Raw genomic sequence first — 72,089 nt, 5'->3', positions numbered from 1 at the left:
GGACCTTGCGTAAAGAATATTGCATGGCGACACCACGCGCTCCTCGGGTTGCATCCAACCATAAGGTAGCCCTTTGTTACGTGGACCCCCATCCCATGGGCCTTTTCACTTGAGTCGCTTGTTGTTTGTGATGGCATAAGTGGACACACATACGTCCACGAGGATGATGATGTGCTCTTGTGGACTATGAAGTATTTTGTCTTCTCTATTTATTGACGGACGCTTGATTTGTTTCTGATGGGTGAGCGTAAGTGTCTACTTTGAAGATACGATCAGATGGATGGATATGGACAAGTCCGATCGCTTGCTTTGGTGGTCTGGCCGTGGATGAATTTGCGGCTACTTTATTAAACACCGTATTTATCTTTTAGGTAGAGTCTTCCATACGAATCCAGAGTCACTTTGGCATTGACTCATGGAATCTCTTATTCGGTTGTTTCATCTTGTCCTTCGTATGGACCCTGTAGATACCGGCTAGTGCCTATTGGCTAGCTCACGACATTGTCATCATAGGGTGGCCATGTTAGGAGGGGCTTCTTCTATTATCTTCCATCTCTAGTCCTTCCTATATAAACTTCCATGGGTACTAATTTGTAAGGGGGGATTAAGATAGGACTCCATGCTTTGAGTAGCGGTAGCGGAGGTTTGAGCCCACTCCGCTCTGGTGCTAGATCCGCCCTTAGGGTGGCCCATCTAAAAATGTTAAGCACCATTCGATAGTGCTCCAAAGGCAGCTCCAAGAGTCATTTCGAGTCGGCACCAACCAAACAGGACATTCGGCCATCGCTCCTCGTTGTTTCTTCCCAATTTCCGCTCTCTAGCTGAATGAGATTGAGGAAGCTAAAAAAGTAGCTTCATCTGGCTTTTTGTTGACGAAGGCATTGTGTGTAGTTCAATAAATTACCCACCAAGGTAAAAAATAATATATTATTAACACACCGGAGAAAACTAGAGAGAAACGGCCCATTTGGTTTTCTGGTGAATATCATTTTTAATATTTAGTAGACCATGTATAAATATTTGGATTTGGACCAGACCATAGAATGTCCATCTTTTTCCCTCCAAAAAAAGAATGGTCATCTTTTATTTACATACATACATGCGCCTTTTTAAATGGAATATATATATATATATATATATATATAGGTTTGTGGTCCAACCCCGCGAGACTGGGCTGCGACTGCTATCCCCTCGCAATACTGGGCTCAGTTCTCCGAACCCAATCGGGCCAATCTTCACCTAGAAAACTGACCCACTCGTGAGATCCATTGGGTCCCGCCCCTATACTGGGCCTCGCCCGTTTCAACCTTAATTTTGTGTGGCTGTGATCGCTTCGTCATGGCTTCGGTTTTTGGACTAATAAGTCCAGCCGGTGCTGGTTTGTTGTGAGAGAAAAATACTGAGCGAACAGGCTGTTCATCCATCTATGCACAGGCCCAAGCAAGAGGATGCATCATGCAAGATATGCATACGCGCATGCTGCGTTGTGGATTTCAGCTGTCGCGTTGCACCGTTCCTGTGATCTCGACCTCAAACCGATCCATCAACGCACGCGCACCGCAGGTTCTTCTCCCGATCCTCGTTTTTTTGGCGTGGTAAGGATGTAAGGCAGAGGTTGTGGCGAGGTCGGCGTACTTGGGGTTGGGGGTTTGGGGACCGTGGCGAGCGGCGACCGCGAGTAATGATGTGGTGGCGTTGCGGCTCAGCAGCAGTCAGCGTGAGGGACGGAGGAGGTGCTGTGGCTACTGGGGTCGCAGTTGTACTCGACGCGGGCGGCGTGGTTGCACGGCGGCCGATGTCATCGGTGCAGCCGCGTGGTGTCCAGGTGATGGAGACATGTCGTCGTCGGACAATGGTGCTAAGAGCAGCTCTAGGGTGACCGTCCAACCGAGCTTCTACGTCTGTCAAGCCACGAAGGCAACTGTTCAATCCGCTGCAAGCAAACAAAGCACTACAGTAGTAGTGTGTGGTTCGTTTCACCCCCTTTTACGTCTGTCAAGCCACGATCGAAGGCAACCATTCAATCCACTGCTAGCGAACAAACCGCTGTTGTATCATGTGGTTTGTTTTTTCACGCTAAGTTGGACTAACTTTATAAAAATATGAGCAATACTCAAGTAAATTTATTATAAAAATATATTCAACGAATTATCTAATGGTATAAATCATGAACATTAATATTTTCTTATATATATTTGGACCGGGGCACGGAGAAAGCAGAGCATCGTGGTTGTGCTAGGGCCGCGCCTCCCACGAGTCATGCCCTAGGCCCATGGATGCGGTCCATGGCCAAGTCCAAGCCTAGATGAGCAGATGTCCATGGCCATGGCCCATGGCGTTGCAGGAGGCACCGTCCTCCTCGCCTCTGGCACCCTCGCCGGCGTCGAAGGAGGAGGGGGACCGATTGAATCGACGGCGGATTTTAGTCCCCTTGTATATAGCTAGTTATATAGTAGGGTTAAGTTTACGGTGGCGCCTGTCAGATGGCCGTCGGTGCTTTTGCTGCTCCTGAACGCCGTTGGAGGATGCAGGAGTGGTAGATCTACCAATGTCGTTGGCGAATCTGCAACTCTTCCTTTGGCGAAGCTACTCGGAGAATAAAGAAAGAGCTTGGCAGATCTGGACTTCTGAGTGATCCAGATCCTGTCGGGTTCTTCTTTTTGTCCATCCCTCGTCTTCGTCGGCGTTGGTCTGGTGAAGTTTCTTGGGATGTTGGTTTACCAGCTTGGGAGATCGGGTTGGTTTTTAGATCCCACCTACTCTGGTGGTTTGCATCCCCTTATGGGTGTCCTCTACACCGGCGTGCTGGGGTTGATGCTGTTCGTGGTGTCAGACCCCTTCTACACCGGCAAAGCGTTGGCCATCTTGCTCGGCCTGTTCGTTCAACAACTACATGGCATGTTGGTTTTCCTGATGTGCTACTCTTGGTGCCATTACAAAACTTTGAAGCTGCTTCATCGGGAAGGTGGTCGACTTCTAGGCGTCTCCTCCGGCCGCCGCCGCCGAGAACGACAGAGAGTTCCTTACAAGGACTTGTTTGTAATTCTCTTTTCTTTTAAGGGTGTCTTTGTAAGTTGTGCGATGTAAACTATATAACCCGGTTTCTCAAAAAAAAAGTAGTGGCGCCACATCATTGTTGAGTTTTTTGGTCGCACAGTAAAATCAAAGAGGTAGCAAACGTGACAGACAGTGGCGGAGCCAAGGAAAAAATTATAGCTAGGGTAATTTGCAACGAAGAAATGAGCCAAAAGGCACAACATTCACGTCGCACCACATTCACATACTAAAATCATACTAGAGCCACTTTAACTTGGTCCGCCACTCAAACTTATAAAATAATTTTTTAGGTGTACACAGAAATTGAAGTAACGCCTGTCAAATTAACATCTCTACTACTAAAGAATGGAGAAATTGTTAGATTGACAAATCGAGATGCTCATGAACAATACCATTTGTTTTGCTCTTCTTGCCAATGCCAATCCTAGACACTTCCACCTCGCCCTCGGCCTCGGCCGAATCCAGGTGCTGGTGCTGGTGCTCTGTCCCTAACTTGTTTGCGACGTTGGTAGGCTCCAATGCCGAGTACACCCTCACCCTCCTCGTGGTGGACCACTGGACCTCCTCTCCTCCATCGCAGCAAAACAACAGCAACTAGCAGGCCAGCAGCGGTCGGCCGCCAGTGCTGCGGTGGGAGGCGGGCGCTGGGCGGTGCCGCGGGGGGCAGCGTCAGGCGAGTGGTGGCTCCGACACTCTGCGACGGTCGGCGCGGCGCGGCGCCGTGGTGGCCGGTGGGCGGCGGATGGCGCGGCAACCAGCTCCTCGCCTTGGGCGGCGGCGGCTCAGCGCGTCACTGCATTTTCATGAAAAAATGGTGAGGGCATGTTTGGAACGCGGGAAAATTTCCTTATTTCTGTGTTTTTCCTATGAAATTGAATTGATTCCTGTGAAATTCTTGTGTGATTCCTGTGAAATTCCTGCGTTCCAAACAGGGCCCTGAACGAATCCACTGGGGAAAAGGGAATGAGGAGTGTGCGACAGTGGGTTTTGATGGGCCTCTTACCTATGCTGGGCTGAACAAAGTGAAGGAAAAGCCCATCCCCTCGTTTCTTCCTCCATGCTGGAGCGCCATAGGTCGCTCTGCTCGTGCTCGGCTGCTCGTTCGCCACTGGGGTTTGGGATGAAGCGCAGGTCCGGGGGTATGGCGCGAGCTCGCCGGTAGCTGGGGCGGCCGCCCCACCCCGCCTCTAGGGTAGCTTCGCCCATGGACACAGCTTTACGCTAGTTTAACCAGGTTTCCTAAAAACAAGGACGCACGCACAATTGCACAAAGGCCGGACTAGACGACACGCTTTGAGTCCTTTTAGTTGTATCGATATCGATATAGAAGATAAACGCTGTGTGTATTGGAGCAGCAGTTAGCAGGTTAGCAGCCCGTTGCCAATCTGCCGTTATACCAGGCCGCGTCGTTTTAGCCTAGATCCGTGCGCTCTCCTCCCCCTTCCCCGAACACGCACACTGAGGCTGTGTTTAGTTCACGAAATTTGGGAATTTGGCTACTGTAGCACTTTCGTTTTTATTTAGCAATTAGTGTTCAATCATGGACTAATTAGGCTCAAAACGTTCATCTCGCGATTTCCAACCAAACTGTGCAATTAGTTTTTTTCGTCTACATTTAATGCTCCATGCACGTATCGCAAGATTCGATGTAACACAGCCTGAAACGCACACAGACCTACGGGGCGTCAGGTCCACGGCCCACGGGGCAGACGTCCGCAGTCTGCCACACTCTGCAGCAGGGCGTCTCCAGACTCCAGAAGAAGCTCAGGAGGGCACGGTTGGGACTCCGGTTCTTGCTGTTGCTGTCTCGTGGTGCACGCTTCTGTGATCACGCTGAAATCGACCATCCGGCGGACCAACAGGTGGTCAGCTCGGCCACTCCGTCTCCAGGGATTTTTTTTTATTTTAACACTTTTTCGAAACTAATTTTAAATCTAACGCTGTCGTTTTTTTAAACTAAAACTTTTGGCCGTGCCTATTGCCCTGGCGCGGCAAAATGTCTGTGCCACGTTATGTATGGCGGTGCGGCAGAGGGCTGACGTGGCGGCGACCAGAAACGCTGATCGCTGACGTGGCAGGGCTCTGCTGCGCCACCGATCTTGGCATGGTAGTGCCGCGTCCTGATCCGTGGCGCGGCAGAGCCGGGTATAACCCCGCGGCCAGTCCCGCTGCCCGAGCAGCAAGGCCGCCTAGGCGTCGCTCCCGCGCCCGCCCGTCGCCAAGCACGCCGGCTGCCGTGCCACGAACGGCGGCAGCCCGGCCCTCCATTGCCGCCTCCCTCCCTTCTCGTCCTAGTTCAAGGTAATAACGCACATTTTAATTTCATTTGAATGGTGGATAGGATATTATGAATGGGAGTTAAGGTTAATAGAAAAATTATGTTTGAGAACTATGGTGAAGATATTAGTTTGATTTTGTCAATGTTAAGGTTAATTATTTAGTTAGAAGTATGTTTGACATGTATATTTTTGTTGCTATAATTGTTGTTTATAAAATTTTAGTTGCGTTGCAAATGATTACATTTTACATTAATTTGCCTTGTTTTGATTGATGTTTAATTTGAACCATTTTATTAGATGGAAGACATGTTTCGAGAGCAGTTATGACGAAAACGGGGTCGTCCTAGAGAAATGTACCCCGATGAGTCTAGCAAAGATGCCCCGTCCCTTCTGAACTCCGTATCCCTAATTGTGACTGTGGTCGTCCGACCGACATGTTTCAATTGAGACATTCGGACACAGCGGCTCGTTGCTTCTACACGTGCAGTCGTTTTAATGTAAGTAATTGTTTTCACTATCTTTTTCTTCTTCATTTGTATTACTAGATTACTAATATTTTGTTGAATTTTTGTTGTGTAGAACCATGAGAGGTGCCTTTTCTTTTAGTGGATCGACGGTGCAGACAAGTTTGACCCCAAGTACCTCCTTTTCGACGATTGGTGGAGAGGGCGACATCCACGAGAGCACTTCGAGCGGTGGGTTCCACCTCCCCCTAACCCCCCTCCAATGACGGCTAAGGAGAAGCACTTAGCCGCAGTTAGACGACTCGAGGAACCTCCTCTGTGCCATTGCGGAGACCGAGCCATGATAAACCCTGACAATACGTTGGAGTTTGTGTGTCCAAACAAGCATGAAGTAAGTGCAAAGTGTATTTATTGAAATGTTGAGCTATATGTGTCATGTACTAATGTCACATTATTTAGGTGTATTCAATGGCGAAGTGTCATTTCAAGGAGTGGTTGTATGGTCCTAAGAACAAATGGCCCGAAGAACCTCCAAAATCAAAACAAAAGAAGAAAGAAAGGTTAATTTACAAAGCACCACCAGTCAAGTGCGAATGTGGTGTTAAATCCAACTATGGTCTAGTCCCTTCGGAGCTTAGAATATGCCATTATTGCGGCCATATGATTGACTATGATGAGGTTGGTTATTTTTGTGGTAACCATGAAATCGTATTTTGTTTATTTTGTTAAGGCATATATGATATAATATATCGTTTGAACAGAGCACAAGGAAATGCAGGTGGGAATGTTATGATGGTCAAGCTAAGTTCTTAGATGAACTGAAGGGGAGGCAAGTAATTTCATGGAAGAGGGGATATGGACCTGACTACGTCAACCTTTTCGTTAAACATCACAAAGACAAGATGCGTGAGTTTGCTAGACAGTGCGGTATTTGTAACCCGATCGACGTTGGGCTTGTCAAATGGGAATTGGAGAGACGGGTGGCATTAGAGGAGGAGAGGGCAAGGAAGGAGGCAAGGGAGGAGACAAGAGTACATATGCAGGTCTTGAATGAGCATGTTGTTTCATTATGTGCCAGTGAGTGCTTGAAAGTCTTTTTTTTCGTTGCCTGATTTTAAATGTAATATAATCGCATTGCTAACTGATTGCATTTTATACATAAAGGGATTGGATGCAGCGAGGACCATGCTGCAGAGGTGGCCCGTGCAATGTACGAGGAAAAGAATCTAAATGAGCACAAAAAGCGAGCTGGTCGCACCGTTGAATCACCGATTGTGTTGTCTGATGAGGGGGACGAGGATGAGGACGACACTGCTAGACTCAGTGAGCTCATCGCTCTAGCAGAGGCAGGCTTGCAGGCAGACGAGGCTGAAGACGACACTGCTAGACTGAGCGAGCTCATTGCTCTAGCAGAGGCGGGCTTACAGGCGGAGGAGGCTGAGGATGACCCTGCCAGACTGAGCGAGCTCATCGCTCTAGCAGAGGTGGGCTTGCAGGCGGAGGAGGATGACGACGCGTTCTTTACACAAGCCGCAGAGGCCGCAGATGAAGCGGAGGCCGCTTACTACAGGCGAAAGGCAGATCAGGGCAATGCAGGTGACCCTAGCCACAGCAATAGGGTTGTGGTTGAGGATTGGTACTCGGACGACGAGTTGCTTACTCAGTATGTTTCTGACTGAGGGTTTTTTATTGCGCCGTCTGTTAGTTCCATGCTTTATTAATGATCAATGTAGCTATGTAGATGAAATTCTATTGTGTTGTCTCATATTCCATTTGAACTACTGATGTATTATACCCATGTATCATGTACTCGAATTACCCATGATCGATCTTAAGTGATCACATCTGTTTGTGTCATGCGTTCAAAATTTCTAAAACGAACGTAATCATTTGCCGCGCAATAGCTTAGGTTCTGGTGCTCCATAGGTATGGTTGTGCTGCGCCAGAGCCCACGACACGTCTGTGCCGCAGACAGACAATGGTCAGCTACAATTGAGTTGTTGTCGGTGCTGTACAAAACTACAAGTGCTATACAAAACGAACATAAAGCAAATAAATGGACGACAAGTTACCACACAACATTTTGATTGGTTTATGAGTCTACAAGTTTTTGACGACAATATTCGTTCAACATAAGTTCGACGTAATGAACTAAGTCCCATGAATGTAAGGATCCCTTGAACGCCTCTTGGAAACCTCGTCGTCTGGTAGAAGAAGGGGGTCGTCGTACTCCACATCAAGAAGGGGGTACAGCTAGTGCGGCGTGGGAGGGGCCATCCTATTACAAAATGATAAACAAAGGGTTAGAGTATTTAAATTAACAATTTTCAGATTAACATTATGTAGCATTGCAAAATTTGAACTACTTGTTATGCAATACGAACACAATATGAAATCACCTGCTGTCTTCTATGCCAGCTAGCCTTGTGGCCAGATTGTTTGCAAACGGAGCAAAGATTCCTGCCACGGGTCTCGTTGAAGTCTCCCCCGCCGTACATGTCTTCGCCGTACCCTCTCATAGCGTCCATGTCCCCCTTTAGCTGCTTCTTCTTCCTCCTACCCTTCCCTACCTTCATTAGATCTGGATGCGGCACGTAGTCATAACCATTATAAGGTGGCCACTATGTTGGGTCAAGGTATGGCTCGAAGCTCATCTCCCAAATACTAACGGTGTTCGAACGGATATACAAGGGTGACATATATGGCAGATCCTCATAGTTGTAACCGTGAACCCTACATGCCGTGATCATATGAGAGCATGGGGCATGCATGATCTGAGGGACGTTGCAACTGCACTCTACCTTTTCAAGATCAACTCGGTAGTTTCGTCCACCATAACGTTCACCGCCCAAGCTTGTGCCACCCTTGCCCCGTACACTAAAGATATGGCGGCGGGGTCCATACGGCTCGGCGATGTGCTGCTTGGCCAATTCCTCGGCCTCCTTCAAATGTTCAGCTCCGGCCTTTCCAAAATGCCCCTGCTCAGCTATATTTCTCTGCGCAAGTTCCCTCCTCTTCAGAAAATATTTGTTGCACTTATGAAAGGAGAACTCAACAATTCCAGACACAGGTAATGATCGAACTCCGGTGAATACACGGTTGAAGGACTCCGAGGAGTTAGTGGTCATGATGCCATACCTGAAACCCCCCTCGTCATATGCTAACGCCCACTGAGCCTTATGTTCCATCTGGGCCTCTAACTAGGCCTTTCCCGCTGCATTTACCATCTTGTCTAGTTCTCTCTTTGTCTCCTTGAACTGGTGCTCTGTACGTACACAACATAGAGCCTTTACCCTGCTCACTACATTGCACATAAGATGCGGGGCACCCTGTTGTACGCTTCCTCCCAAGTACCCCATCGAATCATCAGAGCAATTTGCTTAGCACGCCAAGCCTTTCCGTACGTCACATCGTACCTAACAAATCTAGATATGGAGTGTTGTAAAGAAGACACCGAGATATCGTTATTGTCATCAACGAGCCCCAATATACGACGGGCAAGGTAACGTACAGTGAGTTGCTGATGATTTTCCTTCCCTCTATTGTCTAGGCAAGTGTGGGGTTCAACAACTTTAGTTATCCTCCACTTGCCATCACTCTGTCTCCTTCGTGCATTTAACCTCCATAGACAACCGTTTTTGCATATCAAGTGGTACCTCAACTCCTGATCCGAATGAGTGACGGTGAACAGTCTATGGTGGTACACAGCATAGGCCTAAAGGAAGAGTTTTATCTCTGACATTGTGTTGAATATCATCCCCTTCCTAAGGGTTTCTTTCTCATGGTTATACAATGAATTCCTACATAGCTGGAGACCGGTATCACAAACTGCCATATCCGTCATGCTGACATCCCTATAGTTTGGAACGCCCATGAAAGGTACGTTCTTGGACCTTAGTTGCTCAAGCTCAGTCACTGTGTAAGGTGGTGGTGGAACATACTACTGCGCTTCGCTAATTCTGGCCTATGAATCATAGGGGGTATCATCTGCAGCCAAATCTGTGACTAGTCTACCCTGAGCATGGACACCTTGCAAAACCTTAGTTGGTACTGGTAATGGCATAGTATGAACCGGTACTAGCATAGCATCAGCCGGTGTTGCCATAGCATATGTACCTCCTTGGTCATCATCAGAATTGTCTGAATCACTGCTAAGTACATCACCGATCCTATCCTCCTCCTCCTCTTTCTGTTCGAACTCATTCACATCGAAGTCATTGCTTATACAGCCTAATGCAGTTGAATGAAACTGCTCCTGCATCAACTGACCGTCCAAATCCATGTTATCCTGAGTTGCTTCCCCTTCGACCCTAAATTCTTGTTTATTGCCTCCAAAACCATCAATGGACGAGCCGTCCTAAACACCATGGATCCTATACCCATTCTCCACCACCACCTCAGCCATGGGCACATTGGAACCTTAGAGAACCCTAGTGTAGCGGGACCAGTGAGTAGGGTCACGCAAGGGCATGAGGACATAGTGTGCCCTAGTCTTCCCAGTATCAAACCCTCCCTTCAGTGTGAAATCACTGCCAAACTTTGTATTCAAACGGACACAAAGGTCGTTGAAGCTAGGAGATTCATCAAACCATTCCAATTCTTCTTCCATATCCTCAAACATACCATCTTCTCTCCTAACACTTCCTCCGTACAAAACTCTAACACAACAATCCATCTGCAAAAGCATTTCAAGAAACTTCTTCAAGTCGTCGAAAGCATTTCGTCCACTATAATTATACTAACTAATCAAATATTAACATCTATACAAGGCTAACTACAACAACTAATTAGACTAAATCCAATGTACAACTAGAGTCAATAAATGTACTAACTAAACTACCTAACTTTACTACATATACTAACTTATTATATTACGTATACTAACTATACTTTACTAATTTTACTAACTTTATTAACTGTGCTAACTATATTAGTGGAGTACCTCGCTGCAGCGCGTAAGACCGGACCGGGAGGCGCGGGCGTAGGCCTAGGCGGGCAGCCGCCGTGCGTGACCGGAGGTTCTGGCCGGAGGGGGAGGTGCGCCGGCGAGCGGGCGCGGCGGCCGCACTGGGCGGCCAGCCGCCTGGCCACCTGGCTAGCGCGGGCGGGCGAACGCCGCTGGCTTGCTGGCGTGGGCGGGTTGGCTGGCATGGGCGGACGCGGCCACGGCGGACGGCATGCTTGGCGACTAGGTTGCCTTGCTGCGCTGCTCGGGCACGTGGGCCACGGTGGAGGTTATACTCGGCTCTGCCATGCCATGGTTCAGGGCACGGTACTGCCGCGCCAAGATCGGTGGCGCGGCAGAGCCCTGCCACATCAGCGGTCAGTGCTTCTGGTCGCCGCCACGTCAGCCCTCTGCCGCGCCACCATGCATGGCGCGGCACATGCATTTGGCGGCGCCAGGGCAATAGGCGCGGCCAAAAGTGTTAGTTTTTTAAAAAAAACCCGACAGTGTTAGATTTAAAATTAGTTTCGAAAAAGTGTTAAAATTAAAAAAAATTCTCTCCGAGCGCGGAGTGTAGTGCAGGACGCATGCGCGGTTCGTCCGCGGTACCTTTTCTCGCGGTGCACACCTCTGCGTTCACCGGCACCCTAAAACCAACCAGAACACTCTGGAAAGGGACAAGTCTGATATATAACCTCTCTGTTTCCATCATGTTCTAATCGTGAAGAGTGGACGCACAAGACTTAGAGTTTATTTGTTCGAATTTTACTTTCAAAAAGCTAGCTTTTATAGACGGGCATAAAAGCTAGCTCTTGAAAAGCCAGAGAATTATCATCGACTCATTGTAGATTATGTTTTGAATAAACTGCATAATACATGTAATATCTCTCGATCTCAGAAAAGTTCATAAATTAAAAGCATTTTTGTGTTCTAAAAATACATACGCAATTTGAGAATAAATATGAATCACCTTGTTTGTTTCGTTGAAATTTGGCTTATGCTTATGCTTATGCCAATTTATTGTGAGAGGAAAATATTGTTCGTTCGCTGAAAAGTACTACTAACCTATACTATATGCATATTATGTCGACTGACATATTTAATATTTAACTTGTAGCATATGAATATCATGTTGAACTATCAAGATGATTTTTTTCCAGAACATGATTGTGTGAGTTATTAACTTGTACTTTAATTCTTGTGTAAGCTTTGTTGTGTTATTGTCATGTAAGTGAGATTGATAGATTTGTGTGGCGTTTAACTAAAAATTATTATTTAATTTTTCTTGAATATACCCGATAAGTACCTGATACAGGGTACTTGTTGGACCCGGGCGCATGTTCGAAACCGTACCCATGGCATGTCTATGGGCGGGTAAAGTTAAAGTTGCGGATGAAAGCATCTAGGCCCCCAGTTGGGTTTTGGTGATTAATGACAACATGAGATTACTATGACTAACGTGTGTTTTGCAGAGGCAATTTGAGTTAGGTCATGGTAATGGAAATTGATTGGGCAATCATGGTTGTCATGCCCCTGTCGATGGAAATCGTTTTGGTTTTCAAAGGATGGACGACAAGGTTAAGGACGGACTAGTTCTAAGTGTCGTTTGGTGTTGGAGAGACACTTAGAGTAGTTTATGACTTTGTTTTTTCTTTGGCCGTACTATTAAGGAGGGTATAGACTAGTAGCTTAACCTAGGTGAGTCTAATGGATTAGGTGTGGTGCATACTTGTCAAACTTAATACTAGGTAGCTCAGGAATAGCCCTAAGATCGATTGAAGTCAATTTCATTCACAAAGAATTTTGAATTGGAAGTGAATGGAGAGTCAAATGACTGATCGGACGCTGGTTTGGTTGTGACTGAATGCAGCTTGGAGAGTTCGGTCAGTTCATTTGATCGGCAGCAGCTGTCAGAGTGTGACCGGACGCTGGACACCAGTGCTCACCGGACACGACGCTAGTCTTATCTATAGCAGCGTTGACAGGCTGTTGACCACGGACCAGACGCTGAACAGAGAAGTGACCGGACTCTAGGTGCTAGCGTCCGGTCAACATCAATAAGGTTCTAGAGAGAGTTTTTTTATGACCGAACGAGTCCGGTGGGTGCTAACCGGACGCAGGCCAGAGTCCGGTCAGAGCAAATGACTCTTTTTGACACGCTGACGTATTACACTGACCGGTGCGTCCGGTCACCTTGACCGGAGCGTCCGGTCATCCCGATGCTCGCTGAGTTGGACCTCAACCGTTATGTTTTGAATGGGGCTATAAATACATATCCCACTCGTCCATTTGAGGTCTCTTGCCCATTTGTTCATGTCACAGAACCGACCAATTTATAGGAGCACAAGTACAAAAAAACAATCGCCGAAACGATCAAATTCTCGCACTTGAGCCTATATAAACCCGGTAGTCAACTGAAATCTCGAAGGATTTCAAACCAACTTGCATACAACCAAGATCACAGTAATTCAACATAACATATCATATGTTACAACATTTCACAGACGATTTGCAAATAGATTACATCACCTCAGAGTCATCGTTATTACAAAACAAGTGTTGTAAAGTACGCGGAAGCAAATAGTTTGACTTACACACCTGAGTTCAAATACAAATACTGGTTTGCTAATCACAACCCGCAAAAGCATTCAGATAAGGGAAACAGAGATCATGCCCATGATCTAGTCTTCGTCACCCGCCGGGTGGAGACAATACTTACAGAATCCCTAATATAGAATGTCATCTGCAACAAGAGGGAATAAACCCTGAGTACAAGAATGTACTCAGCTAGACTTACCCATCGGAAACCAAAACAAATGACACCAAGGATCATGCATAGCTTAGTTTAGTGGATCTGGCTGACACTTTCTTTTTACGGCAAAGCATAAGTAACAAAGATCAACTCTTAAGCTGAACTAGCAGTGATTTTTAGCCATTAACATATCCTCTATATTAGCACCTGTACTAAGTAATCATTTAATTAAGATGCAAACATTAATAACCATATCAGGTATAAATCGTGGCAACATTATCATCATCATCATTTAACCATGTCGTTAAATTAATTGAATCTATGTTGCCGCTGCTCAGTCAAGTTCTCACTATCCGGGAGAGACGGCGATTCGAATCGATTCCTATCCAGCTGGAGGGGTATTCCTAAACACAAACCCTGCTTCCCCCATCAGGGCCACAAATAAGTCACATTTGGTATGATTCAGGAGTCGCGAGTCTGAATAGATCGACATTCTCAGAGAACCACTCTGCCAAGGTTGCTTAGGACTCTAACCCGCCTTGGACTTATGCCAATGGCTCTCCGCACATCCTTACTACCTCCAGAATGCACGCCACTGCTCGCGTCCCCGGCCTGAGTCGAGCTACTAGGCTTCGTGGTCGGAACGACTTATCCGGCCAGCTAAGTGTTAGGCTGCGTTCAACATGACATGAGGACGTACAACGTATCGGTCCTTAAACGACATAGACGGAGTCACTATGTCCAACCCTGCACAAGACTCCGCCCGGTCTTAATTCATTATTAACATGGTTCTTTTCCACGATAGCAAATATAGCCAACCATGATCCACCTCATCCTAAAGCTCATAGGTGACAGGAAATCACCTGACTTCTACCGCACTAAGCATGACTAAGCATTTAACCCGTTCCTGAACTTAAATAGGATTCCAGTGCGATATCTGGACAAGGATGGATATATAATGCAACAATTGGTTCCAACCAATTCCTATACTTAATGCATCATCAACAAATAAAAGATACTCAAGGTATTTGTAAAAACATGGGAGACTTAATATGCTCCAGGGCTTGCCTTTTAGGAAAGAGGAAGGACGGTGGTCAGGGCACTCGGGCAACTCCTCCACGGCGGCTGCTTCGTCGATTTCCTGCACCTCGGGCTCCTCCTCCTGGTTGGCTCCCTCGAACTCTAGCAGCATCACTCCCTCTGGCACACCTATTGCATAAATGCGCAAGATAAATATCATGGATGCACATGAACGAAGTTAGGGATGCTCGAGGAATGCACATGCTTACTGCAGTCCGCATTTTCCGACTTAGGCTCTATTCAAATCACTTTACTTACCAAGTTTATATAATCTAATGTACAATTGCTCATCTTCAGTTAAGGACCTAGCACCTGCACCTAAGCATGTTCTCAAGTTAGGCTAGCGCCTAAACAATCAACAAGACATTGCAACAAGGCATGCACACAAACATTTATATTTCAGCGAAATAGAGACTATAGAACAGTACGGTAAACTGACCATAACTGAAGATCTACAATTCCAAATGACATGCAACAAGACAATTTGGAAAGCTTATGAAATTACCTACAATTAATTTTTAGACCTCAAGGCATGATTCCAACCTTTACCAGGCCAAATTTACAGAATTACATGATCAGGTCCAAACAAGACAGAGAACAAGCAACTCTAGCATCTAACTTTAAACAGCTATAGCTCCTAAAATACTAAGCAAAATGTCACCAAATTTTGACATGAGCTAGATACATAAGTTATCTACAACTTTTGTATTCACCACAATCCCAGCAAACCAAATTATCATGGAAAACTTTATAAAGTCCCCAGAACTGTCCCGAAAGACATAAGGCAGAAAAATAATTATTAACTTATGTTGCAAACATATAATCGGACAAAACTAACTTTACTCACTCATCACACATGTCATAAGAACACCAGAAAGTAAGGTGCTCACCATCAATTCATTTCTTTTAATGCCTTTCTTAATTTATTTAATTACTTAAGAGAAATAACAAACATATATGAGAACTATACCATTTAATCTAAAAAAATTACAGTAGGTACTACATGCTCCAAGTAGGCCACTATAAAAATTTCACATCATTTGAGCAAATATAACAGCCTACACAAAAATGATAAGACATAATGGCTTAAAATGACATAATTAGGAAACCTTAGTGAAAAGTGTCAAGCAACAGATTTTATATTTTTCCTAGCATCCTTAAGGTACTAGGATACTCCCCACAAAATTACATGGTCATTGGATTCCTAGATAATTTACAAAAATTCACACAAGGATCATTCAATGATAAAAGGAAAATCTATAATTCAAAAACCATACATGCAATGACTCTCAAATTTTTACCAGAGCTTCTACTAAGCAAGAATAACTTACCAACAAAATTTCATAATTTTTGGAGCACAGGAACTCAAGATATAATTTAAACAAATTTGCATGCATTTAAAAACATATTTCAAGTTGCTATTTAATTCATCCCAAATTTCCACTACAAGTGTTCATGTCATATTTTTCCTAAATACTAGACTTCACTATGATCCTAACAAAATTAGAACCACCCAATTTGGATCTATAAAACTGAAGATACAAATTTCACAAAACAGCATTCAAAACTGGAATTATTTGAACTCGCTTCTACTAAGCAGTCACTGACAAGCGGGGCCCTCGGGTCAGATGACCCCACCAGTCAACGAGAGGAAACAGGGGATGCGGCTGCTACGGCGCGGCAGCGGCGAAACTCGCCGACGACGGCTTCACCGGTGATGAGGAGGGTACCTCCATGACCGCCTCGATCTCCCGCACCGATTGACCTACTCATCCTAAGCTCTAGCGGGCTCTAGGTAGGGCGGCCATGGCGCACGCCGGCTCGGCGGAGCTCCGGTGACCGTGCTAGCGGCGGCGAGCCACCAATGTCTCTTCCAAGCTCGGTACGAGCTTCACGAGATCACAATGGAGCTAGCAAAGAAGGAAAAGGAGGATGAGAGGGATCCTAGCTATCCCGACCACGGCGGCCTCGAACTCCGGTGAGGTCGCGCTCATGGCGGTGGCGGCGGAAGTGGCAAATGTGCCCTCACCTCAACTCGATAGGCTCAGCTAAGAGGTGGAGGAGGTAGAGGAGGACACAGCGGAGCTTTGAGCTAGCTAGAGCGAGGTAAGACACGATGGCGAGCGCGCACGAGCTCGGCGGGGCAATGGCGACGGTGCTACGCTGCTGCTTTGGCGCTGCGGCGAGCGAGTGGAGGCGAAGGAGGAGACGAAATGAGACACTGGGAACACGGGCGGACACCGGGGCCTGTGTTGGTGCGCGGCAGCCCAACATGGCCAACGCGGTCAGATGGCCGGCGACGCGTGGCGTACACGCGGCGGTGACACCCTGACGGCGGTCGGGTCACTGTAGCACCGTTTCAGTTAAGTCATCGACGCCTGACAGCGATACAAGATGAACTTCAAACTCCAAATCCAAGATGATCCAGGCTCCGATGTAATTGACAAAGTTTGAGATCCATATGTGTACTACAAATTTGTCAATTGGAGCTCAAGCTAATTCAGCTTGGTTTGGGAGCTACAAGTCTAACAAATTGGGTAAAAGAAACTGAAATTGCAATTCATACTTAGAAATTTTTCTAAGTACTGAATCAGCCCTCAACACTGACTTGTGGGACCTTTTTGAGCATATTGTGCACATTTTCATGACTTGGCTCCTAAATAAAGTTTGTTCCTTATAAAATTTGCTACAACTTTGCTTTAGGTTGCTCAGACATGCAAACACTCTAAGCTACACTTTTTAAATAGTCCAACTCAGAAGCTCTAGGGGTCCATAATGGTCAAACCATGACTTGGAAACCTTAATTAGGCAAAATGATCAACATGAACATTGTTCCTAATGACATTCCAAGTATAGCTAAGTTGCTTAAGAGGATAATTAGCCACACCACACATTCGTCACACCAAAATCAAGCATCACATGCATTGAAACAAGGAAAACAAGTAAAATGTTACCTTTGTTTCAAAGTCATGTTTCACATGTTTCATGATTTTGTTGCATAGTACAACTAACCATGTTTCACTAAAGTGAGTTGCACATGTTGCACTTGAGTGTTGCACACTATTCATTTCATAAAACAAGCACACATGAAATATAACAATATGTTGCACTGTTTCGAAAACATGTGTCATGCAATATAAGCTCATGAATTGATGAATGATGCTCATGTTCATGAAATGCAAGTGCAAACATGGAAGCCAAACACCTGGGGTGTTACAGTTCAGCTGAGAATCACCTTTGGAGTGCAAGAGAGAGCAAGAGCCTAGTGGGGTGATTGAGATTTGATAATCCAAGATTAAGGACCTCATTAGTGCATAGGGAGTAACAAGTGTGCATTCACCTTACTCATTAGGCTTGTCTTGGTCAAGTGAGAGTTTGTGCTTGTTACTCTTGGTGATCGCCATCACCTAGATGGCTCTATGGTGATTGAGAGCTTGGTGATCATCCGATGGAGCTTGTGGATGACCCAAGTCACTTTGTGAGCGGTTGTGTGTGATTCACCACGACGGAGTTTGAAAGAATCAGCCCGTAGAGAGCACTTGATCCTTACATGGATCAAGGTGGAGCTACACCCTTGCGCGGGTGCTCCAACGAGGACTTGTGGGGAGTGACGACTCTCCGATAGCTCGGGATAACATCGTCGTGTTTCTTTCCCTCTCTTTACTTTGAGCATTTACATTTGAGCAATTCATTTCATGTCTTTACATTCCTAGAATTGCCATGCTAGAGTACGATTGGAACCTAGGGTGTAAAACTTTTGTACGGGAGAACAATAGAAACACATTTTAGACACAAAGGGTGAAATGGGCTAAGTGTAGGGCTTAATTATTACAAAAATTTAGAATTAGCTCAATTCACCCCTCTCTTGGACATCTTGATCCTTTAAATTGGTATCGGAGACTCGCTCTCCTTAAATTAGGCTTAACCGCCTAGAGCAAGATGTTCCATGGGGATGGACCCCCTCCTATGTTTGAGGGAGATGATTTTCCTTATTGGAAAATTCACATGGAGGCATACCTAGAAGCTTTAGATGTTGGAGTTCTTAGAGCCGCCTCACAAGGCTTCTCAAAACCTAAGGGCCCCACAAACCTTCAATGCAATGAGGTTAACTACGAGAAGTGGAATGCAAAGGCTAGAAACACCCTCTTTAGAGGCCTTTGCAAGGATGTTTTTAACCGTGTGCGGAACCACAAAAACGCCCATACACTATGATCGGACATTTGTGCTCTCCATGAGGAAACCAAGAATGAGCGTGAGGAACGCTACTACCTTGTGATGAAAAAGCTTAATTCATTTGAGATATTTCCTAGAGAAAGTGCCAATGAGATGTATTCACGCTTGAATATTCTTGTAGAGGAAGTCAATGGGCTTGGGATCACACAAATGCAACCCTCCATGTTGTGAGAAAGATCTTGAGTGTCCTCCCCATTGACAAATATGGGTATATTGTGACGGTGCTTTATCAAGGTGATCTTTTCACCGCCACACCAACTCAAATATTGGGGAAGATCAATGCACATGAGATGTACATGCACATCACTCTACAAGATGGCTCTTCTTCCACCAAGAAGAAAGATTTGGCATTCAAGGCTAGCCAAGAGAAGAGGAGCAACGTAAGAGTTGATCATGAGCTTAAGTGATGATGAGATTGATGATGCAAGTCTCGCTCTCATGGTGAGAAGAACTGCCAAGATACTCAAGAAGCTAAACAAGAATGGTGTCAAGTTTGATGGCAAGAAGAAAAAAATTCTTCACTAGTAATAGAAAGGAAGACCATCTCTAAAATAGATTTCTATAATTGTGGAGAACTTGGTCATCTAGCTCATCAATGCCCCAAACCTAAGAAAGACAAGTACAAGAAGTACAAGGGCAAGAAAGATGATTCAAGTGATGAAAATAATGATGAAAAGAAGAAGAACAAGCCATACAAGAATAAGGATGGCAAGAAGAATGAATTTCACAAGAAGAAGAATGGCAAGACATACATTATTGGTGATTGGCTCACTGACATTGAATCATCAAGTGGCTCATCCGATGATGAAAGTGAGAATGAGAAGGAGAAGGTGGCCGCTCTTGTGATTGATTCTTCACTATCTTCATCAACACCGCCGCCGTCATCCTCTACACACATATGCCTTATGGCCAAGGGTGAATGAAAGGTACAAAATAACGATGATAGTAGTGGTGATGATAATGCTAGTAATGATGAAAGTGGTAGTGATAGTGATGAAGAATTTGAATCACCTTCTTATGATGATCTTGTTAAGTTGCTAAACCAATACACTAAAATCATTAGAAAGACAAGAGCTAAAAATGAAAAGCTAGAACTTGAAAAGGACTCACTCTTAGCAAAGTATAACATAGCCGAAAAAGCTAGTGTTGAGCTTAGAGAAGAAAATAAAATTGTGTCATCCAAACTCAAGGAGCTCAAATCCTCTAAAAAGGAGCTTAGAGAAAACATGATAAACTTAAGGGGATACATAATGAGCTCATCACTAGTTACAATTTACTAAAAGAAGAGTACACCAATCTCAAGATTAATCATGATAATCTTGTTCTTTCTCATGAGTTACTATTCAATGAGCCACATGATGCTACTAACAATGCTGTTAAGATTGATATAGCTACATCATGTGATGACTTGATTGTTGAGAGCATTGGGCAAGGTTCTAGTAGCAAAGGCAAAGTTCAAGGATTGAGCAAAGTTGCAATATCAAATGATCATTCAATATCAAATGTGCTATATGTTGCTTCATTGAGTTTCAACTTGCTATCCGTTTGTCAATTGTGTGATCTTGGCTTTCAATGGTTGTTTACCGAGAAGGAAGTGGTTGTGTCAAAGAAAGATGATGATCAAGTTATATTCAAGGGTTTTAGATACAACAACCTATATCTAGTAGATTTCACCTCCAAAGATGTAAACTTGAAGACATGCTTATTCACCAAAATATCACTTGGGTGGCTATGGCATAGAAGACTTGCACATGTTGGAATGAGATCACTCAAGAAGCTAATGAAGAATGAATTGGTGAGAGGCTTAAAGGATGTGAAATTTAAGAAAGACAAGCTTTGTAGTGCATGTCAAGCCAGCAAGCAAGTTGCAAACACTCATCCAACAAAAGCTTACATGTCAACAACAAGAGTGCTAGTGCTTCTTCACATGGATCTATTTGGACCAACAACTTACAAGAGTTTGGGAGGAAATCTCTATTGTCTTGTGATAGTTGATGACTACTCTAGATATACTTGGGTGTTCTTCCTTCATGACAAGACCGAAGTGGCCACATGTTTCAAGAAGTTTGCCAAGAGAGCACAAAATGAATTTGAAGTGAAGCTCAAGAAGATAAGAAGTAGGGATCAAGTAGGGATGAAGTAGGGATCATTGAAGGATATTGTGATGAAGTAGGGATCAATCATTGAAGCACATCGGATTAGAAAAGAATTTGACAACACAAACATTAAAGCATATTGTGATGAAGTAGGGATCAAGCATGAGGTCTCCACAACATACACTCCTCAACAAAATGGCATAGTAGAGAGAAAGAACCGGACACTTATCACACTTGCAAGAACAATGCTTGATGAGTACAATACACCCGAAGCTCTATGGGCGGAAGCTATCAACACCGCATGTTATGCATCCAATCGCCTATTTCTTCAAAAGTTTCTTAGAAAGACCCCTTATGAGTTGCTCAGTGGGAAGAAGTCGGACGTATCATTCTTCTGGGTGTTTGGTTGCAAATGCTACATCTATAAGAAGCGGCAACATCTACGAAAGTTCCAAAGATGTTGGGATATTGATTTTCTTGTTGGTTACTCATCAAATTCCAAAGCATATCGAGTATTTAATTATGCCACCGGCTTGGTTGAAGAAACATGTGATATGGAATTTGATGAATCTAATGGCTCCCAAGGAGCACATGAGAATCTTGATGATGTAGGTGATGAACCATTGAGGGAGGCCATAAAGAACATTCCGGTTGGAGACATCAAGTCCAAAGATGATGTACAAATGATTGGTCTACCTTCTTCATCAAATGTGCCATAAGATGATTGTAAAGATGGGAGAGTAGAAAATAAAGATACTCATATCTCTCATGATCAAATGGTGGCACAAACTCAAGATATTGATGCTCCACAACCTCCCCCTCAAGTGGTTGATAGAAGAAATTCACCCCTACTTTAAGCACATCCATAAGATCTTATCATAGGGAGTCCTTCAAAGGGTGTAATGACTCGCTCTCAAAAACTTGCTTCATTTATTGAACATCACTCGTTTGTTTCTTGCATTGAGCCTAAAAATGTAGAAGAAGCTCTTCAAGATTCGGATTGGATAAATGCCATGCATGAAGAGTTGAACAACTTCACCCGAAATAAAGTTTGGACACTTGAAGAGCGACGACAAGATGCAAGAGTCATTGGAACAAAGTGGGTGTTCCGCAACAAACAAGATGACCAAGGCATCATTGTTAGGAACAAGGCAAGGCTAGTTGCGAAGGGGTTCCCCAAGTTGAAGGGTTGGATTTTGGAGAGACTTTTGCACCAGTTGCAAGACTTGAAGCCATTCGTATCCTTGTTGCATATGCATCTCATCATGAAATTAAATTATATCAAATGGATGTTAAAAGTGCATTTTTAAATGGTTTCATAAATGAACTAGTCTATGTTGATCAACCTCCCGGGTTTGAAGACCCTAGATATCCTAATCATGTCTATAGGTTGTCCAATGTGCTATATGGGCTTAAGCAAGCCCCAAGAGCTTGGTATGAGCGCCTTTGGGATTTCCTCATTGAGAAGGGCTTCACCATTGGGAAGGTCGATACCATACTATTCATCAAAAAGCTTGATGGAGAGATCTTCATTTGTCAAGTATATGTTGATGATATCATATTTGGCTCATCAAATGAAGACTATTGCAAAGAGTTTGGTGAATTAATGTCAAAGGAGTTCGAGATGTCTATGATTGGAGAGCTTATATTCTTTCTTGGTTTTGAAGTCAAGCAAATGAGAAAGGGGATTTACATCTCTCAAGAAAAATATACCAAGGACCTTCTCAAGAGGTTCAAAATGGATGAATGTAAGCCAATCAAGACACCAATGCCATTTAATGGACATCTCGACCTAGATGAGGGAGGTAAATCGGTTGATCAAACTCTCTACCATTCTATGATTGATAGTTTATTATATTTGACCGCATCTAGGCCCGATATCATGTTTAGTCTATGTATGTGTGCTAGATTTCAAGCTAATCCTAAGGAGGCTCATATGGTTGCCATTAAAAGAATCCTTAGGTACCTTAAGAGCACACCAAGCATTGGTCTTTGGTATCCCAAAGAAGCTAGATTTCAACTAGTTGGCTATTCCAATTTGGATTATGCTGGTTGCAAAATTGATAGAAAAAGCACATCCGAAGGGTGCCATTTGCTTGGTAGATCACTAGTGTCTTGGTCCTCCAAGAAGCAAAATAGTGTGGCATTGTCCACCGTCGAGGCGGAGTATATTATCGCGAGTGCTTGTTGTGCACAAATTCTTTACATGAAGCAAACTCTTCTAGACTATGGTATGGTTCTAGAGAAGGTACCTCTCTTGTGTGACAATGAGAGCGTGGCAAAGTTTGCTAATAATCTGTTTCAACACTCTCGCACCAAGCACATAGATATCCACCATCATTTTCTTAGAGATCATGTTGCTAAAAATAATATATTACTAGAAGGTGTAAGGACCGAGGATCAATTGGCGGATATCTTCACTAAACCGCTAGATGAGGCTATATTTTGTCGGTTGAGGAATGAGCTAAATGTGCTTGACTTTAGTAACTTCACTAAAAAATGAGCTTGTGTTATCCATTGCATTGCATTGTAATATAAAACATGTTTAATTTTTAGTAATGCACTTAGGGCTTGTCTAACATGGTTAAGATAACCGCAATAAAGCGTGTGAAGAAGCTTAACCTTGGATCAAACTTGACAAACAACTAGACTTACTTTCAAGTATTGCATTGCATGTGTATGTGTGTTGCTTTGTCATTTTGTTTGGGTTATCTTTTGAGCACCCGCTGTGTTTATTCACAAATAGGGAGAACATTTGAAACTCCTATTGGTCATAAAACCCTCTTGTGTGGTCACATGGTGCTCCTCGCCCCTTTTGTTGCCTATTTTCTTAAAAAGAATTATAGCCAAAGGCAAATTATTTAGAGAAACTTGAGAGTTCGAGAGATGTCTCTCATATCAGTCCCAATTGGTGTTTATTTGGATATTATTGAAGTTTGGGACTTGATTGGGAGAGAGCATCGCGAAGAAAGGAGGAGTATCTGTAGTTGAAGAGGGACCGGACACAGGGACCAGACTCACCTGTTGCAGCATTCGATCAGTACAAAAGGAGGAGATTTAGTTGCTAAAGGAGGACCGGATGATGAATAGTATTTCTACAGTGTCCGGTGTGACGATGTTTCTGTGTCCGGTCATAGCAGGATGGATCATAGAGAAGGACCAGACTCTGTGCTGCATTCGGTCAGGGGTCATCGGACGCGTCCGGTCATGATTTGAGGATCTCTAGACCTTTCTATTGTTGACCAGACTCCGGAGGGCTGCGTCCGATCGTCTTTACCGGAGCGTCCGGTCACGGAAGTGCAAACAGAAAAGATTTATCTTTTCTTTCCTATCTGTCACGGGGGCCACCATATACCGTTCTCTCTCGCCACGCCCGCGCCTACGACTACATCTTCATCACCTTGCCCACGCCGTGGCCCCGCCATCGCGCACCACCGCACACCACCGAGGACTTGTGGGGAGTGACGACTCTCCGATACCTCGGGATAACATCGCCGTGTTTCTTTCCCTCTCTTTACTTTGAGCATTTACATTTGAGCAATTCATTTTATGTCTTTACATTCCTAGAATTGCCATGCTAAAGTAGGATTGGAACCTATGGTGCAAAACTTTTGTATGGGAGAACAATAGAAACACATTTTAGACACAAAAGGGTGAAATGGGCTAAGTATAGGGCTTAATTATTGTAAAATTTTAGAATTAGCCCAATTCACCTCCCTCTAGGGCATCTTGATCCTTTCTGGGGCACATAAATGCTTTACCCCTGTAATTTACCCGGCTCACTGTCATCCCTGCTTATTTCCTTGCCCAAACAACCTCACGCGTCGAATTTTTTATTTTTTTGCCCTTTTTTTTGAAAGTTTTTCATAAATATGCCCCTAGAGGTGTGCTTTCAAAATCTGGACCCTTAGATCGGCGTCATCGTTGGTGGCGCTGAGATTACATGTCTCGGCGCCAAAGGGTTTAGCGTCTAGGTCGGGAGGCCACGTCGGCATCAAAGTAGAGCCGAGGGTGACATGGCAGCCAGCTCAGCGCCATGGATCTTGGCGCCAAGCTTGGGGACGTAGATCTTGGCGCCGAGTTTGGCGCCAAGCCGGCTTTACAGGTGGGTCCTTTTCCTTTCTCTCTTCCTTCCTTTCCTTTTTCTCTCTTCCTTTCTTCTCTCTCGCCTGACCCCTCCTGCCGCCGGCGCCGCTCCCGCCGCACCTCTCGTGCGTCCTAGTTGGGGACCTCTCCATGCCGCCGAGGCGAAGATGGCTGGGGAGTCGCCGGCCTAGGCCATAGGCGACGCGAGGAGGTCACAGCACCAGCGGCCAAGGTCGACGCGCGGAGGTCGCGGCCCTGACGGCCGAGGGCGGCGTGCGAAGGTCATGGTTCCCATGGCCGATGGTGGCACACGGAGGTCGCAGCCCAACGAGGAGGCGTCGTCGTCTTTGCAGATCCATCTCTGCTGAGCCCTCTGCACGGTGAAAGTCCTCTCTCTGTCTTCCTCCGCTGTGTCTTTTTTTCTCCACTTCTGTATGCAGTAGAGTCACTTGCAACTTGTGACGAGTTAAATAAACTAGGTGCCGAATTGATCCTTGCAGATCTAGAGGCCTGAGGGGGTGTCCTGTGTTCTCTTAGTTTCTTCATTAGGAGTGGCAGTGGCAGCAGCATACATGTGTCCTCTTAGTTTCTATAATTTTATTTGTAGAATTTAGGTGTCATACATCTTCAGTTATTTCTGGTAAGTGACCACCTTCACTTATATCCGTAAGGGATGAATAAGCTTGGTGGATTAATTTTATTAACGTTGATTTGGTGCTCAATCTGTAAATTTCAGATAATTGATAGTATGTTCAGTAAAAACTAGGTGCCGAACTAGTTGGGATGCAATGTGCTCTGACATTTCTTTTAGAATCTTATTTGATCTTGCTGTTGTTTTTGTTGGATTAATTGCCACGTAGGATCTTATTTTGTACTGGAAATTCATGATCTCACTGCACATATAGATGATGCATGATGGTATTTTACATATATATGCAGGTATTATTTACCATTTGTTAACAGCAGGAATTTTCAATTCAATTAAATGTGCAACATTCTACCTTCAGACCTAAACTGCTTCTAGCAAAATTCTCCTTGTTTATGTGGTTCTCCAGAATGTATGGTTCTTACTCTTTATCAACTTCCGCACGATGCTTCTTTATGAGAGAAAAAACTCTCCAATCTTTCGTACTTAAGTATGTCTGTAGATAATATTATAGTTGCAGTTGAACACAAGTATCAAAGTCTAAGAACCAAGAATCCAGTCCAACTAGAAGAGTATCCAATAATTATCTAGAATTGCAATTGCAATATTTTTTAATCAATCCGTTTTCAAGTTATTTGTGTTTGTATTTAAATTTTCCTAATACATACTTTTCATTTGGTGTTTTATTGTTTATGTCATGCTTTTTTCTGACAAGTATTTATTATACTACATTTTCCTTCTGCTGTTTCTTTGGTGTGAACAGATTGCCAAACCTGGATATGAGCGTCACCTATTTAGTTGGATTGGTTTTCTTCCTCAAATAATGCTAACATTTGATTCTACATGGAAGCAGTGACCATGGTAATTGTGCCACTGGCGCTGGCAAGGTTCACCTGCTCCTGCTAGGTGCTTCTTTCATGCTTCCAGGAATCCTTCATTTTTAATTCTCTATATACTGCTCCTGATAGAGATTGGACTGTACGCTTTTTTTTTTGAGATAGATTGGACTGTAAGCTGTGAAGTACCTGATTACTGGACAATGAAATTACTTGTCTCCATTTATTGGTGCAATAATTGATATTTTTCCTAGAACAAATTGTATTTTGCAGGGGACTGCTATATAAGGTGAAGGTGAGGTTTGCAGGCTGTTGTGTGCAGTGTACACCGCTGTGAGTCTGTGCCGCTGATCCATCTTTGCAAACTTAGGAGGCTAAAGAAGGGAGCTCGACCATTTGCTGAACATATGGTGTTTCATAACACTGGAGTTAGTAATACCCCTACCACTTTGGGAACTATTAGTGACTTATGTCATATAATGTATGGATTTCATGTAAGAATGAATGATAAATGCATTTGTAATATTCTTCTGAATATGTTAATGCCAATTGCTACGATGCCGAGCTATGGAAATTGACAAATTTTAATTTTTATCGTGACTTGGATATTGATTAATGTGGCTAACACTAGAGTTTTTACAGTGACTTGTTGTTTGATCACTTAGAACAATCTAGAAATACTTAAGATAAAAAATTTGCCTGACCAAATGGAAATTCAGCACGTCCGGATGACACAGTACAGAGCTCGGCTCCTACAGTATGGCGGGGCGATGCAGGGCTCGCCTCTATACGTCTATTGCATTGCTAACCGGAGATGCATCGGTGCATGCAACGAACCGTACGTACATGTGTAGGCATGCAAGCACGGACGCAACACACCTCACCTGTAAGCACGTGGAAATATAGCTAAGTCTAGAATTTATGACCATGGCTAAGTCTGATTTTTTACCGTGGCTAAGTCCAAACTTGACGAGTCTTATTTTGTTATCATCTCCTCAGAGAGTATTCAAACTCGTAGTACGGTATCAAATTGAGTTGCTATACAAATTTGGAAGATAAAATATCGCAAATATGTCAATTCACTACCGGCGATAAGGGAACTAGAAAGATTTAGAGGGGCTAAAACAACGAGTATTCAAACTCGTAGTACAGTATCAAATTTTTTTATCTTAAATATTTTTAGACTGTTTTAAGCGATCAAACAACAAGTCACTGTAAAAAAATCTAGAGTTAGCCACACTTATTAATATCCAAGTCATGGTAAAAATTAAAAATTGTTAATTTCTATAGCTCGGCGCCAAGATCCACAGCGCTGCCATGTCCGCGCCACGTAAGCAGCCACGTTAACGACACGCAGAAAATGACCCTGGACCTCAGAGCCAATACGTGTAAGCTCGGCGCCAATTGTTACGGCGCCGTGGTCAGGTCTATTTTTTGAAAGGATACTGCCAGAGGCGTATTTGTGAAAATCTTTCAAAAAAGGGCTGAAAAACAAAAAATTCGGCCTCACGCGCTCCTCATGAGCGCAGCGACAGAGTTAGCGCCATGCTGACAACGTCACGTAGGCCAAAAGCTAGCTCCCGAACCGTTATGAACCTAAATTGAACAACATTAGGATGCCAGAAATGCATTTTGAGAGTTTGTGGAGTGGTACCCAGACAAATTCAAGGGCTTACTGTGCATTTAAATCAAATATAAAGGTTATAGAGTATCTATGTGTTAGAAAATGAACAAATAAGAGAGAAAGCAAAGTTAGATAATTTGATAAGCTATGGGACCAAATTAATTTATGTATGCTCGAACTAGTTGATGATGATGGACCCATGCTAGACACTAGTTCATGGGTACTAGCTAGTAAAAAAAGTATACCTTTTTCAAGTTGTAGTTTAGCTTATATCCGTATATCACAATCAGATAGAATTTCGAAGTACTATAAACGGGAGCCTATAAATGGAGACGTTTTGCATCATGAGGCTATAACAACTTGAACAAAAACAGAAGCCCTGCGCCATGGCGCTTAGCAAGCATACACGCACTGATCAGCAGGCCGTGCTGGATGCTCAGCTGCTGCTCTGGCACCACACCATGGGCTATGTCAAGTCCATGGCACTCAAGGCCGCCCTAGACCTCAGCATCCCCGACGCCGTCCACCAGCACGGTGGCTCAGCCATCCTCCCACACATAGTCACCAAGGTCACACTCCACCCGTCCAAGATACCATGCCTGCGACGCCTCATGCGTGTGCTCACTCTCACCGGCGTCTTCAGCGTCCACGACGGCAGCGATGAGCCTGTTTACGGGCTCACGCCGGCGTCTCGCCTTCTGGTCGGCTCGGGGCTGAACGTGGCTCCGTTCCTGACCTTGATGCTTGGTACTGTCTTTGTGTCTTCCTTCTTCGACCTCGGCGAGTGGTTCCGGCACGAGTTGCCGGATCCGTCCCCCTTCAAGTTTGCGCACGGACGGCATATATGGGATCTGGCCGACCACGACGCAAGCTTCGGCAAGCTCTTCGACGACGGCATGGTCGCGGATAGCAGTTTCATCATGGACGTCGTGGTCAAGGAGTGCAGCGACGTCTTCCAAGGGATTAGCTCCCTTGTCGACGTCGCCGGCGGGCTCGGCGGCGCTACCCAGACCATCGCAAAGGCGTTCCCGCATGTGGAGTGCAGCGTGATGGATCTCCCACACGTTGTCGCCAATGCTCCCACTGACACCGATGTGAAGTACATCGCCGGTGACATGTTTGAGAGCATTCCGTCGGCAAACTGTGTCTTCCTGAAGGTATACGCCCATATAATTGTCAAATCGTGCTCTTGTTGAGTATCGTGATGTTAGTCACTTCCATTTTTTTTTTTTGGGTTCTAGTGGATTCTGCATGACTGGAGTGATGCCGAATGTGTCAAGATATTGAAGAACTGCAAGAAGGCCATAGCATCTCAAGGAGGAGGGAAGGTGATAATATTGGATATGGTGGTTGGAGCAGGGTCATCCGACGAGAAGCATGTGGAGACGCAAATCTTGTTTGATCTCTTTATGATGTTTATTAACGGTGCCGAGCGAGATGAGCTAGAGTGGAAGAAGATTATTTTTGAGGCTGGATTTAGCTCTTACAAGATCATACCTGTTCTAGGTGTTCGATCGATTATTGAGGTCTACCCATAGATATCTATGTAACTCAAGTACACTGCATGCGTGAATAATCTGCGTGTGGAAACTAGGTGTGAAGAAGTGTTTTGCCATTGCCTGTTTCGTTGTTAAATGTATCACATGTACTCCTCGTGTTCCAAATTATAAGACATATATTTTGGTCTTTTTAGATATATATTATTTTTACTATATATATAGGTGTATAACAAAAGTTATATGTCTAAAAAAACTAAAGCGTCTTGTAATTTGGAGGGGAGGGAACACTGTAGTACAAGAACGGGAGTTGCGGGTTCTCATTCCTCAACGACGAGTAATAAAACGATTTGATCAGCGCCAGAAGGAAGGCGTGAGATGGCATATTTGTATCAACATACCGGTCTACAGTTTTATATGGCCGCAGTTTTTACTCTTCACGTTTCACATACAGCAGTCAAAGCAAATAGATGCAAGGGCACATTAAGCTGACATGCATTCTATACAGGAGTATCAATCTTTGTTGAACCAGCAACATGGCTTAACCAGTCATTCAGAGTGGGAAACACTTAAGGGCCTGATTGAATGGTCGGAATCAGGTCGAATTGGAAACCATTTCATGGGCTGGCCTGTTTGTCTGTCACGTGAATTGGAAAGCAAAGATTCTAGGCCATTCGATAAACGGAAGCTTGCAGCAAATTCACGGGCTGAGAACCAGAAAGCTAGCTATTCCGTCCCCCGACTCGCCCTGACGCACTGCCTTGTCAGACATGCTCTACTCTCTCGCCTCTCTACACCATGGTGACTAGGGTTCCAAGTGTCCGCTCCTTCCATTGCCCCAATCCTCCACTTCCTGCCAGTTCCAGACAAGACATCGATATTGTTCTCATTCCTCTGCTATGCAGTATGCACTTACTCAGGCGAGCAGTATGAGCGAGTGAAGATCCCGTGTCATCCTCGACGCAGGTGCATAGTCACATAAAACGGGTTCACCATCTTCGACCCTCGACTTGGGTTCGTCGACCCCGACCCAGGTTCACGGGTTTATTTTCAACCCGAAGTGTAAAAATCTTTCACGGGTAGCGTACCACGTATCGTGACCCGTACCTCGACCCCATCGACCCAGAAACTTGACTATGCGCCGGTGACCTCTGCTCACCCATCTTGGTTCCTCAGCTTGGTAACCTCTGCCCCGGCAGCATTCATCCTCAACGCCACGGCCACGGACACCAATCACCTATCTGCCTCAGGCTAGCTACCTCTACCCCAGCAGCTCGTCATCCTCAACGTTTCAACCTTCACCATATGTTGATCCGTCTTAAGAAAAAAATTCCATGTCCACCAAACAAGAAAATTGGATTATAAACGCTAGTCCGGCATCTCCGGCGTTGACAGCTTTTTTTTTCTTCTTAAATTGATTTTCACCAGCGGGCGGATACTGCGGCCAACGGTGATGTCAATTTGTCACACCGTCATGTGGTTACTCAAGCTGGCGGTGAAATAAACTTATCACCGCTGGTTGCAAATCGTCGATTATAACCTCCATTGCTGATTATCACCAATAAGATGATGATGGGTCTGCCGACCCAACGGTGATGAAGAATCTATATATACTAGTGAATCTAATTAATTGCTAGCGTCGGTCGCCAATCATATTGCTTTGTAATCAACGTCATACGACGCCACTAAGAGGTTGTGACTATTTTTAGCTCGTCCTTTCTAGAACTTTCTTGGAAAAAATCTAATTGCTAGAATATTATTATTGGAATGAGATTCAATTCCAGGAATCCAAACAGCTCCTATCATAAGAAAAAATAATTATATGATATGGTAAAATATTCCTTACCCTTGATTTATTTCACCATGCACCTAAAGACATATGGTAAAATATTCTTTACCCTTTGACCCTTTGGCGCCAAGTACCATGTCCAGAAAGGGAGTATATATATCAGCCAAAGTCCAGTACAAATACGGCAGAACCGCAGCCAAACATTCAGGCCTCGTTTAGATTGAAAGTTTTTTCAACCTGATGAATAGTACCACTTTCGTCTTATTTGATAAATATTGTCCAATCGTGGACCAACTAGGCTCAAAAGATTCATCTCGTGATTTCCAACTAAACTGTGTAATTAGTTATTTTTTTTACCTACATTTAATACTCCATGCAAGCGGCTAAAAATTGATGTGATGGAGAGAGAGTGAAAAAACTTGGAATTTAGAGGTGATCTAAACAAGGCCTCAATATGTGTTTCCTTGCTCTGTGCTCATTCGTCCAGCTGTCGCTTTCACTCTACTGGACGTGTCCCTAATGCATTTTCCATCTTAGGCCCCGTTTAGAAGCCAAAAATTTTTGGTTTTGGGTACTGTAGCTCATTTGTTTTTATTTGGTAATTAGTGTTTAATTATGGACTAATTAGGTTCGAAAGTTTCGTCTCGCGATTTCTCACCCAACTGTGCAATTAGTTTTTTTTTTCATCTACATTTAGTACTCCATGCATGTACCGTAAGATTCGATGTGACAGGTACTGTGCAAAAATTTTTGGGAACTAAACAGGGCCTTATATGGTGCGCCCACATGTTCAACGTGTGTCCCTAATATAATTGGGTGCTCATCGTCCCTTCTCGCGTGAAATTCGATCGTGCACGCCGGAGCATCTCCATATGACGACTGGAGTACGTAGAAACCAACAAGTAGGCAAATCATAGTGTCAACATCTCAAAGATTATCAGAGCGCTGAATCTCTTTTATATACATGGAGGCGTTTTGCGCCCAAGAGGCATAACAATTGGAGCAGATCAACACTAGCTCTGCACCATGGCGCCCGCCAAGGCGCAAAACGCAAGCACTGACCAGCAGACTATGCTGGATGCCCAGCTCCAGCTCTAGCACCACACCTTCGGCTACGTCATGTCCATGGCGCTCAAGGCCGCCCTAGAACTCCGCATCGCTGACGCCATCCACCAGCATGGCGGTTCAGCCACTCTCCCACAGATAGTCACCGAGGTCACGCTCCACCCGTCCAAGACACCATGCCTGCGTCGCCTCATGCGCGTGCTCACTCTGACCGGCGTCTTCGGCGTCGTCGTCCAGCACTCGACGACGACCGACGATGACGACGGCGGTGAGCTTGTCTACGAGCTCACGCCGGCGTCTCGTCTCCTGGTCGGCTCCGCGCCGAACGTGAGCCCGTTTCTGAACATGGTGCTCGGCACCGTCTTCGTGTCTTCCTTCCTCGACCTCGGCGAGTGGTTCCAGCACGAGCTGCCGGACCCGTCCCTGTTCAAGGTGACGCATGGACGGCACGTGTGGGATCTGGCCAGCCACGACGCCAGCTTCGCCAAGCTCTATGACAACGGGATGGTCGCGGACAGCGAGTTCATCATGGACGTCATGGTCAAGGAGTGCGGCGACGTTTTCCAAGGGATTAGCGCGGCTCCTTGGTCGACGTCGCCGGCGGGCTCGGTGGCGCGACCCAGGCCATCGCAAAGGCGTTCCCGCACATCGAGTGCAGCGTGCTCGACCTCCCAAACGTTGTCGCCGCTGCTCCGACTAACACCGACGTGAAGTACGTCGCCGGCGACATGTTTGAGAGTGTTCCATCGGCAAACGTTCTCTTCCTCAAGGTACGTACGGGATCAGATTTAAAACAAACAGCAGGTTCATAATTTTGTGATTCGCTACTGATTTATTTGGTTTTCAGTGGGTTCTGCATGACTGGGGTGATGCGGAATGTGTCAAGATATTGAAGAACTGCAAGAGGGCTTTACCATCTGAAGGAGGGAAGGTAATGTCAGCAGCTCCGTCCCGGCAGCACCTGAACAAGAAGATGCCACTCCCAGCTTGCTTACCGGCCCACTTCCAATCAGGCCCAAGAGAACCACGAAGCCTAGCTCTCTGGTGACTGGCCCATCCTGGATTAACTAGGAAACAATGTATAAGTAGCAAGAGGATTGGGAGAGAGAGGGGATGAACATAATATGTAAAACTCGAATTCAGTTTAATCATTCCTGATAGCTTATTCATGTAATCTGTTCTTCCTGTATTCCGCTTAGCTTCGGCACCTTGGGTGCTAACACCTGGTATCAGACGTTTCGTTCCAATCCTGGCCAGTACATCACCGCCACCCCCTCTTCCGCCGCCCCCAAATCAGCACCACCACTACACCCGGCTCAATCGTGCTCGCGGCGCCATGGAACCGTCCTTGAAGCAAATCCTCGACGCGCTCAACTCCCGCTTCGACGAGTTCGACCGCCGTCTCGACGACCACGACCGCGCCTTCGCCGACCGCACCGGCTCCGTCGACTCCCGTTTCGCCACCCTAGAAACCTCCATCTCCACCCAAGCTATCGGGCTCGAGAAGCGCTTGGAGGGGATCGAGTCGCGGCTTCCGGATCCCTCGAAGCCTCCTTCGCCGTCGGTCACAGCCACCGCCACACCACTCTAGAGCCCAGCAATGACGTGACCGTCAAGCCGGAGTTCGATCCGCGGGTGGTAGCGCTCGTGAAGGTCTCGGCGGATCCAGAAGCACGGCGCCCAGGCATGGATGGCGTCCTGGATGACATCCAGAAGGACGTCCAGAAGCTGGTGAAGACCCTCAACCGCCAGGTGTTCGACGATTCGTCTCACCGGCCGGTCGCACTTCATTCACCACCGGCGGCGACTGCGTTGGCTCCAGCAACCGGTCTGCACGCCACACCGCCCAGCAGGCACCGCATCGACATCAGTCCACGGGATGTTGGGTCCGGAGTCGTTACGACTTGGACCCATGTCCCGGCCAATGGTATGCTTCCTGAACATCACTCTCGTCATTCTGTACCTGATTTTCGTCCGCCGTCAGCCGTCCTTCATCTGCGTCCGGCGCCTGATCCAGTTCACCATCCACCTTCACATCTGTTTCACCCCCCTCCATTACCCCATCCCAATTTTCAGCACAGACCACTCCATCTCCACAATTCCCCTCCTATACCAACAGTTTACCCTCCCTACCCTGAGCCCAACCGCCCCAATCAGCTCACTGGCCGGCTTCCTAAACTTCCCTTTCCAACGTTCGATGGGGTTAACCCAAAACGTTGGCGTTCCCTCTGTGAGAAGTATTTCCTCATGTATGCTGTCGATCCCTCTATCTGGATTGGTTTGGTTGAACATTATATGGAAGGACCAGCAGCAATTTGGTACCAATCTATCGCCCCCAACTACTCTCGGCCACTTGGGACTCCTTCTGTCAATTGCTTCACGAACGCTTCGATCGTGATCAGCATGAGCATCTCCTTCGTCAAATGTTCAGTATTCGCCAACAGACCTCTGTCACAGCTTATGTCACTGCTTTTTCACAGTTAGTCGATCAGCTCATTTCCTATTCTCCTAATGCTGACCCACTATTCTTCACTCAGCGTTTCATTGATGGACTTCGTTCCGACATTAGAGCAGTAATTCTAGTTCAGCGTCCCTAAAATTTCGATGCTGCTGTTCGTCTCGCTTTGTTGCAGGAAGAGGTGGGCACGGCTCCTAGTCTGCGAGCCCCGCGTTGAGGTGATTGGTTGGCTGCTTTTCGTCCCCGACTGCCAGCAGCCATAGCGTCTCCCCTGCCGCTGCCCCCACCTCCACCACGGGCTGACAAGCCGGTGGCCCCAGTTGCTGCTGCTCCGACTAGGGCGACTGCTCAGACCACCAATCAAACCATGGCGGCTGTCAAGGCGTATCGGCGGGCCTTGGGTCTGTGTTTCAAATGCAATGCCAAGTGGAGTAAGGATCATGTCTGTGCTCCCGCGGTCCTACATGCAGTCGATGCTCTCTGGGAGTCAATTTCTTCAGAAGATTCACTGGCTGATTCCATTGAGGAGTTTCCACATCTGGAGCAGTGTTGCTTAGCCCTCTCCAAATCTGCATTGTCTGGTGTGCCAACTTCCCGCTCCATCTGCTTTGCCGGCTTGTTGCAGTCCATACCAGTGCAGATTCTGGTCGATTTAGGCAGTTTATCATCTTTTGTGAATCAAGCCTTGGTTCCTCGCTTGATAGGTGTGGTTTCAGTCCCAGTGTCTACTTCTGTCTTGGTTGCTGGTGGGACTTAGCTCACCACCTCGGCAGTCCTGCTTCAAGTTCCTTGGTCAGTTGGTGATTGCTCCTTTCAGTGACTTCAGGGTGCTACCACTGGGCACCTTTGATGTGATCATTGTCATGGATTGGTTGGCCGCTTTCAGTCCCATGCAGATTCATTGGCAGGAAAAGTGGATGGTGATTCCATACCATGGACAGTTAACTGTGTTGCAAGGACTTCCAACTTCTTTTCCTCAGCACCTGTTACTTCACATTACTTCAGTAGATGCTACTGACCAAGCTGGACATGATTTGCAGCCGTTGCCAGTTGAGCTACAGTCACTGTTGGATGCTTACTCTGATCTGTTTTAGCCACCTACTTCCTTGCCACCGTCAAGGGCCTATGATCATGAGATACCCCTAATACCGGGAGCCACTCCTGTCCTTGCCAGACCTTATTGGTACCCACCGAAGCTCAAGGACGAGATTGAGAAACAAGTGCAAGAAATGTTATCACAAGGGTTGATTCGCCACAGCCATAGCTCATTCTCTTCTCCAGTGCTCTTGGTTCATAAAAAGGATGGCGGCTACCGCTTCTGTGTGGATTTCTGTCACCTCAATGCCTTGACCTTAAAGTCCAAGTTTCCTGTACCGGTCTTCGACCAACTCATTGATGAGTTAGCACATGCCCGCTGGTTTTCTACTCTGGACCTCAGGGCTGGCTTCCATCAGATTCTGTTGCGTGAGGGTGAGGAATTCAAAATGGCATTCCAAACCCACCTCGGCTAGTACGAGTTCCGGGTGATGGCATTTGGACTCACAGGAGCACCAGGTACCTTCCAAGGTGCGATGAATGCCACCCTTGCTCCTGGACTATGGAAGTTCATCATTGTCTTTTTTGATGATATACTGGTGTTCAGCCCTTCCTTGGAGTCTCATGTCAAGCATCTTCAACAAGTTTTTGATTGGCTCTGCCGTGATCAGTGGAAGTTGAAAAAAATCCAAATGCAGTTTTGCCAAGCAGTCCATATCCTACCTCGGCCACGTGATTAGTGCAGCTGGCTTGTCTACTGATCCAGCGAAGGTGCGTGCTGTGGCAGACTGGCTAGTACCGTCCAATATCAGAGAACTCCGTGGTTTTCTTGGACTGGCAGGTTATTATCAGAAATTCATCAGACATTTCAGTATCATCGCTAAGCCATTAACTGAGTTGCTCAAGAAGGATCAAGTCTTTGTGTGGACCCCTGCTCATGCTGAAGCCTTTGCGCTGCTCAAAACTGCTCTATGTTCAGCCCCAGTCCTAGCTCTTCTAGATTTTTCTCAGCCTTTTCACATAGAGACTGATGCTTTGGGTTCTAGGATTGGAGCTATTTTACAGCAAGGTGGTCATCCTTTTGCCTTTATCAGTAAACCACTTAGCAAGAGGAATCAAGGTCTCACTGTCTATGAGAAGGAATATTTGGCAATCTTGTTGGCAGTGGATCATTGGCGTCATTACCTTCTCCAAGCCGAGTTCTATATTCACACGGATCATCAAAGTCTAACACACCTCAACGATCAACGTCTGCATACCGCATGGCAGCAAAAGGTGTTTGCTCGATTAATGGGTCTCCAATACAAGATCCTATACAAGAAGGGAACCGAGAATAGAGCTGTTGATGCCTTGTCTCGGCGTCGCCATCTCGAGCAACTAATGGCTATCTCCTCTATTACACACCAGTGTTTGGATGCAGTGGTGCTTAGCTATCATGCTGATTCCAAGGCTACCAAGCTGCTATCACAATTGGCTATCAACCCGGAGGCTGTTCCTCACTACTCGCTGGTCCAAGGTGTGATTCGCTACAAGGGGCGTATTTGGCTAGGATCCAGTAAAGCCATCCAACAACTCTTGACAGCCTTTCATGCTAGCCTGATGGGGGTCACTCAGGTGCCCCAGCCACATACTCCAGACTAAAACGTCTCTTTTTTCTGGAATGGCATGAAGGCTAATGTCTGGCACATGGTGCAGTCCTGTTCCGTGTGCTTACAGGCTAAACCTGACCGCGCCCGATACCTAGGTCTTCTACAGCCGCTGTCGGTTCCTAAAAACTCCTGGGAGATTATTTCCATGGATTTTGTCGAAGGTCTTCCAACATCAGGTGTTGCCAATGCCATTTTGGTCGTTGTCGATAAGTTTTCCAAGTTTGCTCATTTTATTGCCTTGAAGCACCCATTCACGGCCAAGACAGTGGCTTAGCTGTTCCTAGACAATGTCTACCGTCTGCATGGTCTGCCAACTTCCATCATCTCGGATCACGACAAGATCTTCACCAGTCAGTTTTGGTAGGCTCTGTTTAAGACAGCTGGTACTTCTCTCCGCCTCAGCTCGTCTTACCACCCGCAGACCAACGGACAAACGGAACGGGTAAATCAATGCCTTGAGACTTTTCTCCGCTGTTTTGCTCACTCCTGCCCTTCCCAGTGGCATCGCTGGTTGTCACTTGCGGAGTATTGGTACAATACATCCTTACATTCTGCTTTGGGCAAGTCCCCTTTTGAGGTCCTATATGGCTGTACTCCTAGACACATGGGTCTCGATGTGGAATCAGTTGATCCTATCCCAGATTTGCAGTCTTGGCTTGTTGGTCGCAGACACATGTAGGAGCTCATCCAGCAACACTTGCTATGTGCTCAAGACCGCATGAAGCGTCAAGCCGACAAAGGTCGTTCCGAGCGAGTGTTTTCAGTGGGTGATACTGTGGTCTTGAAGCTACAGCCCTATGTGCAGTCTTCTCTGTTGCGCTGCGCAAATCACAAGCTGTCATTCCGCTTCTTTGGGCCTTTCAAAATTCTTGAGAAGATTAGACCTGTGGCTTACAAATTGGAGTTACCACCATCATCAACTGTTCACCTGGTTTTTCATGTGTCCCAGCTGAAGTTTTCTCCAGGTGCTCAACAGGTATCAGCTACCTTGCCATCTAACTTACAGACCTTCCAAGTCCCACTTCGTGTTCTACAACGTCGCTGGACTTCGGGAGATCATCCCATGGCGCAGGATCTCATACAGTGGTCCCATACTCCACCGGAATTGGCTACCTGGGAGCCACTTGTCACTTTGCAACTGCAGTTTTCGCGTGCGCCGGCCTGGGGACATGCCGGCTCTGAAGACCTGGGGACTGTCAGCAGCTCTGGCCCGGCGACACCTGAACAAGAAGATGCCACTCCCAGCTTGTTTACCGGCCCACTTCCAATCAGGCCCAAGAGAATCACAAAGCCCAGCTCTCTGGTGACTGGCCCATCTTGGATTAACTAGGAAACAATGTATAAGTAGCAAGAGGATCGGGAGAGAGAGGGGATGAACAGAATATGTAAAACTCGAATTCAGTTTAATCATTCCTGGTAGCTTATACCTGTAATCTGTTCTTCCTGTATTCCGCTTAGCTTCGGCACCTTGGGTGCTAACAGGTAATAATAATGGATATCGTGGTTGGAGCAGGGTCATCTGACTAGAAGCATGTAGAGCAAGTCTTGTTGATCTCTTTATCATGACTATCAATCACTACTACAAAAAGCATTTTTAGGGGCGGCTGGTAACCCTTTGTAGGGGCGGTTTGGCCAGCCGCCCCTACCGAACCGTCTCTACAAATCATGCATTTGTAGGGGCGGTTCCCAGGCCGCCCCTACAAATCGATTTATAGGGGCGGTTGGTGATTGAGCCGCCCCTACAAATAGATTTGTAGGGGCGGCTGGTATTACGAACCGCCCCTACAAATATATTTATATTTGTAGGGGCGGCTCAAGAACCAACCGCCCCTAAAAATCTATTTGTAGGGGCGGCTGTAGTGCCAGCCGCCTCTATAATACCTGTTTGTAGGGGCGGTTCAATCTAGAACCGCCCCTGCAGTATGTTTTCCCGCCAAAAAAATTCAAATTTACAATTCAAATTCGACCAGAACTGTTTGTTTCTGCGTATTCCATCCAGCATCCGCGTTGCCGAACGCCCCGCGACCAACGTTCCGAACCGCGTTCGCGTTGCCGAACGCCACGCGACCAACGTTCCGAACGCGACTACAAGCACAATAGTATTATATAAAGTACAATTACAAGTCCAATTCGTAATGATATATATATACAATCCATCATTAAATATACAAATTTCATACACATTGTTATCAACGTCCTAGAGCTAGCCTTTCAGTCTCACGAAGGTGTTGGTACTGAGGATTTGTACCTAAGTCAGACTCTCGATCATGGTAGGCGCCTCTGACGTGTACAATCTGGTCCAATATGAAGTTGCAAAGGTCGCCGACGAGCTCTAGGAGTTGGTCATCCTTGTATGGGTCTCTTTTCATTCCTTTCTCTTCTCTCCACTACAAGAAAACAAGTTTCAGTTTAGTATTTCATACCATTTATGAAGTTTTTATACTACGGGTGAAGAGGTTCAAACTTACCCTTAAGGGGTGTCTCCTGTAGGCACCGGTGTTACTCATCATAGAACATATATAGTATCCACAATGTACACTCCCAAGCCTCTGCTTGGGGCACTGTGTGTTTTGCATATGAAAATATTAGGTAATGCTTTTGACAGCCATGTAACGGAGTACTGAAGAAGTAAGTTACACTTACCGCACATAGTGTTTTTATAGCCAGCTTTTCCTTCCTCGCTGGATCATGCCTTCCGTGATGATGAGAGACATAGAACCTAAATGCCCTGTTCGAATTATTTTAGCAAATACAACTTGTTAGTATGCATAAGTGAACGTTACAAGTATGTATACAGACATATAAGCTAATGAGGATTGTCGATATGTATACGTCTTGAGAATCGATATGAAGTCTTTGTATGTCGCCGGGTCCTTATCTATTGAATCAAAGACCCATGCCATGCTCTTCCCGACATCGACGGCTATACAAATCCAGTGGTTGCTGCATGGATTTAATCATAGAACTAGATAAGCTCTTTTACATCGAATAAAATATATCGAACATAGCTTTAAGTTATAGTTGAACTTACTCGAAGTTGTATGATAGCCATATAGTAGAGTGTTGTTGGAGATTTTTGAAAGCTAGAGCAATGTATGCCGCAACCTTAAGGGACTCTTCCCTTAGCTTCGCACTACGGATGCGCTCTTTCTCCCGAAGAGTCTTTGCAGCTGCTAGCTCTTTAGCATCCAGTGTCCACCGTTTAGGGTAATTAAAATTTGTTTGGGCTATAGCTTGAGGGTCTACATACCCGGCTTTCACACTTGGCATTTGTTTGACAATGTGCACTTGCATTCTACAAATCACGGTGTGGGTTAGTTACAACAAAATTCAAAGATTACATTCATATCATATCGGGAGGACAAGGACTTACAGGCACCACGTGCGAATTAGATTCATCTCCATTTCTCCCAGGTGAAAGCATGTGTGCATGTCATTGAAGTCAAAGACAATTTTCCCGGCTGGGCTTCCAAATGTGCCGGTGGGAAAGCATGCTTGTATGATATCTATGCTCGTTGGGAGAACACGCAAGTACCAATCATGGAACCTTCTCATTCCAAGTGGTAGGCGCTGGATGTCCCGGTTTGGTAGGAAGGGCTTGCCTCTTTCATATTTTTTCGGGCAATCCTTTGACCATTTGATGGCATCAACATTTGGATACTGCTTTGCAATTTGGTGAAGTTTGCTACTGACGGCCTCCTCAGAACCCCGTGATGGGACTTTTTTAACTTGGTTTTCAGGCTTGAACTGATCATGGGAATACCACTTGGACACCGATGAAACGTCTTTGATCGGAACATAAACTGGCCTTATGTGGATTGGAATCTTCTTTTGGAGTTCCCATTCAGGCACGTCCTCATCTTCTTGTGCATCACCTTCTTTAGGAGGCACTCGTTGTTCATGTATCGGTTGTGCTTGTTGAGAAGATTGTGGCATCTCATGATGCACTTGCCCGGTACGAGCTGGAGAAGGTTGTGGCATCTCATCAGGCACATGCTCGATAGGAGGCGGGGAAGAATGTGGCATCTCAGGAATGTGGGGGTCACGAGATGGTGAAAATATCTCCCCGGCCTCAACAACTCGCTCCAAATTTGGGAGAGGGGGAGGCGGTGAAGAAGCAGTCAATATAATGTCCCGTTTGTGCCAAAGGATGAACTGCCCCATAACGTCTCCTAGTAACACCAGCCTCTCGGGAGTTGCGTAGTCTATCCTCCACTGTATGAACTCGGGCTTCACTGTATGCACCTCGACCCTAGTGTAGTCCGGCGGTATGTTATTATTGTGGTGTAAGCCACCGGGAGGATGTGCAACACCCGTTGCCACCTCCATCACAGTGTTCTGCCGGCCGCTGAGAAACACCAAGGTGCAACTAGTAGGTTCCCGTATGAGATCGACTGAGGTTGTGGCTGCAGTGGAACCTTGGCTGCTAGGAACTTTCGGAGGGCTGCCAACTAATGCCAGTTCTCCCGGTGGCGTCACTAATATACGTGGCTCCATAGACATTCCTTGCTCCTCCAGCGCCTTCGCAACTAGAGCCTTCACTTGGAGCTCAAGACTAGTCTCCCGGTCTCGGCCATGTTTCTTGTACATGTGCCTATCCTCTTCGAATCCTTGCTTCCAAGTCATCCTTTTCCCTAGCCCCCTAGTGTGGCCTGTGTGCTCCTTATTTCCCAAGCCAAGGCTAAGCTCGTCCCTCTCTCTGGAAGGATTGAATGAGCCCTTCTCTTTGTCTTCAGCATATTTCAGTATCCTTGATACCGCCTCTTGGGTCTCCGGCTTATCAAACTTAAGATTACTGCCGGATGGTTCTGTACTCCTCGCATATATCCAGTTCCTTGAGCGTACCTTCAACTTCGTCACATCGACATTCCCAGCAGCTACGGCCTCTTCATCCATCTTTCTAAACTGCTCTTCCTTGGCATAGTAGCCACTGGGGCCTAGATGATGGTGGTGTTTGTTCCTCTTCGCTAGCTCGGTGTTACGAGCACTGAGCTCCAATGCCTCCGCTGAAGTCTTCTGAGCCACGAGCTCCTCCCATTGACTAGGAGTTATTTTGCCGAACTCGTTGAAGGGAGTTAACCCCTTTTGGATATACTTCGTGTTAAGCTCCGACCTCCAACGTCGCAATGACTCTCCCATCATCCTGATAGCATTTTTTTTACCAATTCGTGCTTACCCTCTGGAAATCTAAAATTGACCTTCAGCTGCCTATCCCATAGTGCATTCTTTATGTTCTCTAGTACCTCTTTCCAGTTAGGGATTGCTGGGTTCAATTTATCTCTTACTAGGGCCCCGATCGCATTACGGAATCGTCCTCTTAATTCCTTCGGCTCAAGGATCTCCCCTGCTGGCCCAACCTCCATTATCACATAGCAAGCCTTATCTGGATATAGATTTCCTTTTCTATCCCCTCGTTTCCTCTTAGGCTTGGTAGTCGTGGTTGTGTCTTGAGTTTGTGGAGCAGAGGCATCGTGATCCGTCTCTGTGGTTGTTGCCTCTGCTCTCCTTTCCTCTACTCCGTCATGTCCAGCGAGATGTCGCGGACGTCGACGTCGTCTTTTCTGAGTTTCAGGAGGGACCTGTATATAGGACAGGTCAAAGTGTTAGCAGAGGTAACACAGCCAAAGCTTTAGCAAAATTTACAAGCTAAGGCTTCTTCCCTACCTCCTCGTTCGGGTCAAAATCCTTGTCCAAATCTTCCTCCGTTGGCCTCCTTCTTGCTTCAGGTGGGAAAGGATCCTCGGGACTTTCATATCCCTCTTCTGACTCATCATCCTCTTCTTCTTCGCCTTCAGCAGCCTCTCCTTCAGGGCCTTCCTCCTCGTCACACTCCTCCTAAGTAAGCATCACTTCTAGATCTTTTTCTACCTCGTTATCGAACTGTTCCTGAGTAAGCTGGTCCTCTAGTGCTTGCTCCTCAAGGGTTGGCTGCTCATCATGCTCGGGGCATCGAGCTGCACGGTCTGTTGTCCGCGACATTATTTCGCGCTTTGTTCTAAAAGATGCAAGAAAGTGTGCTTTAGGTACGCGAGAAGGTATAAGAAATCAAAAAGGTCTATAAACCAAAGTAGTCCTATAAAACAACAATATAAAAAAACGAGAAGTAGCAGTGGTAGAGGCCTCAGAAACATGTCAATCATCATCTGATCTTGAACTTGGAGCATCAAGGCATCATAACAGAGAAGAGAGGAGAAGGTAATGTAGGGGCGGCTGCTAATGATGCCAAGTTCCTCACAAGTTCTTGATCATCAGCTCATATTCCATATAATGTATGGACTTGGACAATTTCATCATTGGCAAAACAAAGGAGAGGAGAGGAGAGGGGAGATTTGGCAAAAAAAAGCAACTGTTGCTTAACAAACATAGTGCAGCAGCTGATGGAAAAATACAGGACAACAAGTCCTGGGCGAGTCCTGGGAGATTTGGCAAAAAAAGCAACAGCAGCCAACAGTTAGTAGCTAGAAGTAGCAAGTAGTAGTAGTAAGTAGAAAGTAGTAGAGTAGAGTAAGTGTAGCAGTAGAGTGGTAGTAGTAGAGTAAGAGCAGCAGCCACTTAGGAGTAGCAAGTAGTAAGAGTAGTAGTAGGAGTAGTAAGAGGAGTAGTAGTAGGAGTAGTAAGAGGAGGAGTAGGAGTAGTAAGAGGATTAGTAGTAGGAGTAGTGGTAGGAGTAGTAGTAGCAGTAGCAGCAGCAGCAGCAGCAGCAGCAGCAGCCACTACACACCAGCAGTATATAAGCAAAAAAATAGAGGATTGGTAGTAGTAGAGTAAGAGCAGCAGCCACTTAGGAGTAGCAAGTAGTAGTAGTAAGTAGAAAGTAGTAGAGTAGAGTAAGTGTAGCAGTAGAGTGGTAGTAGTAGAGTAAGAGAAGCAGCCACTTAGGAGTAGTAGTAGGAGCATCAATGAAAGAAGAGCAGCAGTAGGAGTAGCAAGTAGAGGGAGGAGTAGTAAGAGGAGGAGGAGTAGAAGGAGGAGGAGGAGTAGGAGCAGGAGGAGTACTAGTAGGAGTAGTGGTAGGAGTAGTAGTAGTTAAGTAGTAGTAGTAGCAACAGCCACTACACACCAGCATAAGCAAAAAAAATAGAGGAGTGGTAGTAGTAAGAGGAGGAGGAGTAGGAGGAGTAAGAGGAGTAGGAGGAGGAGGAGGAGGAGTAGTAGTAGTAGTAGTAGTAGTAGTAGTAGTAGTAGTAGTAGTAGTAGTAGTAGTAGTAGTAGCAGCAGCAGCCACTACACACCAGCAGTATATAAGCAAAAAAAAACAGAGAAGGAGTGGTAGTAGTAGAGTAAGAGCAGCAGCCACTTAGGAGTAGCAAGTAGTAGTAGTAAGTAGAAAGTAGTAGAGTAGAGTAAGTGTAGCAGTAGAGTGGTAGTAGTAGAGTAAGAGCAGCAGTCACTTAGGAGTAGTAGTAGGAGCATCACTGAAAGAAGAGCAGTAGTAGGAGTAGCAAGTAGAGGGAGGAGGAGTAGTAGGAGTAGTAAGAGGAGTAGTAGGAGTAGTAAGAGGAGGAGTAGTAGGAGGAGGAGTAGTGGTAGGAGTAGTGGTAGTTGTAGCAGCAGAGTAGTAGTAGGAGCAGGAGGAGTACTAGTACGAGTAGTGGTAGGAGGAGTAGTAGTAGTAGTAGTAGTAGTAGTAGTAGTAGTAGTAGTAGTAGTAGTAGTAGTAGTAGTAGTTAAATAGTAGTAGTAGCAACAGTCACTACACACTAGCATTATATAAGCAAAAAAACAGAGAAGGAGTAGTAGTAGTAGTAGGAGGAGGAGGAGTGGTAGGAGGAGGAGGAGGAGTCCAAGAAAATATCACAAATATAATTAATAGTAGAAACCAGCCAATGTGGAAACATAGGAAATCACTTACTGCTATAAGCAAAAGGCAGAAATTAGTAGTAGTAGGACAGTAGTAGAAGTAGTAGGAGCAGTAGTGAAAACATAGGAAATCACTTACTCCTACAGGCCAAATTTGATCATCAGCTCATTTCAGATAATATATGGAGATGACAATTTCATCATAGGTAAAAAGGAGAGGAGAGGAGAGAAGAGGAGAGGAGAGGAGGCAAAAAAAAGCAGCTGTTGCTTGCCAAAACAAATAGAGCAGCACCAGCTTGCCAAAACAAATAGAGCAGCTGCTGCTGCCAAACATAGAGGAGAGGATAAGAAACAGAGTGGAGACGATAGGATCATGTCAGCCATACAGTAGCCGATAGGAGGCATGTAGGAAGCCGATAGGCAAGTACTATTGGTAAGCCTGTAGGAAGCAAAAACAAATTGGCCTGTAGGAAGCCGACAAGTGTTAGTAGCCGATAGAAGCCATGTTGGAGGCCAATAGGTAAGCAAAATGGTTGAAAATTTTGCTAAATGCCATCACAGGGAGTCCTTTTGTTGGATACAGTTGCAAATGTGAATGGCTAGGAACATTGGAATAGATGAAGTATGAATATCTATGTTGGTTAAAAGGTTTCCATCTTGGTCCATTTACTGCGCTTTTTTCTAAGAATTAACACAATGGAATTTTCTAATAATTACCATGTTCTTGATATAATCAGAATATCAAATTTAATATATATTTTGAGGCATCTGGTGTGACCTATGGAGAAAAAGAGAGAGATCTTCTACTTGTACCATACAACAGTAAGCTGGTAGATTGTTAACCCAATACCAAGCTGTAAAATTCACAAAAGAAAGACCGGAGTATAACAAGAGGAACTAAAGATTGTTAACTGAATACCAGAAATTAACAACAGGGGATCAAATCATAACACAAACACTTACTGTTGATCTACCTTTTTCATATGATTACCGGCTAGTTTATCAGGGGCTACTAGTAAAACTGAAATGGATGGCTTACTGAATAAAAGCATTGGTTGTCAATAATCTCCTAAGGGAAATTTCAGAATTGAAAGTTTGAATTATCTTTTTTTTGCTAATGCACGAATGTTACAGTTGTCTGCCATTCAAAGCAAGCACTCTGTCACGCATGGCAATAATGTCAGCATGAACTCAGATGCTTTAATCAGTATACTCAGGATCAATATATTGACTCATTAGTTCAATCTACTAAACCTTGAGCATATAAGTACAACACTATAGGCATATGCAAGTTTTTTGTGTTTATTTTGCTTGAAAGTGATCTGTGTTTGCCAACAAGCAATGCTTAATTGAAATAAATATCCTCACAGTATTTTACGCTCTATTATCCAGATTAACTAAAACTGACACCAAGTGGGAGAGAACAACATGTGTTAACTATAAGATAGCAACCAAAAAAACAAAACATGCCCAAAATCCTCAGAAATTACTTAAGTTGATGCAGTTACTTCTCCAAGGAGATTCATGATAGATATATGAATATATCATAGTCCCTGTTGACTCAGGTAATATATAAATGGCTGGAAAATAAGCTAAATGCCACTCAAGTATATTGTCGCATTCAGATCTGGAGCAGATAGCGGAGGCATACCTGGAGCAGAGAGCGGGGACTGAGATAGGACGCGGTCGCTGGAGGAGTTTGCGCTGCCGGAAAGTCACAGGGGCCTAGCGAGTCTGCACTGTCGGGGGAAGTCACACCGAAGACAACAGTAGGGGATGGTGCCAGCCCGTCTTCCTCAACGCCGGGAAGGGGAAGTGGGAGGGGAAGGAGGTGGGCGACCTTCACTGCCGCTGATCCGTGCGGCGCGTGGGGCCCAAGGGCGGTGCGGGAGGCGGGCGCCGGAGCCGGCGTCGTCGGCGTGCGGGGGCCGGGCGCGGGGCGCCGAGAGCCTGCGTCGTCGGCGTGCGGGGGCAGGACGTCGGGGGGCCGGGCGCGTGGCGCCGGGAGCCTGCGTCGTCGGCGCGCGGGGGCGGGCGCCAGGGGCCAGGGGCGGGACGCCGAGCGCCGAGGGCTGGTGTGGGCGGGCGCGGGACCGGCGGCGGGGCCGGCAGCGTGGGCAGCGGTGGAAACCCTAGGCAGCCTGACGGCGTCGGAGGAAGAAAACAGCGCCCAGACGATGACTCCCGTGCGCTACCCTCCAATTTATACTAGGTATCATTTGTAGGGGCGGTTCCTGATCCAGCCGCCCCTACAAATACATTTTTAGGGGCGGTTCCTGATCCAACCGCCCCTACAAATATTTTTTTTAAATTATAAATTCTATATTTTTTATATCATAAAAACACAATTATAAATTCTACATTTTGTTCAAACTTTCTCAAATGAAAAAATGGACTATATAAGTATTGTAGATCTTGATGAGATGAACAACCTTGTTATTCAGAGTTTTTTCATCTGAGGTCATTTAATGTCTCATTTGAGCAAGTTTGACCAAGTCAAATTTGGTCAAATGAAAAACAACACTTTGACTCTAGTATTATGAACTCTAAATAACTTCAAATTGAAAAGTTTTGAATACCAAGTTTGATCATCTCAGCAAGATCTACAATTGTTGTTTTGGTCAACTTTCCATTTGAGAAAGTTTGGACGGTTCAAATTTATGATTTTTAAATTTTGACGCCTACAAACTAGTTTTCGGAACCCTAGGTTATCTCAAATTGAAAAGTTTTGAATACCAAGTTTGTTCATCTCATCAAGATCTACAATCCTTATATAGTCCATTTTTTTCATTTGAGAAAGTTTGTACAAAATGTAGATCAAATTTCACAAGTGACATAGTTTCAGAAAGTCTATATGAGATTTAAGAATTTGTGACTAGTGTTTGATAAAACTTTCTCAAATGGGAAAATAAGCTATGTAAGGATTGTAGATCTTGATGAGATGAACAACCTTGTTATTCAGAGTTTTTTCATCTGAGGTCATTTAGTGTGTCATTTGAGCAAGTTTGACCAAGTCAATTTGGTCAAATGAAAAAACAACACTTTGACTCTAGTATTATGAACTCTAAATAACTTCAAATTGAAAAGTTTTGAATACCAAGTTTGATCATCTCAGCAAGATCTACAATTGTTGTTTTGGTCAACTTTCCATTTGAGAAAGTTTGGATGGTTCAAATTTGTGATTTTTAAATTTCGACGCCTACAAACTAGTTTTCGGAACCCTAGGTTATCTCAAATTGAAAAGTTTTGAATACCAAGTTTGTTCATCTCATCAAGATCTACAATCCTTATATAGTCCATTTTTTCATTTGAGAAAGTTTGAACAAAATGTAGATCAAATTTCACAAGTGTGTGACATAGTTTCAGAAAGTCTATATGAGATTCAAGAATTTGTGACTAGTGTTTGATAAAACTTTCTCAAATGGGAAAATAAGCTATGTAAGGATTGTAGATCTTGATGAGATGAACAACCTTGTTATTCAGAGTTTTTTTATCTGAGGTCATTTAGTGTCTCATTTGAGCAAGTTTGACCAAGTCAAATTTGGTCAAATTAGTGTCTCATTATGAACTCTAAATGACTTCTGGATGTTGCAATAGAGTGGATGTTCAAATAGAGTCATCTGGATGTTGCAAATGGTAGTCTCACACACATGCATAAAATGTAGTATCACACACATACAAAAATATGTAGTCTTACACACGTACACAAATATATAGTCTCGCACGCATGCATAAATGAAGCCTTACAAACACACACAACTAGCTAGCCCGCTGTAACGACTTTCCCATTGATACCTTTTCGTTCCCATGGCATTATATCTTTGGGGATGTTCTTTTCCACAACACTGATCTTCTTAGGAAAGTCTGTGAATAACGGCATCTCATCATAGTTATTGTAAGCTTCAACATCGTCCACGCCATCAACTCCAATAATGTGTTGTTTCCCGGAGGCAACCACATGCTTTGTCTTCTTCTTCGGGGGGAGGTTACTTTGTGGGTCAGACATATAGAAATCTTGTGCGACACGTGAAGCGAGCACCCAAGGGTCATCTTGGTAGCCTAGATTCTCGAGGTCCAGGACTCTCAATCCGATCTCGTTCAGTTGGTGTTGTTTGATCCAGCGGCATCGAAACAGGGCCACCGTTATATCCCTTCCATAGTCAAGTTCCCATATCTCTTCAATGATGCCAAAGTATTGGATCTTTCGCCCTAATCCATCGAGAGCCTCTATTCGAACGCCGCTGTTTTGGTTCACATATTTACTATCCTTTGCGTGGGTATAGTATGCGTACCCATTGATATCATAAGTATTCCAAGATGTAACTTGTCTCGATGGCCCCTCCGCTAACCTACTGATGGTAATAGAGTCTATGGTTTCTCCAGGCGGTATGTTTTGGTCCTTCAACCATATAGTTAGTCGTTGCTTGTGCTGTTTCATGACCCAATCATCCGAACGGCCATTTCTCTCCGCCATAATGATAGCCAAGTGTTCATCAATATACGGTTGCATCAGTTGTGTACTCTGCAAGACACTGTAATGCGCCCGACTCACCTCTTTGTAATCATGGTTGATGAACACTTTTCTACCACTGGTGCCCTTCCCAGCCAGCCTACCCTTGTGACGAGAATCGGGTTTACCAATCCCTTTCTGTACTTTTAGGTACTCTTGACAGCACTCGACGACTTCTTCAGTACTGTAACCCTCTATCATGGAGCCCTCTAGGTATGCTCGATTATGCACGTATCGACTTAAAACCGACATGAACCGCTCATAGGACCACATTTCATGCAAGTAGCAAGGGCCAAGCGCCTGTATCTGATGAACCATGTGAATCATGAGATGTGGCATTATATCAAAAAAAGCAGGAGGTAAACACATCTCCAGTTGGTTTTGTGTCTCCACCACAAATTCATGTAGGTCACTCAGATCTTCGAAAAGAAGTAGCACATGCGGGTGATGGCCATTTTCAAGAACTCTGGCTTTATAGCCCTGATTGCAATAGGTAGAAACACTGTCAGCATCACATGGCAATCGTGAGCCTTGCAGTGTGTTATTGACAAGTCTTTCATCGACACTAGCTTCTTCACATTTGCTGAAAACCCAGTCGGGACTTTGATCCCCCTCAGGAAAGTGCATATAGCTCTCTTCTCATCTGGTGTTAGGTTGAAGCACGCCGCGGGCAGAGTGTATTTTCCATTAGCCTCAGGTACCGGGTGAAGCTGTGGCATCATGTTTAGCTGCACCATGTCTTTCCATGCTTTTAGACCATCCTTTGACTTGCCTGTGTCCATCAAGGTAGCAATGAGACTCTCAAAGACATTCTTCTGTACGTGCATAGCATCAATGGCATGGGGGACCTCCAAGTCTGGCCAATAAGGCAGATACTGAAAGAAGATCGATTGTTTCTTGAAAGGTACGCCTTCGATAGGAGGTGTGCTTCTATCTCTATTCGTCCCATCTGGATTCTTCTTTCCATAGACGACGCGTATATTTTTTACCATTCTGTACACATGTTCTCCGTTATGACGTCTCTCCGGAGGGGGTTCAATCTCCAGGGCGTTGTCATAAAATCTAAAGAACAATTTGCTGCGGTACTTGTGACTTGTCTTTAAGAAGCGTCGGTTCCTTAGGTAAACTATCTTCTTGGATGCATCCAGGTACACCCATGTAGTACCATCCAAGCAAACCAAGCATCCCGTCTTCCCTTTGATCTGTCCAGACAAAGCAAACAACGCGGGGTAATCATTGGTAGTAACAAATATTATTGCTCTACATATAAAGTCCTCCTTTCGAAACGCATCGTACATCTGCTCCCCATGCCTCCATAGTCTCTCCATTTCTTGCATCAAGGGCTCGAGGAACACGTCTATATCAATGCCTGGTTGTTTAGGGCTAGAAATAAGAATAGTGAGGAGAAGGTACTTTCTCTTCTGACACAACCATGTTGGGATGTTGTACATGGTCAAGATCACTGGCCATGTGCTGTGGTTGCTCATCCTCTCATTGAAGGGATTCATTCCATCGGTGCTCAGGCCAAACCGTACATTCCTTGGGTCATCGCTGAATTCTTTGTGCTTCTCATCAAACCTTTGCCACTGACTACAATCAGCCGGGTGTGTAATCTTATCATCATCCACCTTGCGCTCATCATCCCACCATGTCATGAGTGTGGCTTCTTTAGGGTTTAGGAACATACGTCTCAAGCGGTCGGTCACTGGCAGGTACCACATTACCAGGGCAGGAATTCTTCTCTGCTTTGCATTGTTGCCTAATGGAGTGTCCTCTGGGGGCTGAGATTCTTGTACCACCTTTTTTGTACCCTTCTTATTCCTCTTTTTCCCCGTGGATGGTTCGTCCTCACCGTAAAGGTCATTGTTCTTGTACCGGCTGGCCCCACACCGGGGACATTTATCCAATGACTTGAACGTTTCACCACGAAAAAGTATACAGTGGTTGGGGCATGCATGCATTTTTTCAACCCCCATTGTCAATGGACTTATGATCTTCTTCGCTTGGTATGTGTTGGCGGGAACTGAGTTTGGTTGTGGCAGCACCCATGACAGGAGATGCAATAGATCATTGAAACTACAGTCTGACCAGCCGTACTTAGCCTTCAGGATGAGCAGCTCAAGCACGAAACGTAGCAATGTCCAATGTGTCGGACAACCCTTTTCAACACCATACACAGTCTCCTTCGATGCTTTTGTCACTCTTTCCAAATTTTCTAGACCTTTCGGGCTATTTAGTAAAATCTCTGGTCCAAGGGTTCGAATCATGTCATCTAAATCATCTTCAACTCCGACACGTGCTCCACCATCATTATTGGCACCACCTTCGTCGTTACCATCCCAACCACCAGCATCACCACCTTGTTCATTGCCAAACTCGAAATCCATTTGTGCATCAAGCTCGGCTGAATATTGGGACAGGGATTCTATGGTTTTATCGTCGTATTCCTCCTCATCCTCATCGTTAACAATAACCGTTTCACCATGATGAATCCACACTGTGTAGTCCTCAACAAATCCTCGTATAATCAAATGTGATCTGATGATAGTCACATCTGTCCATGCCATACGGTTCTTGCAATCTTTATAGGAGCAAATAATTGTATCCTTATTCTCTTTCAATGTCGTTGCATGCTTCGTTGCGGCTTCAATAAATTTATCCACCTCTTCACGGAAACCTGCCTTGAACCTTAACGAACCATACATCCAAGAGTTCCTGTACTCCATCTTTTACAACAACAACAAAATAAACATTAAAGGACTACTTATTCAGATATATATAAAAATTAATCAAAGTAATAATTATTTGAGAATAATTGTATATACCTCAGATATATATGAATATAAATCTAATATAATTACATGAAGCATACAAACACACCATGGTAGAGGAAAATGAATTAATGGCCCATTTATCCATAAATAATTAAAATACATATTTATTGATTACAATAAACAATTTCAAAGACAACAATTAGCAATAATTATACTTTACACAATATCTTTCGTACAAACCCTAGTCCAATTTTATCAAACATAAATTTACAAAAACGAAATTAATAAAAAAACCAAACCCTAGATCTAGATCACATGCACATGAAACATCCATAAAACTAACTAATGGTTCACTAAAATCAAGAAACATGGACCAAATAAGGGTATGATCTTGTTCCCCTCCCTAATTTACCCTAGTACATTTAAAAGTTGGGTCTAATTTGCTCATAAATAGCTCAAGCACCATAGAAGAGAGAGAAAAACAAAACTCTAATTATTCACTAATCAACCATTAAAACTTCAAAAAAAAGTGTGGAATAGCATTTTCTTACCTTCTACAACCTCTCCACCAAACGATTTGAGACTAAAACCTTCCCCCTTAGTAGAGCAATTTTTGAGAGGTGCCCAAGCCCTCCCCAACTTTCTTTCACGGGTTGGAGTGAATGACCCGAGGAGGAAGAAGGTGCTGCTTCAGTTTTATATGGGGGTCATTTGTAGGGGCGGCTGGTGATTGAGCCGCCCCTACAAATAGAAGCTATAAATACGGGCGATTTTTAGGGACGGCTCAATCACCAGCCGCCCCTAAAAATACCATTTCTAGAGGCGGCTGATGATTGAGCCGCCCCTAAAAATCATACTCTATTTGTAGGGGCGGCTCGTATCACCAGCCGCCCCTGCTGTTCCATTTGTAGGGGCGGCTGGTGTCTGGGCACCCGAGCACGCCACTGTAGGGGCGGCTCCATCACCAGCCGCCCCTACAAAAAAATTGAACCGTTGCTACAAATCGTTTTCTACGTAGTGAATGGAGCCGAACGAGATGAGAAAGAGTGGAAGAAGATCATTTTTGAAGCCGGATTTAGCTCTTACAATATCATGCCTGTTCTGGGTGTTCGATCGATCATCGAGGTCTACCCATAGAATTGAAGTTTATGTAACAAGTGCTGTTGTGGGCGTCCCTGTTGCAGGTTTGGGCAGCGCACAGGTTGACAGCAAAGAAAGGAGGTTGAAATGCGAAGTGAGCGTAGTCAGCTGACTTGGTTCTCGTGGTGGAACCTGTTCACCTTCCGACTTGACATGGATGTTCATATTTTTCTGGATTTATTTTAAAATTTAGCGGTGCTATTCTTTCAATGGTAGGTGATGTGTCGGTCGACAGTGAGACGCCTATGATGATCTGCCAATCTCAAGATTTATATTCATATGGTTAGGGTGTGCATACGTGCGTTTATAGGGGTAAATATGCGTTTATGTAAGCGTTGGGTCTATAACTGGTTCTAGGGGAAAAAAAAGTGAAAGGTTGTTGAAACTTGAAAGCGTCCAGCATTCCAGCTGCTAGAATCAGCAGCCACAGTTATTTGCATCACGTGGACAACTTTGTGAGTGGTGATGCATTAGTCATTGATGTTAAACCATGTGAGTGGTAACTACCTTGTGTATGCATGTAATAATAGTTTTACCAACTGATGTCTTTTTTCTATGAAAAAGTCTAGAGCCAGAATTCTTCTGTTATTTAAAAAATGTAACTAGTACGGTGTGCGTGATACTTGAAAAGTCTGGAAATTGTAGTGTTTTGCCACGTGCTGGCTTCGTTGTTCGAATATAATATAATATAATATAATATAATATAATATAATATAATATAATATAATATAATATAATATAATATAATATAATATAATATAATGCTTTCACATTGACCGCAAATCTATGCATGCACAAATTAACTTTCCACGAAGATGTATATTTAAGGGCCTTTTTCATTGTGAAGAGGCCTGTTCATATGCAATAAATGCAGTGTTTCTCGGTCCTCAAGTCACCTGTTAGTTTAGGGGATTTCAAATCGGAATCTTGCTTCATTGTAATTGAAGTGGAGAGCTCCAATTTGGGTTTCGGTATTTTGCTTGGCTTTCCGTCACAGTGTGTGTCCCACTATGTTCATCGGTCATCACTGTAAACATCATGTCACTAGATGGCTCGAGCGTATCACTGTTGGGAGTTTTAATTTGGTGCTTTAGAGGGTGATTTTGGAACAACAACTATTACAAAAGAAATTTTGGATTGACTTCCAGTCACCCTCTCTAGTTGTCTTTCTCGGTCCTTCAATTCCCAATCGCGTCTGGGCACCTGGAGGTCCTAGGGCGTAGAGGGATCCTCCTAGCACAATCAGTCGCTAGCTAGAAGGCCCCATACAGAGAATGGGTCCTGTCGCTTGATGACAGTTTGGTGGTTTCCCTCATGGGCTTCCAGCACACGGGTTGTTGTGGGGGCTCCTGTTCTACTATATAAAATTGAGTTTCAGCACCAAAACCCCAAAAACATCTTACAGATCACAACATTCATCATGATGTGTGAGGGATATTTGGGAATTGAGCATCACTTGAAGCTATGGAGGAACTACTTCCGCGCAAAGCCCTAGTAGGATCAGCAGAGGACGGTCCCCCTAGATGGCGATGTTGGGATCTTGCTTTTGCACACAAGATGTCATCGGAGTGCCGTGCACTCCCCCTGCTGTTGTCCAATAAGGGATGGAACAGGGAGTGGTTCTGTACTAGGGATGCTTCCCTGCTCGCATTCATGGGTCGCCCTCTCGTAGTGCAAGTGAGTTAGAAGTGGGACATTCTGCGGACAAGAGGATGAAACTAGAGTCTATGCACGTGGAGTGCAAAGAACTCCATGACAGAGGCATGATAGGGATCGGTGTGGTGACTGGTGAGTGTGTTCATCAACTTTTGTATCTAACCCCTGAAGCGGAGAGCGCACTGATCATACACTAAGAGTCCCCAAGACCTGTTAGGGAGTCGACGGAGGACCTGTCAAAGTCGGGGGCGATGGCAAAGGTGGGAGCGACGATGCCCAATGCTGGCCCAGCGGCACTGGCGTCCCAGCTAGCTGAACCCCGGCCAATGATTCGGTGGAGGACCTTGTTCGCTTGCTTACGGTACCGGTCTCCAGCATCCTCAATTCACCACCCAGGCACTGATTTTCCAAAACTCTAGACAGCTCACCTAATAGGAAGGCTAATAATACAGCCGGTCTACGGGCTGTAAGGATCTTTGCAGTCTTCTATCAACTTATCCATATAGTAGTTAGCTCTTCACTATTAATACATGGTCCACTTGTCTCTCTCATGAAGTTTATCGGTTCTTGTGTCTAAACCGGCTGTAAGCTTGCAGCCCGATTCTCTTCTCTCTCCTCTCCTCTGTCCTCCACCTCAATATTTAGCTGGCTTACACCCTGCTATTATACTTGCTCTAAAAGGTGCCACGTCGCAATGCAAGGTTGGCAGACAAACCGTGTGCCGCTAAGCCGGAGATGCTGGGCAAGCTCGCGATGCTCAAGAAGTGTGGAACTGAGCCCATGTCGGCGTAGCTGACCCCTAAGGGCAGTTCCAGTGGGACATTAATGATGGTTTCTATCCCTATTAATTTAGTTGTCATCTAAGCAAAATGCTGATATGGTAGTCCAATTAATGAGAAAAGAGAGAGAAAACAGAGGAAATCGTTTCTTGGATGAGAAACGACGTCTTTGCTTTACCCAATGCACAAAGAAACGATGAAATCTCGGTTGGGAAGAAACCACCGGTTTCCAGGATGGTCCGCACCATCCCCGCTCGCCCATGTCATGCCCGCCCACACCGGCTCCGCTCGCCGTGCCCGCGCCGGCCCACGTCGGCCGCGCCACCATGCCCTCGCCAGCCCTACTCGCCCGCGCTTGGACGTGCCGTCGCGCTCGCCCGCACCGGCACCACTCGAGCCGTTCCCGCTCGCCCACGGCGAAAGCGCCGCCGTGCCAGCTCTCGGCCATGTCGGCCCCGCTCAGCCACGCTGCTGCGCCCGCCCGCCCGGCCCACCCACGTCGGCCGCGCCACCGCGCCCGCGCCGGCCCTGCTCGCTCGCACTCGGATGCGCCATCGCGCTCGCCTGCTTGCACCGGCACCGGTCATCCAAGCCGGCCCCACTTGCCCACGGCGGCCGCGCCCGCCACGCTTTGGTTTGGTTGGCAGAGAACATAGGAGAGAGAGAGTGAAAAAAGATTCATATTTATTGCATGAAGACCTCTACACTATGGAGATAGTTTCTAGGTATGATTTTTTTTCCTGACATGATCACTATAGAAATTGTGCATGATTTCAACCATAGGGACTGCCCTGTGACGTCGATAGCAACTCGTTTCAGCGCTACGTTTCTGTCGCCACTCTCGTTTAGCAAGCGCGAGGCAATACGCGAGTTATTCCCGGCTCGACGTGGAGGGCGGACGCGGCGATGCTAGTTTGTTGCGGGGTGAAGACCTCCAGGTGTCGCGCAATTTAGTCATCATGTACTCCTTGAGCAAGTCCTAAGGGGCCAGTCCTCTTGGGAGGTCTGCGCAGGTCGACGCAGGGCCAGTGCCAACGCCCCTAGCGTCTTTGCACCGGCGCTGGCGAGTTGTAATGTAACTGTTTTACTCCCACTTAATGAAAAAAAAACGTGTCAATCGACACGTTCTTGAAAAATAGAAGGATGTTGCCAAAAAAAAAGGATATGGCGGATCGGAATCGTCATTCAGTGATCGGATGCACACTTGCCTGACTACTTGATGCAGTCATCTATCGCTTTCTTGAGGTACACGTGCTCTTTATATTATGTACATATATGTAGGAAAAGTATGACATGAATATGCGTAATAACTGCACATACTACTTACCCACATTATTAAATCCTACTACTTCCGTTTTCAAGTATAGTTCACTTCTGTCATAAGTTCAATTTATAACTAGTTTTAATCAAGTTTTTTCAAAAATATATTAGCATCTGTAAATTTAAAATAATATTTTAGTTTTAACTAGTTTGATGTTATATATTTTAGTTTTTTATATAAATTTGCATGGCTACGGTTAGATTTAGAAAGGAGGGGCAGTATGTTATTACTAAGTTTTTGAGCTAAGTTGGTAACTGCCTTAATCTGATGATCTTGAGTAGGTGGGTTATTTGATTTGCCGTGAATTAGACAACCACACTTCGCTCCCTTAGGTCACCCTGAAGATACCAATATGGTTCCATATCTACAAGTTGAGGATACAAAAGCAAGTGAAAATTGAAAGAAGGGATATTTAATTTAGCATATGTGATTACTGGGTTCCATATTGTCGTTTAGTCTTCAAGTGGCTAGATTAAGAGGGAATCATGCATGAAATGAATCTGAAGTAGGAGTACCAACCAACTTGGCATGCTGACATCAGATGATCATCCCAACCAAGGCTTTTGACTACCTATTTAATATGTCATTTTATGATACAAAACTCTAATTGCAGTAAGTACTTTTAAAAAGACACAAACCATACGAGTATTATATGGCAGTGACCCTGTGATATCGCTGTCGTCTAGAGGCATGACCCGACATTGATCCTAATATATACTATCATCATCAGGTCTAGCTCGGCACAACAATGACATCAACTTTTCACTGTCGATATATTATCCTCTTCCAAACTCAATTGTGGCAGCAATGCTGGGTTTCGCCATGAAAGCAATACATGGATTTTGAGTTCTGAATACGCATTATACAGACGAAGTATCACACCAAGTAGTTGAAATAAGTACATTATACTAATTTGGTAATTTGATCAACTTAGAATAGTTTGACTTGGGACCACTCTATAAATTGACTTAATTGGTGACAGAAGGAGTAATTTGGTGGTACCCGTTGGGTGGCTCCCTTTGATCGCGTGGGATAATCAAAGTTTTAAATAGCCGGCTATGCCATTTAACTTTCTGTGTCCAAAAACAAGCTATAGCGGGCTATAGCGGTAGCTAAGGGCTAACTTGTACATAGAAAAACTTAGCTAAATCCTTCTTAAACAGCTATAGCCGGAGATAGCAGAGGCTATAGCCGGAGATTTAAAACCTTGGGGATAATATATTCTAAAAGTACATGGTCGGTAGATGGAGGGCTACGTTAAGAGATTAATTTGGATCACTTTTTAAAAAAGGGTAATTATACATTTACTTTAAAATAGATAGATAACATCTTATTTGCGCAAAAAAAAAGAGATAAATAACATCTTATTTATAGTTCAAAATATCTACGAGTAAGGAACAGGTTGAAAATTACAAACCTAAAAGTATTACTTTGCTATAATGAATACTACGATCCACTTGCATTGTATATAGAACATGCATATATTAATATATATGATGTGTTACTTCTCTCCATTTCCACCTATATATCGTATAGAAGCAAAACCCCACAGTAGCTAGCTACCATTGCACCATGGCACTCACCGGCATCACCAACCAGGACTTGCTCGACGCTGAGGTTGAGCTTTGGCACAACACCGTCGCCTACATCAAATCCATGGCACTCAAGTCCGCCTTGGACCTTGGCCTCGCCGAGGCCATCCACCACCACGGGGGCAGCGCCACGCTGCCGCAGATAGTCGCTAGGCTCACACTCCACCCAAGACCCTCCACCTCCGTCGCCTCATGCGCTTGCTCGCCACCACCGGTGTCTTCAGCGTCCGGATCCAGCACTCGTCGCCGTCAGGTGACAGCAGCAGCGACAGTTAGCCCGTCTACAAGCTCACGCCAATGTCCGCCCTCCTCGTCGGCCCGCGCCGCAACCTTGTCCCGCTCACCGCTCTGCTCGTCGATCCGGCCATCGTCACGCCCTTCTTCGAGCTCGGCAAATGGTTCCAGCGCGGGCTGCCAGGCCCGTGCATCTTCGAGCAGACGCACGGCCAGACCTTGTGGGAGCACGCCAACGGTGACGCAGCCTTCGACGCGCTCATCAACGACGGGATGCTCTCGGACAGCCACTTCATCATGGACATTGCCATCAAGGAGTGTGCACATGTCTTCCAAGGGATAAGCTCCCTGGTCGACGTCGGTGGAGGGCTCGGCGCGGCGGCGCAGGCCATCTCAATGGCGTTCCCGAGTGTGAAATGTAGCGTGCTAGAGCTCGACCACGTCGTCAGCAAGGCTCCCAGTGACACTCAAGTGTGCTACGTTGGTGGCGACATGTTTGAGTCTGTACCACCGGCAAATGCCATGTTCCTGAAGGTAAGTCATCTCCTGTTGCATTGTGTGTACGTTTTACTTGTAACTGGAAGTATTTCCTCAGTTCCGAGTTATAAGTTGTTTTGGCTTTTTCTAGACTTAGCGGTTTATAATTTGGAATAGAGGAAATATTTTGATATATTAGACGCTGGTTGAGAATTTGTAAGAAACTAGGGAGCTTACCTTGGTGGATGCGTATCTTTTCTTCTTGAGAGATGAATACAATCCATTGCATTCTTGAGAGATGAATGCAATCCATTGGAAGAATATCGAACCAGATTTTTTTTAAAGTAATATATTGATAATGATACTACTTTCCAAGCTAAGGCACATGCATATGCATATCTAGTCACACCATTTTTCTTATATAAAGTAATTTCATGTGTCAGAAACTTACGATTAAGATTTAAATGGTTGTAGTACATATATTCCTAACTGGAGGAAGTAGCTAACCTGCCATTATTTTTTATATACAAAAGAAACCATTTGGTTTTAAATAAGCTGTCAGAATGGTACCCTTAGCATTCTTGGTGATTGAATTAGTCCATGTGCATGTAAAAATTAAGTGCTAAAATCCTCAAAATCTTACCTAACCCGGCCATGCGGAAGGAGTCGAGATTTGATCAATGCTTACTACATATATTTGATCAATATTTCTTTTCTGACACTCAATAAAAAACATATATTTGTTACGTTTCAGTGGGTTCTGCATGACTGGGGCCACGAGGAGTATGTCAAGATACTGAAAAACTGCAGAAGGCTATTCCTCCAAGAGAAGAAGGGGGGAAGGTGATAATCATAGATATTGTGGTTGGGGCAGGACAATCGGACTCGAGGCACAGAGAGATGCAAGCCTTGTTCGACCTATATATCATGGTCGTCAATGGCATGGAGCGAGATGAGCAGGAGTGGAAGAAAATCTTCTTGGAAGCTGGATTCAGCGACTACAAAATAACACCAGTTCTAGGTGCCCGATCGATCATCGAGGTTAACTTTGAACAAAACGCCTGATATGATGATCACAATTCACAAGTGGTTCAGTTGGCTGTTGGCGTGCATGATGTTCGTGTGGATTTGTATCCCAACGAAATGTGTGGTACTCCATATTTTTTTTTCTGCTTTCTGATTTCTAAAGACCATTGTGTTCTATATATCAGGGCACATGTCGTACTTGTTTTTCTTCGTTTGATTCAGCCCGTTGTGTTCTATATATCTTCCATTGTCTACTGGTACTTCTGCTCTCTGCAATCGCCACCTATGTATGTGCTATCTTGCAGCCCGAATGCAATGGAACAGAGCATGATCATAGTCACTCTGTTCGTTGTTTCCACCAGCAAAACAAGAAGGTTACAACTTACAAGGGTATTTACACTTCAGTGAGCTCGTCGGTCTGTTGGCTTAACAACGACGGTTCTAGGTGTTCCCTCAATCCAGGTCTACACCTTAGCTTACCCCTTTGCACTACTACAAAACAAGGATATTGTAGCACTTTTTTGTAACATATTCATCGATGTGTTCCAGTGAAATCTCATAGTAACATAAAATAGTGTGTTACAGACTTCGGTTGTAACACAAAACACCTTTTTATAAAAATGTGTTACTGGCAATAATTATAGTAATACAAAATTAATGTTACAAAAGTGTACTATTTTGTAACACATAAATGGAACAAATAAAATGTGTTACAAATATATGCCCTGTAGTAACATAAAATAATGTTATAGTCTAAATGTTACAAAGAAACATATACATGTGGACTTTCCTATTCATAGGCATCACGGTCATCGCACCTAGGTGTCGTCAAGGCTGTTAGGCAATCACATTGTCATCATCACATGAGAACCAAGTAGCAATGAGTAAGCAATTAAAAAGATAAGTTCGATGCCAGAACTTGTTATCAAAATTTATTAGGCCAAACTCAAGACACTCTAGATGCCAAATCACAAGAACAAGTACAACGAAGAAGGAAAAACTGAAAAATAAAAAACAAAAATGTGAAAATAAATGTGAGTAATATTGATATTTTTTTTATGTTGTTGCATGAACACACTAACCTACCACTGAATAGGTTGATCAAGAATTTCATCTTTTTGGTTCCACATGAATACCGGTCAAATTTACAATATAATGTCATGTAATATGCTCAAAACATGAGTGCAAGCGTTTTTTTGTGGTTTTGAGTCTAACAAAAAGGCTATGCAAAAACAGTCATGTATGGCATCCACAAAAAGTTAAATCAAATAAGTAATCACTCAAAAAAATTTCTCAATATTATAAAATGCATAGAATGGCCACAAAAGAAGGCATTTCAGTCTAGCTTTTAAATGATACTAGTGATTTGTGCGCGCCCATGCACGTGTAGACAATCACGGTCTAACCAAAATTTACCATAAAACAACATGCGTAGACAATCATGATCTAACCAAAATTTGCCATAAAACAGAGTCGATCCTCAGCACAATCTCTACACTGAATGTTGCGATGTTTGAACATTACATATTTTTTTTGAGGGGAACATTACATATATTTTACATAAATGAGTCATAGAACACACGAATAATATAGGTCTTAGTATAGCTCACATAAAGTTCCAATGCCTCTAGGCTGAGATGGTGGAACATAGCATATTATACATAGACAGTCACAATACTTTGCAAATGTGTCCGCAGGGTTAATGATATTATTTTAGGTGTTGTCAAAAAATGATGTTATTTAAGGGAAGTGGCAGCTGCTCTTGAGCTTCTCCTGAACTTGATGGCTGGTAAATCAGCTTCCAACTTTGATCGCACAAGCTTCCTGGAACCATAGATAAACTCAATGAAACATTTTTCTCTGGCTATAAATCCCAATATAAAACACATTATAAGTTCTAAAGACCATATATTAACCTATTTGATGTTTCTGAATGGTGTATTACCTGAATACAGATGATCTTGACACCTGGGTTTTGCATCTTCAGAGACTTTCCAACACCAGATATTGTACCTCATAACTTCTGTGCCTGTACCAGATACAAATATGCCCACACAGACTATAAATTTCTCAATATATGTAGATAATAGGCAATGTAATTATGATAGCATCTAGAATATAAATTTCAGTGTCCTTAGCACCAGTGTTATGAATTCCAAGTCTTGTATATGATATCATGTACCAGGTCCACATAACATATTAGGCAGGAACAATGTAGAAGCATTCCACACCCTAACAAGAATTTACCATGTTGGGTAAAATAATATAGATTATAGGATAGACGCAATAAAGATGCATTCCTGAAACAATGGACCATGAGGAAACTATCATACTTGTCCAACATCCTTTCCACAATAGCCTGCAGCCACTGTACATCGTTTTTTCTTCCCCAGTGGCCCTTGATTGGATGGCAATATGTTCATCCAAAGCTTTTGCTAAAAAAAGAAACAGGGCAAAGGAGGTAATGTTTAACACACTTTTAGTGCTATCAACAATTAACTAGTCATAATGCAGGCACCAGGCAGATTACCTAACAGTGTTTGAGCGTAATCAGAGTCGTCAGAAACATCAAACAGGGGTCCAGCACCAAGTGCATACGACAGAGCACCATTTAGCTCGGCCAAGTAGAAAAACACCTTAGGGGCAACTAGTGCTAAAAGCTGCCTCTGGACAAACTCCTCGTCTTCGTACAAACTCTCACTGCATGCAGCAGGAAACAAATTGTGAGAAATACAACAAAGCAAAGCACCCAAGCTTATACTGATTGTCAAAACCTTTTACAACCAATGACCAGTATAAAGAGAAAATATTTTGGCCCATGCATATCAATGGCAGCAGCCATGAATAATCTTGGTATTCATATAGATCCTTCTAAAATGAATGTAACTCCTAGGAAATAAACACCAATTCTCATAGCATTTACTCACCTCTACACTATAGCTGGATAGCTTCTATTGAACTGAGGAGCAACCAATAAGCTAAGGGCAGCTACCACATTAAACAGTATAAACACATGGATCAGTATTACTTTGTGACAACTTTTTAAAGAGGAAAGTTATCACATTTGATTCATATCCTATCATGACAACCACAATCTAAAAGTTTGGGATTTGTTGTGTTAAACAAACTAGAACCTTGTGAGAAAGTTTAGTTTTTTCAGCAAACAGTATCTATGAATTGGAGGGTGTGAATCATATCATAAGTTCGTAACAAGCTCTAAATATGAATTGATCCTTATACCGTATGGCTCCATCGGAGGCTTCTGCGCCTTAAGGATAGTGCATATTTACTTCCGTCATTGTGTTCCACATTGAGCTTTAGGATGCAGATTGTAGCAGGCATACCTCATGTAGTTCTGCGTACCCAGTGCAGAGAGCTCCCGCGCTGTGCGGGGTCTAGGGAAGAGTGTTAGTGGCAAGCCTTACTCTCGCCTGTGCAATGCGAGGAGACCGCGACTCAAACCCGGGACCTTCCGATCACAGGCGGTAAGACTCTACCGCTTGCACCAGGCCTGCCCTTCACCTCATGTAGTTCTGCACAGAAAGAATAATGACAGCTAATATTTAGGTAGTCCCTAAGATAGGTTTTTATGACCCAGTTTTCTTATAGCTATTCAAATGTCTTTATCCATGTATTTCAGCCTGTCTTATCTTTCACACAAAATTAGGTTTATGATTTGTTCAGAGATAAATGTGCAGCAATGCACTGTGGAGCTCAGCTGTCCAAGATTCACATGAATACCTCCTTGATACTATGGAATCTATTTTCAAAATCATCTAATAAAAAACACAATCTTGTCTTCAGGGGCGTACCCAGTGCAGAGAGCTCCCGCTCTGTGCGGGGTCTAGGGAAGGGTGTCAGTGGCAAGCCTTACCCTCGCCTGTGCAATGCGAGGATACCACGATTCGAACCCAGGACCTTCCGGTCACAGGCGGTAAGACTCTACCGCTTGCACCAGGCCCGCCCTTCAGATGCTACTTAATTTTTCCTTTGATGCTTCCACATTTAGCATCCTGGCCTCGAGTTCATGGAAAAATAGAGCAAAAACATATACAATATAAAATTTATTCATTGCTTTGTTTAGGTGTCTCCAAATACATATAAAGTGTATGTTCAGATCACAGATATCACATATTAGATACAGATAAAAAAGCTCATGTGACTCCATCATGGCCAGAAACAAAATCATGCCCAGAAATCTGCACACGGGCAACAATAGCACTATAAAACAATTGCCATTTCACAGACTAAATCAAATGCTGAAAACCTGAAGCTCTGCCAAGATGAAAACCATGAACAAGATTTGGGGCTACTTGCAGGCATCTCTACCAATCGAATTCATTTCACAGACTAAATCAACTACGAATTCATTTCACAGAGTACTTGCAGGCATCTGTACACACTGAATCAATTACTTACCATGGAAGTCGGCGGTGGTGGGGAGGAAATCGACAGCGGCACGGTGACAATGGCGAGGAAGCCGGAGGCCATAGTGGTGAGGAGATCGGCATCTTGTGGCTGTGCTGGTTGCCCCCACGTCCTTTCATTCCCCTGCTGAGCCACGCCACCCTGTGCTCTCCGCCGGTGCCGGGTCTGTGTCCATCGGTGGAGAACACGGAGAGGAGCGAGATGGCCGGGTGGGGGACGAAGCGCGCAGCGCCTGGTCGGGGATGGAGAGCCGCGCCGCCGGGTCGGAGAGGTGGTGCTCGGCCGGTCCGTGGGGTGTGCTTGGAGGAGAACCACCGCCGGGCCGTAGGGGTGCGCTCGGAGGAGGACTGCCGCCAGCTTCTTCTTTCGGGAAAGAACGAGAGATCGCGGGAGAGAGATGGAAGAGGACAGTGGTACTCATGACTACAAAATATCCAAATAAGGTCTTTTGAGCACTAATCCAAAAACATGTTTTGGTGGAGTTGAGACAAAATCAATTCTACAAAGTGGATATCAATCATCCTGGGTACAATAACATTGGTGATGCCCTTGTCAAAGGTGGTAACAATTGTTCGGACTTTGACATTTGTATGTTCGTACTAGCTTTTAAGTTTATGTCAACTAACATAGATAGAATAATATTTAATGGTATAACTTTCTCTTTGCAGGTTGAAATGATTAATGGCTGAATTCTTATATTGATGTGTGCAAAAATGGATGAAGAAGCAGTGGAATTTAAGAACACTAGATATCACACTTTCATTTCTAGTAGTATGGGCTTATACTCTTCAATACTATATGTAGTTGCTCTCAAACTAGAGCCACATCGCTATGTACCTATACTGTCACTTGATTTGAACAAGTATTACGTTGAAATCTTCAAATAATTTGTGGATCTTGCTATGGTTATTGAAATTTGCGGCTCATGAGATTCTATAATGTGTCATATTTGTGTGATTCTGCAATGTGTAGCCCACATGTAAGGGTAATATAAATATTTTATTTAAAAAGTTGAATGTGTTACAATAGGTAAAACATGTGTTGTAAACCATGTGTTACTCTATTCCACACTATATACTCTACTACAATGTGGAAGTGTTACTAGAACACTAAAAAATTGTTACAAAAGAAAATCACTGTAACAGGAGACAATGTTACAGTAGATATGTGTTACAAACTATGTACTCCATCACATTATGGAAGTGTTACTATAGCTAAAAAAAGTGTTACAACAGAGAATCACTGTAACACTAGACAAATGTTCCAATAGATATATAAATGTGTTACAATGTAGTAACACTTTTCTATATATAAAAGAACACATATTCCGTGTTACAATAGATCAGTCTATAGTAACATGACCAATTGGAACACATAAAAAAATGTGTTACTAAGAGAGCTAGTAACACTTTTTTCAGCCTATAGTAACACAAGTTGGTGTTACAATATCCCCGTGTTGTAGTTGAAAGCATCTAGGCCCCTAGTTGGATTTTGGTGATTAATGTCAATACAAGATTACTATGACTAACGTGTGTTTTGCAGAGGCAATTAAGTTAGGTCATAGTAATGGAGATCGATTGGGCAATTGAGGTTATCATGCCCCTACGATGGAAATCGTTTTGGTTTTCAAAGGATGGACGACAAGGTTAAGGATGACTAGTTCTAAGTGTCGATTGGAGTTGGAGTGACACTTAGAGTAGTTTAGGACTTTGTTTTTCCTTTGGCCGTACTATTAAGGGGGGTATGGACGGGTAGCTTGACCTAGATGAGTCTAGTGAGTTAGGTGTGGTGCACACTTGTTAAAACTAGCTCTAGGTAGCTCCTATGAATGCCTAAGATCCTTTGGAGCAAACTTCATTCACATATGTTCGAGAGTTGGAAGTGAATGGAGGGTCAAATGCTGACCGGACGCTGGCTCTGGTGCGACCGGACGCTGGCCGCAGGGTCCGGTCAGTTCATTTGATCAACAGACAGCGTTCGGTGCGACTGGACGCTGGAGAGGTCAAGTGACCGGACGCTGAGAAGCAGCGTCCGGTCGACTCCAGTAAGGTTCCAAAGAAGGGAATCTACGACCGGACGTGTCCAATCAGTACTGACCGGACCCTGAGGGTTCAGCGTCCGGTCGAGTCCAGTAAGCATCCAGTGAGGGTTTCATGCGACCGGACACGTCCGGTCAGTGGTGACTAGACCCTGCCAGCGTTCGGTCAATACATTTTCACTAGCTCGCGGGTTGAACTGACCAGAGCATCCGGTCAATATGACCGGAGCATCCGGTCACCCCGCAGAAGCTCATAACGGTTCGTTTTTCAGGCTGTCTTATAAATAGAAGCTCCACTCGTGTGTGGAGTTACTTTTGCTCATTCCAACAGCTGAGAAACACGTTTGTGAGTGCCAAGAAGAGCAAGGTCCTAGTGAAGTGATTGAGATTTGAGAATCCAAGAGAGTAGCCTCATTAGTGAATCAAGAGTAGCAAAGTGTGCATCCATCTTCTCATTAGACTTCGCGTGGTCAAGTGAGAGTTCATGCTTGTTACTCTTGGTGATCGCCATCACCTAGACGGCTTGGTGGTGACCAGGAGCTTGGTGATCACTCGGCGGAGCTTGTGGGTGACCCAACTCAAGTTGTGAGCGGCTTTGGGTGATTCGCCGTGACGGAGTGTCGAAGAATTAACCCATAGAGAGCACTTGATCCTTGCGTGGATCATGGGGGAGCTACACCCTTGTGCGGGTGCTCCAACGAGGACTAGTGAGGAGTGGCGACTCTCCAATACCTCGGCAAAACATCGTCGTGTTCCTCTCTCTCTTTACTTTGAGCATTTACTCTGAGTATTTACTTTGAGCAATTCAATACTTGTCTTTACATTCATAGAATTGCCATGCTAGAGTAAGTTTAGAACATAGGTTGCAAGTCCTTTATGCGTTAGTTTGATAGAAACACTTTTCTAGGCACAAGGGGTTAATTGGGCTATCCGTAGGATTTGATTATTGCAAGAAAATTTAGAATTAGCCCAATTCACCCCCCCCTCTTGGGCATCTTGATCCTTTCAATTAGTATCAGAGCCTCGTGCTCATGTTTTAAGCTTAATCGCTTTGAGCAAGATGTCTCACGGGGATGGACCTCCTCCTATCTTTGAGGGAGATGACTTTCCATATTGGAAAATCCGCATGGAGGCGTACTTAGAAACTCTAGACGTTGGTATTCTTAGAGCCACCTCACAAGGCTTCCCAAAACCTTGGGATGCAACTAACTTACAAGGCGATGAAGTTAACTATGAAAAATGGAATGCAAAGGCTCGAAACACCATCTTTAGAGGCCTTTGCAAAGATGTGTTTAACTATGTAAGGAACCACAAAGATGCCCATGCACTATGGTCGGACGTTTGTGCGCTCCATGAGGGAACCAAGAGTGAGCGTGAGGAACGCTATCATCTTGTGATTAAAAAGCTAAATTCTTTTGAGATGCTTCCCAAAGAAAGTGCTAATGAGATGTATTCTCGTTTAAATGTTCTTGTAGAGGAAGTCAATGGGCTTGGACTTACTCAAATGTCACCATCCGACGTTGTGAGAAAGATCTTGAGTGTCCTCCCCATTGACAAATATGGGCACATTGTGACCGTGCTACATCAAGGTGATCTTTCCGCCGCTACACCGACACAAATCTTGAGAAAGATCAATGCTCATGAGATGTACATGCACATCACGCCACAAGATGGCTCATCCTCTACAAAGAAGAAAGAGAAGGACTTAGCATTCAAAGCTAGCCAAGATAAGGGCAAAGCAAGACTTGAGTATGAGAGCTCAAGTGATGAAGATGATGAAGAAAGTCTTGCTCTCATGGTGAAGAAGACCGCCAAGATGCTAAAGAAGCTAAACAAGAGTGGCATCAAGTTTGACGGCAAGAAGAAGAAGTTCTTCACTAGCTCAAGAAGAAAGCCAATCTCCGAGATGGATTGCTACAATTGTGGCGAACTTGGCCATCTAGCTCATCAATGCACAAAGCCCAAGAAAGACAAGTTCTAGAACAAGAACAAGGGCAAAAAAGATGATTCAAGCAATGAAGATGAAGATGAGAAGAAAAAGAATAAGCCATACAAGAAGAGAGATGGCAAAAAGAGGGACTTCTACAAGAAGAAGAAGGGTGGAAAGGCCTACATTGTCGGTGATTGGCTCACGGACATTGATTCATCAAGTGGATCATCCGATGATGATAGTGACAATGAGAAGGTGGCCGCCATTGCTATTGATCTTGCATCTTCACCGCCACTATAACAACCTAGGTGTTTGGCTTCCACGAAATTGCATGTCATCTCATAAACATATGCATCATCCATGTCACCATGCCATTATCACTGAAACATACATTTGCAACATTCGCAAATTCTGTTTGTTTCATACTTAATTGCTTATGAATGGTAGTAGTGCAACATGTGAATGTAACATGAGTTTCTCATACATTGAAACATGGAAACATGGTAGGAATGTGGCAAGTTAAGCTTGCAACAAAAGTAATGAAACATGGGAAACATGAAATTGCAACAATTGAGTGAATTGATTGTTTTATGCTTCATCACATGTGATCATTAGAAATTGGTATAACAATTGTGTAAAGTGGTTGATCATGGTCTAATACACCTTAACTACACTTAGGGTAATTGTTTGGACATTGTTCATGTAGATCAAAATGACAAAATTGCCCTTTGGGAGAGGTTTGACTTGAATTGACCCTTAGAGTGCCACTGTTTGACTGATTCAAAAGACCAACTTAGAGACCTTGCATGGCTGTGCACTCTTTACCAAAGTTGTAGCTAATTTATCAAGGAACAAAAGTTGTTTTATGATCATCTCATGAAAATGGCTAGAACATGCTCAAACATGGCCCACAAGTCAGAATTCCATGCTGATTTCACACTTGGAAAAATTGCTAAGTCATAATCCATTTTTAGTTTGATTGAGCCACCTTTGGCTTGATACAACTCAGGATACAGGGTGAATTAGCTGTTGATGTCTAAATCAAAGTTGTAGCCCTACTATAGCTCTTCAACTTTTGTATACATTACTTTCACTAAATCGTCACGGTTTAAGAGATCCATCACGGTTAAGTTCGCCGGTCAGTCATCGTCGTTGATCTCTGAATCTGAAATTTCAGAAAACGGTCAGAGCCGCCGTGGCTGACCGGTGCAGGAGCTGTTCGCCACATGGCGCTCATGCTCTGCCGACGCCACCACGTCGCGCGTCCACGCTCCAGAAGAAGGCCAGCGCCTGCCCGATGCACTCGCCTGCTCCATTCGCTTCTCCTTCGCCTTCACCGCGCGCAGCGTCGAGCCACAGCCACCGCCATTGCCGGCCGAGCCTTCGCCCTCGCCTAGCTCATGCGTCTTTGCAAAAACGCGTTGCCCAGTTCGCCCAGAGCCTCGCCGTGATCCCCTCTACCACCTCCACCGTTCAGTCGGTCCACTTGAGCCTTGGTAAGGGCGAATTCGTCGTTTCTTCCACCGCCGCCATGGCTGACCTCGCCGGAGCTGGCGTTCCATGTGGCCAACTACCACCGCAGCCTTGCCGTCTCTTCTATCCCTTGCGCCAGGTCCGGTGAATGCTACCGAAGCTCGTAGAGTCACCCGTTAGGGCTGAGACGCAGCCGTCTCGTCGGAGCCGGCCCTGCCGTGGCCGTGCGCCGCCATGATCGTCGTCACCCCCTGTAGCCACAGCACTAGCTTCAATTGAGGGCACCACTAGATGCACACGGGTGAGGTGACCGCCGTAGCACCGCTGACCTCACCGAAGGAGCCACCGGCGACGAGTTGCGCCGTCGTCTTCCTCCCTTCCCCTGTTTGTCTCTCTGTCGCGTGGGGTCCCGTCGTCAGTCACTGAGTCAAGGCGGGAGCCAGCATGGGCCACGTCGCGTTGGGTCATGCCAGCGCATGTTGCGTGGGCCGCCGAGTCTGACCGGGCCGGCCCAGCAGTAGAGTTAGGATTCAAATTCATTTTTGGTTTTATTCTTTTCACAGATTTGGGTATAGATTAAAAAATATGTATCTCCTAGTTGGTAGCTTCAAATGATGTGGTTCCAATTTTGCTGAATCCATGATAATGTCTAGTTTATATTAAAATATGATTTATGCCATGTTCTGCTATGAAAATGGGAGTTTCTATTTATCTCTTTTAATCATGGAGGAATTAGGGATAATTATATCTTTTGCTATGAAGCTCCAAATGGCATGAAATTTTTATGGTGTACTGCTCATATCATAAATAGCTTGTAGTTAAATTTTCATATATTTTGGACACTGTATGTAGGAGATATAAAATTCTCTTGTTTGCATGGATGGATCTTGTGTGAATTTTCATAATTTTTCTATAGATCCAGTAAAGGTAAAATTTGGTGAGTGCTGTTCTTATGCCAGAATGAGGCTAGGAAAAATGATAAATCTATTGCTTGACACTTCTCAATAGGGTTTCCTAATTATGCTAAAAATAGACATGACATCTGTTATTTTGGATACAGCAAGTTCTGCTTGTCCAATTGCTTTGAAATTTTTATGGTAGTCTATGTGAAACATGATATAGCTACTGTAATTTTTTAGATTTTTCTGAATAGTTTTACTATATATTGCTTTAATCACCTAATTAACTAAATAAATTAGAAAAGGATATTAAAATAAATTATTTAGAAGTTGGCACTATACTTTCTAGTGTTCCTCTGGTATGTGCAACAAGTTGGTACACTTGGTTTGGTACAATTATGCTTTTGCATCATCATTAAATA

General features: G+C 44.7%; 1 protein-coding gene, 1 long non-coding RNA gene and 2 pseudogenes across 2 annotated transcripts; 3 read left to right on the top strand and 1 right to left on the bottom strand.

Annotated features, from left to right (window-relative positions):
* The first annotated feature begins 28,484 nt into the window (after positions 1-28,484).
* On the top strand, positions 28,485-29,636 carry LOC136513958 (O-methyltransferase ZRP4-like). Its single transcript, XM_066507933.1, has 2 exons — positions 28,485-29,255; positions 29,340-29,636. The coding sequence occupies exons 1-2, from the start codon at positions 28,485-28,487 to the stop codon at positions 29,634-29,636; spliced, it is 1,068 nt and encodes a 355-aa protein (XP_066364030.1).
* Positions 29,637-32,508: 2,872 nt separating this feature from the next.
* LOC136514061 (O-methyltransferase ZRP4-like) lies at positions 32,509-53,811 on the top strand (annotated as a pseudogene).
* A 5,331-nt stretch (positions 53,812-59,142) lies between these two features.
* Positions 59,143-60,938, top strand: LOC136511110 (O-methyltransferase ZRP4-like; annotated as a pseudogene).
* Positions 60,939-63,253: 2,315 nt separating this feature from the next.
* Positions 63,254-64,255, bottom strand: LOC136511694 (uncharacterized). The gene is made up of 3 exons (XR_010772805.1): positions 64,140-64,255; positions 63,430-63,599; positions 63,254-63,334 (listed from the first exon to the last, which is right to left on the bottom strand). It is a non-coding gene; the product is annotated as an uncharacterized lncRNA (long non-coding RNA).
* Positions 64,256-72,089: the final 7,834 nt, after the last annotated feature.

The sequence above is a fragment of the Miscanthus floridulus genome, chromosome 16 (assembly GCF_019320115.1).
Source record: "Miscanthus floridulus cultivar M001 chromosome 16, ASM1932011v1, whole genome shotgun sequence".
NCBI classification, from domain to species: domain Eukaryota; kingdom Viridiplantae; phylum Streptophyta; class Magnoliopsida; order Poales; family Poaceae; genus Miscanthus; species Miscanthus floridulus.
This window is presented reverse-complemented; position numbering and strand designations above follow the sequence as displayed.

What these genes read in the sequence shown, in the direction of transcription:
- LOC136513958 (XM_066507933.1), top strand. Translation starts at nt 28,485, where the DNA reads ATGGCGCTTAGCAAGCATACACGCACTGATCAGCAGGCCGTGCTGGAT. An exon ending in CAAACTGTGTCTTCCTGAAG is followed by an intron (nt 29,256 to 29,339) that starts GTATACGCCCAT and finishes TTTGGGTTCTAG; the next exon opens with TGGATTCTGCATGACTGGAG.